Source organism: Carcharodon carcharias, chromosome 19, assembly GCF_017639515.1.
Source record: "Carcharodon carcharias isolate sCarCar2 chromosome 19, sCarCar2.pri, whole genome shotgun sequence".
Taxonomy (NCBI): Eukaryota; Metazoa; Chordata; class Chondrichthyes; order Lamniformes; family Lamnidae; genus Carcharodon; species Carcharodon carcharias.
The window spans coordinates 14,474,240-14,546,088 of record NC_054485.1 but is presented as its reverse complement, the minus strand read 5'-3'; the positions used below and the strand labels follow the sequence as shown (position 1 = coordinate 14,546,088).

The window sequence follows — 71,849 nt, the reverse complement described above, 5'->3', positions numbered from 1 at the left end:
CCTTGCCCAACACCTCTCTCGCTCCCTCTCTCCCCATCTCTCTCTCTCCCCATCTCTACCTCTCCCTCTCTCCCCATCTCTACCTCTCCCTCTCTCCCCATCTCTACCCCTCTCCCCCTCCCTCCCCATCTCTACCCCTCTCCCCCTCCCTCCCCATCTCTACCTCTCTCCCCCTCCCCATCTCTACCTCTCTCCCCCTCCCTCCCCATCTCTACCTCTCTCCCCCTCCCTCTCCATCTCTACCTCTCTCCCCCTCCCTCCCCATCTCTACCTCTCTCCCCCTCCCTCCCCATCTCTACCTCTCTCCCCCTCCCTCCCCATCTCTGCCTCTCTCCCCATCTCTGCCTCTCTCCCTCCCTCCCCATCTCTACCTCTCTCTCCCTCCCTCCCCATCTCTACCTCTCTCTCCCTCCCTCCCCATCTCTACCTCTCTCTCTCTCCCTCCCTCCCTCCCCATCTCTACCTCTCTCTCCTTCCCTCCCCATCTCTACCTCTCTCTCCCTCCCTCCCCATCTCTACCTCTCTCTCCCTCCCTCCCCACCTCTACCTCTCTCTCTCTCTCCCTCCCTCCCCATCTCTACCTCTCTCTCCTTCCCTCCCCATCTCTACCTCTCTCTCCCTCCCTCCCCATCTCTACCTCTCTCTCCCTCCCTCCCCATCTCTACTGCTCTCTCCCTCCCTCCCCATCTCTACCTCTCTCTCCCTCCCTCCCCATCTCTACCTCTCTCTCTCTCCCTCCCTCCCCATCTCTACCTCTCTCTCCTTCCCTCCCCATCTCTACCTCTCCCTCCCTCCCTCCCCATCTCTACCTCTCCCTCCCTCCCTCCCCATAACTACCTCTCTCTCCCTCCCTCCCCATCTCTACCTCTCTCTCCCTCCCTCCCCATCTCTACCTCTCTCTCCCTCCCTCCCCATCTCTACCTCTCTCCCTCCCTCCCCATCTCTACCTCTCTCCCTCCCTCCCCATCTCTCACCCTCCATCTCCATCCCTCCCCATCTCTCACCCTCCATCTCCATCCCTCCCTCCTTCCCCATCTCTTTCTCTCTCCACATCTCTCTATCCCTTCCCAGCTCACTCTTTACCACCCTTCCTCACCAGCTCATTCTTTACCACCCTTCCCATCCTTCCCACCATCTCACTTTCTCTCCCTTCTTACTCTTTACCTCGCTTCCCATCTCTCTCCCTCCCCCCTGATCTCTCTTCCCCCTCCCTCCCGATCTCTCTTCCCCTTCCCTCCCGATCTCTCTTCCCCCTCCCTCCCGATCTCTCTTTCCCCTCTCTCCCCCACCATCTCTCTTCCCCCTCTCTCCCCCCATGATCTCTCTTCCCCCTCTCTCCCCCCATCTCACTTTCTCTCCCTTCCCATCTCACTCTCTCCCTTCCTCCCCATCTCTCCCCCCATCTCACTCTCTCCCTTCCTCCCCATCTCTCTCTTGCCCCTCCCAATCCCTCTCTCTGCCCGTCTCTCTTCCCCCTCCCTGCCCGTCTCTCTCTCTTTTCCCTCTCCCTCCCCATCTCACTCTCCCCTCCCTCCACAGCTCTACCTCTCTCTCTCCCTCCACAGCTCTATCTCTCTCTCTCCCTCCACAGCTCTACCTCTCTCCCTCCACAGCTCTACCTCTCTCTCCCTCCCCAGCTCTACTTCACTCTCTCCCTCCCTCCCCAGCTCTACCCCTCCCTCTCCCTCCCTCCCCATCTCTTGCTCTTTTCCTCCCTCCTTCCCCATCTCTCTCCTCCCTACTCCCCCATCTCTCTTTCTCTCTCCCTATCTTTCTATCCCTTCCCAGCTCACTCTTTAACTCCCTCCCGATCCTTCCTCCCCATCTCTCTCTCCCTTCCTCCTCCCCATCTCTCTCCCTCCCTTTCTCCCCATCTCTCCCCCTCCCTCCCACTCCCCATCTTTCTTTCTTTCCCTCCCACCCAAACCCTCTCCCTCCAGCTTGCCCAACCCCTCTCTCTCGCTCCATCTCTCCCCCTCCTTCCCCATCTCTCTTTCTCCCTCCCCCGTCTCACTCTTTACCTCCCTTCCTCCCCCCGTCTCACTCTTTACCTCCCTTCCTCCCATGTCTATCTCTCTCTTCCCCCTCCCTCCCCGTCTCTCTCTCTTCCCCCCCCCCTCCCCGTCTCTCTCTCTGCCCCCTCCCTCCCCATCTCGCGCTCTCTCTTCCTCCTCTCTCCCTCCCCGTCTCTCTCTCTTCCCCCTCCCTCCCTCCCCGTCTCTCTCTCTTCCCCCTCCCTCCCTCCCCGTCTCTCTCTCTTACCCCTCACTCCCCGTCTCTCTCTTCCCCCTCCCTCCCCGTCTCTGTCTCTCTTCCCCCTCGCTCCCTCCCCGTCTCTGTCTCTCTTCCCCCTCCCTCCCTCCCCGTCTCTCTCTTCCCCCTCCCTCCCCGTCTCGCTCTCTCTCCTCCCTCCCCGTCTCTCGCTCTCTCTCCTCCCTCCCCGTCTCTCGCTCTCTCTCCTCCCTCCCCGTCTCTCGCTCTCTCTCCTCCCTCCCCGTCTCTCGCTCTCTCTCCTCCCTCCCCGTCTCTCGCTCTCTCTCCTCCCTCCCCGTCTCTCGCTCTCTCTCCTCCCTCCCCGTCTCTCGCTCTCTCTCGTCCCTCCCCGTCTCTCGCTCTCTCTCCTCCCTCCCCGTCTCTCGCTCTCTCTCCTCCCTCCCCGTCTCTCGCTCTCTCTCTTCCCTCCCCGTCTCTCGCTCTCTCTCCTCCCTCCCCGTCTCTCGCTCTCTCTCTCCTCCCTCCCCGTCTCTCGCTCTCTCTCTCCTCCCTCCCCGTCTCTCGCTCTCTCTCTCCTCCCTCCCCGTCTCTCTCTCTCTCCTCCCTCCCCGTCTGTCCCCCTCCCTCTCTCGCCATCTTTTTCTCTCCCTCCCAACCCCTCTCCCTTTTGTCTCTCAAACTCCCCATCTTTCTTTCACTCCCTCCCGCCCAATCCCACTCCCTTGCCCAACACCTCTCTCGCTCCCTCTCTCCCCATCTCTCTCTCTCCCCATCCCCACCTCTCCCTCTCTCCCCATCTCTACCTCTCCCTCTCTCCCCATCTCTACCTCTCTCCCCCTCCCTCCCCATCTCTGCCTCTCTCCCCCTCCCTCCCCATCTCTGCCTCTCTCCCCCTCCCTCCCCATCTCTGCCTCTCTCCCTCCCTCCCCATCTCTACCTCTCTCTCCCTCCCCATCTCTACCTCTCTCTCCCTCCCTCCCCATCTCTACCTCTCTCTCTCCCTCCCTCCCCATCTCTACCTCTCTCTCCTTCCCTCCCCATCTCTACCTCTCACTCCCTCCCTCCCCATCTCTACCTCTCTCCCTCCCTCCCCTTCTCTACCTCTCTCTCTCGCCCTCCCTCCCCATCTCTACCTCTCTCCCTCCCTCCCCATCTCTACCTCTCTCTCCCTCCCTCCCCATCTTTCACCCTCCATCTCCATCCCTCCCCATCTCTCACCCTCCATCTCCATCCCTCCCTCCTTCCCCATCTCTTTCTCTCTCCACATCTCTCTATCCCTTCCCAGCTCACTCTTTACCCTTCCTCCCCAGCTCATTCTTTACCACCCTTCCCATCCTTCCCCCCATCTCACTTTCTCTCCCTTCTCACTCTTTACCTCGCTTCCCATCTCTCTCCCTCCCCCCTGATCTCTCTTCCCCCTCCCTCCCGATCTCTTTCCCCTCTCTCCCCCACCATCTCTCTTCCCCCTCCCTCCCCCCATGATCTCTCTTCCCCCTCTCTCCCCCCATCTCACTTTCTCTCCCTTCCTCCCCATCTCTCCCCCCATCTCACTCTCTCCCTTCCTCCCCATCTCTCTCTTGTCCCTCCCAATCCCCCTCCCTGCCCGTCTCTCTCTCTTTTCCCTCTCCCTCCCCATCTCACTCTCCCCTCCCTCCACAGCTCTACCTCTCTCTCTCCCTCCACAGCTCTACCTCTCTCTCTCCCTCCACAGCTCTACCTCTCTCTCTCCCTCCACAGCTCTACCTCTCTCTCCCTCCACAGCTCTACCTCTCTCTCTCCCTCCACAGCTCTATCTCTCTCTCTCCCTCCACAGCTCTATCTCTCTCCCTCCACAGCTCTACCTCTCTCTCCCTCCCCAGCTCTACTTCTCTCTCTCCCTCCCTCCCCAGCCCTACCCCTCCCTCTCCCTCCCTCCCCATCTCTTGCTCTTTTCCTCCCTCCTTCCCCATCTCTCTCCGCTCTACTTCCCCATCTCTCTTTCTCTCTCTCCATCTTCCTATCCCTTCCCAGCTCACTCTTTAACTCCCTCCCGATCCTTCCTCCCCATCTCTCTCTCCCTTCCTCCTCCCCATCTCTCTCCCTCCCTTCCTCCCCATGTCTCTCCCTCCCTTCCTCCCCATCTCTCCCTCTGCCTCCTCCTCCCCATCTCTCCCTCCCTCCCCATCTCTACCTCTCTCTCTCCCTCCCCATCTCTACCTCTCTCTCCCTCCCCACCTCTACCTCTCTCTCCCTCACCACCTCTACCTCTCTCTCTCCCTCACCACCTCTACCTCTCTCTCTCCCTCACCACCTCTACCTCTCTCTCTCCCTCACCACCTCTACCTCTCTCTCTCCCTCACCACCTCTACCTCTCTCTCTCCCTCACCACCTCTACCTCTCTCTCTCCCTCCCCACCTCTACCTCACTCCCTCCCCACCTCTAGCCCTCTCTCTCCCCAGCTCTACCTCTCTCTCTCTCCCTCCCCAGCTCTACCCCTCTCTCTCCCTCCCCAGCTCTACCTCTCCCTCCCTCCCCAGCTCTACTTCTCTCCCTCCCAATCTCTTGCTCTTTTCCTCCCTCCTTCCCCATCTCTCTCCTACTTCCCCATCTCTCTCCCCATCTTTCTATCCCTTCCCACCTCACTCTTTAACTCCCTCCCAATCCTTCCTCCCCATCTCTCTCCCTTCCTCCTCCCCATCTCTCTCCCTCCTTTCCTCCCCATCTCTCTCCCTCCCTTCATCCCCATCTCTCTCCCTCCCTTCCTACCCCCCATCTCTCTCTCTCCCTCCCTCCCCCCCATCTCTCTCTCCCTCCCTTCCTCCCCATCTCTCTCTCTCCCTCCCTTCCTCCCCATCTCTCTCCCTCCCTCCCTTCCTCCCCATCTCTCTCCCTCCCTTCCTCCCCATCTCTCTCTGTCCCTCCCTTCCTCTCCATCTCTCTCTCTCCCTCCCTTCCTCCCCATCTCTCTCCCTCCCTTCCTCCCCATCTCTCTCCCTCCCTTTCTCCCCATCTCTCTCCCTCCCTTCCTCCCCATCTCTCTCCCTCCCTTCCTCCCCATCTCCCTCCCTCACCATCTCTCTCCCTCCCTTCCTCACCATCTCTCACCCTCCCCATCTCTACCTCTCTCTCTCCCTCCCCATCTCTACCTCTCTCTCTCCCTCCCCATCTCTACCTCTCTCTCTCCCTCCCCACCTCTACCTCTCTCTCTCCCTCCCCACCTCTACCTCTCTCTCTCCCTCCCCACCTCTACCTCTCTCTCTCCCTCCCCACCTCTACCTCTCGCTCTCCCTCCCCACCTCTACCTCTCTCTCCCTCCCCACCTCTACCTCTCTCTCCCTCCCCACCACCTCTCTCCCTCCCCACCTCCCCCTTCCCTCCCTCCCCATCTCTACCTCCCTTTCTCCCTCCCCATCTCTACCTCCCTCTCTCCCTCCCGAGCTCTACCTCCCTCTTTCCTTCCCTGCTTCCCCATCTCTCTTCCTCCCTCCCCATCTCAATTTATCTCCCTTCTTATCCATCTCTCTCCTCCCTCCGAATCTATCCCCCTCCCCCATCTCTTCCTCCCTCCGAATCTATCCCCCTCCGAATCTATCCCCCTCCCCCTATCTCTTCCTCCCTCCGAATCTATCCCCCTCCCCCTATCTCTTCCTCCCTCCGAATCTATCCCCCTCCCCCTATCTCTTCCTCCCTCCGAATCTATCCCCCTCCCCCTATCTCTTCCTCCCTCTCCATCCCTCCATCCTTCCCCGTCTCTCCATCCTTTCCCAGCTCACTCTTTACCTCCCTTCCCATCCTTCCTCCCCATCTCACATTCTCTCCCTCCTCCTCCCCATCTCACATTCTCTCCCTCCTCCTCCCCATCTCACATTCTCTCCCTCCTCCTCCCCATCTCACATTCTCTCCCTCCTCCTCCCCATCTCACATTCTCTCCCTCCTCCTCCCCATCTCACATTCTCTCCCTCCTCCTCCCCATCTCACATTCTCTCCCTCCTCCTTCACATCTCACTCTCCCTCCTCCTCCCCATCTCACTCTCCCTCCTCCTCCCCATCTCACATTCTCTCCCTCCTCCTTCCCATCTCACATTCTCTCCCTCCTCCTTCCCATCTCACATTCTCTCCCTCCTCCTTCCCATCTCACATTCTCTCCCTCCTCCTTCCCATCTCACATTCTCTCCCTCCTCCTTCCCATCTCACTCTCCCTCCTCCTTCCCATCTCACTCTCCCTCCTCCCTTCCTATCTCACTCTCCCCTCCCTCCCCAGCTCCACCTCTCTCTTTCTCTCCCTCCCCAGCTCCACCTCTCTTTCTCTCCCTCCCAAGCTCCACCTCTCTTTCTCTCCCTCCCCAGCTCCACCTCTCCCTTTCTCTCCCCTCCCAGCTCCACCTCTCTCTTTCTCTCCCCTCCCAGCTCCACCTCTCTCTTTCTCTCCCCTCCCAGCTCCACCTCTCTCTTTCTCTCCCCTCCCAGCTCCACCTCTCTCTCTCCCTGCCCAGCTCCACCTCTCTCTTTCTCTCCCTCCCCAGCTCTACTTTCTCTCCCTCCCCATCTCTCACCCTCCATCTGCATCCCTCCCCATCTCTCCCTCTTTCCTTCCATATCTCTCTTCCTCCCTCCCCATCTCACTTTATCTCCCTTCCTCCCCATCTCTTGGTCTTTTCCTCCCCCCCCTTACCCAACCAACTCCTCCCTCCGAATCCAGGCCCCTCCCTTCTCTCTCCTTCCATCCCATCTCTTTCTCTCCCTCCTACCCCCTCTCCCTATGTCTCTCCCCCTCCCTCCCACTCCCCATCTTTCTTTCTTTCTCTCCCTCCCACCCAAACCCTCTCCCTCCAGCTTGCCCAACCCCTCTCTCTCGCTCCATCTCTCCCCCTCCTTCCCCATCTCTCTTTCTCCCTCCCCCGTCTCACTCTTTACCTCCCTTCCTCCCCCCGTCTCACTCTTTACCTCCCTTCCTCCCCCGTCTCACTCTTTACCTCCCTTCCTCCCCGTCTCACTCACTCTTTAACTCCCTTCCTCCCCGTCTCACTCACTCTTTAACTCCCTTCCTCCCATGTCTCTCTCTCTCTTCCCCCTCCCTCCCCGTCTCTCTCTCTTCCCCCTCCCTCCCTCCCCGTCTCTCTCTCTTCCCCCTCCCTCCCCATCTCGCTCTCTTCCCCCTCCCTCCCCATCTCGCTCTCTCTCTTCCCCCTCCCTCCCTGTCTCTCTCTCCCCCCTCCCTCCCTGTCTCTCTCTCTTCCCCCTCCCTCCCTCCGTCTCTCTCTCTTCCCCCTCCCTCCCTGTCTCTCTCTCTTCCCCCTCCCTCCCTGTCTCTCTCTCTTCCCCCTCCCTCCCTCCCCGTCTCTCTCTCTTCCCCCTCCCTCCCCGTCTCTCTCTTTCCCCTCCCTCCCCGTCTCTCTCTTTCCCCTCCCTCCCCGTCTCTCTCTCTTCCCCCTCCCTCCCCGTCTCTCTCTCTTTCCCCTCCCTCCCCGTCTCTCTCTCTTCCCCCTCCCTCCCCATCTCTCTCTTCCCCCTCCCTCCCCGTCTCTCTCTCTTCCCCCTCCCTCCCCGTCTCTCTTCCCCCTCCCTCCCTCCCCATCTCTCTCTCTTCCCCCTCCCTGTCTCTCTCTCTTTCCCCTCCCTCGTCTCTCTCTCTTTCCCCTCTCTCCCCGTCTCTCTCTCTTCCCCCCCCCTCCCCCCGTCTCTCTCCCTTCCCCCCCGTCTCTCTCCCTTCCCCTCCCCGTCTCTCTCTCTCCCCTCCCTCCCCGTCTCTCTCTCTCCCCCCTCCCTCCCCGTCTCTCTCTCTCCCCCCCTCCCTCCCCGTCTCTCTCTCTCTCCCCTCCCTCCCCGTCTCTCTCTCCCCCCCTCCCCGTCTCTCTCTCCCCCCCTCCCTCCCTCCCCGTCTCTCTCTCCCCCCCTCCCTCCCTCCCCGTCTCTCTCTCCCCCCCTCCCTCCCTCCCCGTCTCTCTCTCCCCCCCTCCCTCCCTCCCCGTCTCTCTCTCCCCCCCTCCCTCCCCGTCTCTCTCTCCCCCCCCCCCTCCCTCCCCGTCTCTCTCCCCCCCTCCCTCCCCGTCTCTCTCTCCCCCCTCCCTCCCTCCCCGTCTCTCTCTCCCCCCTCCCTCCCTCCCCGTCTCTCTCTTCCCCCTCCCTCCCCGTCTCTCTCTCCCCCCCTCCCTCCCTCCCCGTCTCTCTCTCCCCCCCTCCCTCCCTCCCCGTCTCTCTCTCCCCCCCTCCCTCCCTCCCCGTCTCTCTCTCCCCCCCTCCCCGTCTCTCTCTTCCCCCTCCCTCCCCGTCTCTCTCTCCCCCCTCCCTCCCTCCCCGTCTCTCTCTCCCTCCCTCCCCGTCTCTCTCTCCCCCCCTCCCTCCCCGTCTCTCTCCCTCCCTCCCCGTCTCTCTCCCTCCCTCCCCGTCTCTCTCTCCCCGTCTCTCTCCCCCCCTCCCTCCCCGTCTCTCTCCCTCCCTCCCTCCCCGTCTCTCTCTCTTCCCCCTCCCTCCCCGTCTCTCTCTCTTCCCCCTCCCTCCCCGTCTCTCTCTCTCCCCCCCTCCCTCCCCGTCTCTCTCCCCCCCTCCCTCCCCGTCTCTCTCTCTTCCCCTCCCTCCCCGTCTCCCTCCCCCCCTCCCTCTCCCCCCCTCCCTCCCCGTCTCTCTCTCCCCCCCTCCCTCCCCGTCTCTCTCTCTCTCCCCCTCCCTCCCATTTCTCTCTCTCTTCCCCCTCCCTCCCATTTCTCTCTCTCTTCCCCCTCCCTCCCATTTCTCTCTCTTCCCCCTCCCTCCCATTTCTCTCTCTCTTCCCCCTCCCTCCCCGTCTCTCTCTCTCTTCCCCCTTCCCTCCCCGTCTCTCTCTCTCTCTTCCCCCTCCCTCCCCGTCTCTCTCTCTCTTCCCCCTCCCTCCCCGTCTCTCTCTCTCTCTTCCCCCTCCCTCCCCGTCTCTCTCTCTCTTCCCCCTCCCTCCCCGTCTCTCTCTCTCTTCCCCCTCCCTCCCCGTCTCTCTCTCTCTTCCCCCTCCCTCCCCGTCTCTCTCTCTTCCCCCTCCCTCCCCGTCTCTCTCTCTCTTCCCCCTCCCTCCCCGTCTCTCTCTCTCTTCCCCCTCCCTCCCCGTCTCTCTCTCTCCCCCCCCCTCCCTCCCCGTCTCTCTCTCTCTTCCCCCTCCCTCCCCGTCTCTCTCTCTCTTCCCCCTCCCTCCCCGTCTCTCTCTCTCTTCCCCCTCCCTCCCCGTCTCTCTCTCTCTTCCCCCTCCCCGTGTCTCTCTCTCTCTTCCCCCTCCCTCCCCGTGTCTCTCTCTCTCTTCCCCCTCCCTCCCCGTCTCTCTCTCTCTTCCCCCTCCCTCCCCGTCTCTCTCTCTCTTCCCCCTCCCTCCCCGTCTCTCTCTCTCTTCCCCCTCCCTCCCCGTCTCTCTCTCTCTTCCCCCTCCCTCCCCGTCTCTCTCTCTCTTCCCCCTCCCTCCCCGTCTCTCTCTCTCTTCCCCCTCCCTCCCCGTGTCTCTCTCTCTCTTCCCCCTCCCTCCCCGTCTCTCTCACTCTTCCCCCTCCCTCCCCGTCTCTCTCTCTCTTCCCCCTCCCTCCCCGTCTCTCTCTCTCTTCCCCCTCCCTCCCCGTCTCTCTCTCTCTTCCCCCTCCCTCCCCGTCTCTCTCTCTCTTCCCCCTCCCTCCCCGTCTCTCTCTCTCTTCCCCCTCCCTCCCCGTCTCTCTCTCTCTTCCCCCTCCCTCCCCGTCTCTCTCTCTCTTCCCCCTCCCTCCCCGTCTCTCTCTCTCTTCCCCCGCCTTCCTTCCCTGTCCCCCCCCTCCTTCCCTGTCCCCCCCCCCCCACCCTCCTTCCCTGTCCCCCCCCCCCCACCCTCCTTCCCTGTCCCCCCCCCCTCCTTCCCTGTCTCCCCCCCCTCCTTCCCTGTCCCCCCCCCACCCCCACCCTCCTTCCCTGTCCCCCCCCCCCACCCTCCTTCCCTGTCCCCCCCCCTCCTTCCCTGTCTCCCCCCCCTCCTTCCCTGTCCCCCCCCCCACCCCCACCCTCCTTCCCTGTCTCCCCCCCCTCCTTCCCTGTCCCCCCCCCACCCCCACCCTCCTTCCCTGTCCCCCCCCTCCTTCCCTGTCTCCCCCCCCCTCCTTCCCTGCCCCCCCCTCACCCCCACCCTCCTTCCCTGTCCCCCCCCCCCACCCTCCTTCCCTGTCCCCCCCCCCCCACCCTCCTTCCCTGTCCCCCCCCTCCTTCCCTGTCCCCCCCCCACCCCCACCCTCCTTCCCTGTCCCCCCCCTCCTTCCCTGTCCCCCCCCCACCCCCACCCTCCTTCCCTGTCCCCCCCCTCCTTCCCTGTCTCCCCCCCCCCTCCTTCCCTGTCCCCCCCTCACCCCCACCCTCCTTCCCTGTCCCCCCCCCCCACCCTCCTTCCCTGTCCCCCCCCCTTCCCTGTCCCCCCCCTCGCCCTCCTTCCCTGTCCCCCCCCTCGCCCTCCTTCCCTGTCCCCCCCTCGCCCTCCTTCCCTGTCCCCCCCCTCGCCCTCCTTCCCTGTCCCCCCCTCGCCCTCCTTCCCTGTCCCCCCCCTCGCCCTCCTTCCCTGTCCCCCCCCTCGCCCTCCTTCCCTGTCCCCCCCCTCGCCCTCCTTCCCTGTCCCCCCCTCGCCCTCCTTCCCTGTCCCCCCCCTCGCCCTCCTTCCCTGTCCCCCCCTCGCCCTCCTTCCCTGTCCCCCCCCTCGCCCTCCTTCCCTGTCCCCCCCTCGCCCTCCTTCCCTGTCCCCCCCCTCGCCCTCCTTCCCTGTCCCCCCCCTCGCCCTCCTTCCCTGTCGCCCCCGTCTCTCCCTATCCCCCTCCCTCTCTCCCACCTTGTCCCCCTCAGTATCTCTCCCTACCTATCCCCCACTGTCTTCCCCCCAACCCCCTCCTCCCCTGCCTCCCAGTACCCCACCACTCCACGTCCCCCCCATCCCCCCACACGCTCCTATCTCTCTCTCTCTCCCTCCCCGTACTTGTTCATTCTTTACCCCAAGATAAAAGCAAAATACTGCGGATGCTGGAAATCTGAAACAAAAACTAGAAAATGCTGGAAAAACTCAGCCAGTCTGACAGCATCTGCGGGGAGAAAGAAAACCCAAACGGTAACTCCAACTTTCTATCCACAGATGCTGTGTTTTCCCAGCAATTTTTCGGTTTTTGTTCCTTGTTCTCCCCATCACCCTTTCTCCATCTCACTCATCCCCCCCAACCCCCACCAACGTGCGCCGGCCTGCTGCCCGCCCTCTCTTATCGTGGCTCCCCATTGGCCGGCGGCGCATCACGGTTGGGCCCCTCCCCCTTTCTCTCCTATCGGGGTCTGCTATTGGCCGGCAAGCGTGTTGCTGGGGGTGACGATGATTGGGGCTGGTGGGGAGGCAGAGGAGGAGGAGGAGGAGGGGGCGGGTCCGGTCCGTGCGGGTGGCTCTGGGAAGCCCCGTGTCGCGCCGGGAGCGGGATCCATGAGGCGTCCGCGGCCATTTTAGCGACAGCTTCAACCTTGTTTCCAAAAAAAAAAGAGAAATCAACAAATCCGATCGGGGGGTGGGTGGTGGAGGTGGGGGGGGGGGGAAACGGGACGGGACGGGGAGAACCGCACCGCCAGCCCGGAGGAGACGGTAAGAAGTATGCGCGGGGGATTGGTTGGCGATCGGGACAGGCAGAGAGATCTTAACCGTGTGGGGGGGGGGGGGGGGGGTTGGCGGTGAAGCCGAGGCCGTGGAGCCGCGCAGTTGCCCCGTTGGGCGCTAGGCCGCGGCCTCGGCCTTGGCTCCGGACCCGGCCCCAACACTTTGTCCTTCGGCCCCGGGGTGTAGGTGTGTGTGTGTGTGTGTGTGTGTGTGTATATGGGGGTTGGGGGGAGTTAAAAAGCCCTGCAAATAAATCCGATTTGCAAATTATTCTGGACGCTTCTCCGGCTGCAGCAGTTTTGCATTAGGAGAGAGGGGGGGGGGGGGGGCGGTTAATAACTGAGACAAAACGAAAGGTACCGGAGAGGCCTGAGCAACAACCCGCCGCTTCCACTGGCGATTCCGACCCCAGCTTGTGTGTGTTTTTTTTTAAATCATCAACATTTTTTGTTTAAAAAAACAATATATATATATATAGAATCGATTTAGTTTTCGGGCAAATCTTGAAATTCCCCGAAGCGATTGTTCTTCTTTTCCTCCCCAGCAATCCGGCCCTTTGTTCTTTTGTTATAATTTTTAAATTAATGCTTTGCCAGGAGGTAGTGGGGGGGGGGGGGTGGTTTATTTTTCTTTTATTTTTCCTGTACGAGGGTTGCCTTAGGTTCCCCAAACTCTGGAGAGGAGAAATGGCGCGTTTTTTTTTCGTATTTCAGCCCATGGTGTTGGGGGTGGGTGTGGGGGGCGGGGGGGGGGGTGAGAGGATCTGAGCTGAGTTGGGCTGTCTGTTCCACCCCCCCCCCCCCCCCCCCCCCCGTGTTATATTGTCTCCTATCCAGGAATTGCCCGGGTTATCAATTCGGGGCTCCCTCGTTAACGTTTTCTACATAATATGTGTGGGGTAAGGTGGAGGAATATCGATCCTCATCTTTCTATCTCTTTCCCCCCCCCCAACACACAGTCGGATTCTTTAAGCCTTAACTTAAGCTTTTTTTAAAATGAGGATTGAATATTTATCTGCTTTTTTTAATTAAAAAAATAATCATTCTTATTAGAGTAGGTTTCTTATTTTTTTTTTGGTTTGATAACTGTAGATGCAACATGTGCCTTCTCATTGTTGTGCCGAGTTGACGCATGGGCGAACTGGGCATTTTAGTACACGTGGATTAAATAGTTTTGCTTCGTGGTAAGAGTGAGCGGTTTTTTTTCTGGTCATGGAAGGTTTGAGAGACTTGGTCTGCATGGGAGTTTTATGTCCACGTGCTTTTGGAGTTTCATGAAGCTTTTGGAATCTTCAGATTGTGAACTTGCTACTGTGCTTTAATGTCCAAAACACCTTTTGCTAGGGGAAAATGTATTACTTAGTTTAACCACGGTTTCCATCTATCTAGTATACATAATAAAGGAGTTTTGTGCGGATAAAGGTATAAGAGCTTGCATAATACATCTTGAGCTTTTCATAGTGGTTTAGATTTTTAATTTGTGTTTTTTCAGTGGGCCATGTATTTAACTATATTTCAGTTAGCTTAGGCACTGGATAAATCTCCCCAAGGATTTATGTTGATATCTATGTGATACTGCCTACATGTTCGTTTTAAACATGAAATGGTAGCTCTTGAAACTGCCAGTGATTTATTAAATTACTATACAATTGGAGGTGGGAGTTTTGTAATTTTTGCTGTATTGCTGATGAGTGCTGAAGGCTGTTTTATCATTCAAAATAATTTGATTTCAATCCAGAGAGTTTAATCTGAAATACCAAGCAATATTTACTTAAAGGTTTCATTGGATTCATGTTTTGAATTGGTTTGTGTGAATTCCAAGTTACATGTTTCATTTGTGATGGTACAATTTGCTTTAAACAACTTCAGAAATTGTGCACTTGATACCACAGCTTGAGTAGTAATATCCATAGCCAAGCATTCAAACTGACACAATTTGGAATGTTTCTTTTAAACTCTACTCAAACAACGATCGATCTATAAATTTTTATAACGAAAATCACTGGAAATCACTATTATTTTCCACACCATCAAAAGTAATCACTTGGCCATGATGTGCTTTCAGACATCTTGAGGTCATGAAAGGTGCTTTACTGATAAACAAGCTATTAGAAAATTTTTTAAAAATGCTTACTAGAGGACATAAATCCAAATTTACCTCATGTATTTACATTATTAGGTCAGAGGAGTGATTTAATTCATAATAGGACTTGTCAAATCAGGTTACATATTACATGTGCTTTTTGTGCATATAGCTATGTTAATTATTGGATTAAGTGCTCGGTATGTAAAAAAAAAATCCCGCGCAAATAAAATTAAACACTAGTAATTATATCCGGTTGATGCAGAAATATACATTTCCCCTCCCAGGTAATAGGTAGGCAAATGGCGATCACAATATAGAGAATAAAGAACTCTTTGTTAGCTGCAAGTTTACATATTTTCCATGATTCATTTACGTTATAGCTCAGGGGATCGATTGGCCAATTATGCATGTGGCGGCTCTTTTGAAAGCTATCCAATTTGTCTTTTCCCTTTTCTTTCTTCCCTCTCCTGCCATTGTTTTGCAAGTTACACACTTGCACATCCATGCCTTATGGTTATATATATATAGTTCTTCCTCATTTACTCTTTTAAACTCACTCACTATTTTGAACATCCCTATTAGACCCCTCCTTAATTTTCTTTGCTTTAAGAAGATAACCCAAGTTCTCCAATCTCCATATAACTGAAGCCCTTCATCCCTGATATAATTCTCTGCACCCTTTCCAAGGCTTTGGCATCCTTTCCTAAAATGTGGCACTTTACGTTAGATGCAGAACTCTAGCTGAGGGCTAGTCACAGTAATTTATAAACCTTTAGTAGAACTGTATTGACCCTTGAGGGGCACCACTGTATAGTTCTTTCCTACCTAAAAGAAACTACTTTCCCCTACTTTGGTTTCTGTCTATTAGCCAAATTTATACCCATTCTGGCAATACCCTTGCATCCCAAGGGCTTCAGTTTTGCTAACAAGTTATGATGTAGCATTAAATCTATTGCCTTTTGGAGGTCTGTACATAAAATTAGCTGGATTACCATCAACAATCCTTTCCATTATTACATCGAAGAACTCAATTGAGTTTGTAAAATGGGGCAATTTGTGTAGGTGTGATTCATTAATCCATGTTTTTTCAAGTGGAAATTAATTTCCCCATGACTGGCGTTAGATTGAGAGGCTTGTGGTTACTGGGTTTATCTCTTGCTTCAACCCCCCCCCTCCTGTTTTTTTTTTTGAACGCACATGTAACATTTGCCACCTTCCAGCCTCTGGCACCACTTCCATTTCCAAGGATGATTGAGAGATTGTGGCCAGGACCTCTGCTATTTTCACCTATGCTTTTATCAACAACTTGGGATTCATCCCATCTGGTTCGGGTGACATTTTTCTTTTGAGCTGCCAGTGTTTAAGTACCTCTTTATCTATTTTTATCCTATTGTATTTCTCTATCTATCTTCCTTTACTATGACATTCGTATTGTCCTCTTTTTGAAAAGGAGTTTGGCTTTAAAAAAAAGTTGCAAAGTTCTCATTCAGTACTTCAGTCACGGTCTCTGCTGTGGAAGATTTTTTTTCTCTTTTGGACTCTTATCAGCTCCAAACTTCCTTTGACTATCCTTGCTGACCTGTCTTGTATTGTTCTCTGATATATGTGCCATTCAGAAATAAAAGTTGTGCAAATGCGGTTTGTATGAAATCTTTGGCTAGCTACAAGTAATGTAGTAGTTTTATTTTAAGGTTTGTATAGTATTATTTTCTTTCATTCAGTTAAAAACTCTTTGAAATAGAGAAGCATTCATTTAGAATTATGCTAATGCCTTGATTTGGAATTATAATTCCAGAGGTGATAGAGTTAAAATTCTGCTGTCCAGGAACTTTGACCTTTACATTGCTGGGCATTAGTTTTTGTTGTGAATTTCTGATGAATAGCTTGTACTCATCAATAGGAGTGATCCCAGTAGGGTTGATCAGGTTCATTTACTTCATTATTGAAGAGTTAAATAACTGCTCTGGATGCATCTTTGCTGAGATAACACAGTACTGGAAGGTGCACCTCTGTTCCAAGTACCAGCATCAAGCACCATCAGGTCAGGCATAGTTCCAGTTGGGTATGTAGCATTGAGCCCACTCTCTGCAGCTTTGATAAGGTGCCTGACTTCTAAGCTTAGAGGACCCCTACTGAACCAGCGTGACATTTCCATTTCCTACACTAGCCATCTCTGTTGCTGAGTGGTGAATAGTGGGCAGCTTTTGTATTATGGACTTCAGTCCATTGGGAAATGCCCAAACTCATTTCACTTAGGACCCTTTAGGATAGAATAAACTTTCATCTTGTTTATCTGGGCTAGATTTAAACTCTGGTCCCAGAGGTGACGGAACAGTGTTCTAGCCCACTGTGCCACCCCAAGTCCCAGTGTTTACATAGCATTTTGCAATAAAGCCTTGTGACAATCTGATATGCAGAGGAAAAAAAATGGTCTTAAATAGTATTTTTTTTCATTCCAGCTGTAATTAGAAATGGCTACTGAGGTGAATGGAAATGCAGCGCAGGTGAAGGAGGAGGAAGAACCCATGGATACCTCATCTGCTGTCACTCATTCAGAACACTACCAGGTGCTAATAGATGCTGGCTTGCCACAGAAAGTAGCAGAAAGGCTAGATGATATCTTTCAAACAGGTATAATATGCCCTGGTTTTAGTAGTCCAAAATATTGCTTTAACCTGAAAATGATATGTAACTGGAAAACTCCTGACTTGCTGCTGACAAATTTGAGATGGATTTGACACTTGATGCGTTTGTTGAATTCAAAAGATATTGCTGTGTATAATTTTTGCCAGCATTTCTAGTGGTATTGGTAGTGCATTATTTTGTCATTTGTTTATGTAGGGCTCAAAATTAAAGCAGTAGAACCATAGAGAGCAGAAGCAATGGCTGATGATAGCCATTTCTGCTGAATTAAATGTTTGAAACAAGCTTGCTATATCTTCACAGGTATTTGAAACTTGTGCACACAAAGCAAACACAAAAAAAGAACATATAGGTAGTTATTCTGAAGAGTTTCAATATGAGTGTGTGCCTTTAGGTTAATTGTGAAATTATCTTAGTCTAGTAGATTTCCTAATTTTGAGCCCTACCTAAACTGCTAATGTTTATTTTATGGCATAAAGAACCATAAGATGGAATTGTACAGCATGTTTTAGTGCCCGCTGAAGGTGATGATCAGTGGTTTTGATCTGCTTCCAGTAATACAGTCCTTATTTAACTTGAAACTTGTGGCATTGCATCAAATGCCCAGAGTGGTTAAGTGACTGCTGTACCTTGTACTCCTAATTGCATCACATTTTCCCCGGGTGTTAAGTCAGCTGTTGTTATTATTGTTAATTTGATATTAAGTGCACAATGAAGCATAAAGAAAAACATTAAAATACCTTTAGAAGGTAAAAACAAAACACTGTGGATGCTGGAAATCCAAAACAGAAACAGAAATACCTGGAAAAACTCAGCAGGTCTGGCAGCATCGGCTGAGGAGAGCACAGTTGACGTTTCGAGTCCTCATGACCCTTCAACAGAACAGTTCTGTTGAAGGGTCATGAGGACTCGAAACGCCAACTGTGCTCTCCTCTGCCGATGCTGCCCAGACCTGCTGAGTTTTTCCAGGTATTTCTGTTTATGTTTTTACCTTTAGACGGTGTTGGTTATGAAATATTACCTACTGGTAAAGAGAATGGAATAATCCAGAAATGTGAATGTAAAATTGTAAAGAGGAATTTTATGTTAGTGGCTTTCACCTCTGCAACATTTTGCCTTCCATTTTGAAAATCCAATTGCTAAAATAAAATTACCATAGTTGGTTACTGCTGCAGGAACTGTACATCTTAACTTGTACAGTTTGGGTTTCCAGTTCTTTGTTTTAGTGTTCATTGATAGAAATTTCAAATACAGCTAAGATCTAGACATATTTAATTAAAAATACCCTTTTTAGAACATTATCAACAGTGGTCTAGGGACTGAATTGCGTGTGTAAGATGGATTCCATTCCTGGATGAGACAGAATATGTAGTTAAAATGTAACCAGCTCATGATGTAGACATGGTATATTAAAGATGAGTTTGTGTCTACATGGTTCAAGCGTGAATTATATCTAATTAGATTTGTATCTTGTTTCATTGTATGTGTGCTGAAGGGCATTACTGTACTTAGTATATTAAAATGTACAAATGTCTAAAGTAGGCATTAGAATGTTATCACTCAGAATGCAGCCTTTGAGCTCAGCACTTCATGGCAGCTTAAGCAGAAGCTGGTAATGATGTTAAAACGTCCCAAAGAATATGGACACTGATCTGAAGATTTGGATGAGGCAGAAACAATAATTATGTTGTTTTTCTTTTTGTCCCTGGTTCCTTGAAGGTAGTTGCATAAGTTTTGGAAGTAGATCATGAAATTGGCGCACTTTCATATATGAATTTATATACATTTAAAATTTATTTGGCTATTATTATCTAACACTTAAGCTTCAAATTTTGTTTGCAGGGTTAGTATCTTATGCTGATCTTGATGAGAGAGCCATTGATGCCCTCAGAGAGTTCAATGAAGAAGGAGCACTGTCCGTATTGCAGCAGTTTAAGGAAAGTGACCTATCACACGTGCAGGTAACGTATACTGATAATACGAGTTTGCACTTCTGATATGTTGTAGTGGTAAGGGATCAATTTGTACTTTGTGACATCTGAGAAATTAAAAGATAATTGATATTGATTTTCCTTTAGTTTCATATAGTTGGAGGGAAGATACAGAATGTCAAAAGGAAAACTAATAAAAATGTTAAATGAACAATAACTATAGAGGAGAAAGGGCAGAACTAGACAAAGGGATCCAGTTTATAATATTTAGTATCATGAAATAAAATTTTCTGTATTTGGCTTGAATTTCAAGTAATGCTTTCAGCCTTTGTTGCAATTTCATGTTATTGGTTCAATCTTTCCTTTCAGAATAAAAGTGCCTTTCTGTGTGGAGTAATGAAGACCTACAGGCAGCGGGAGAAGCAAGGTAGCAAAGTACAGGATGCTACGAAGGGTCCAGATGAGTCAAAAATTAAGGTATAGACACATTTCTAAAATGAGTGTCAAATTCAGTGAAGACCTTGTGAAATTTGCTAGCTACTGTAGGGGATCATTTGATACAGAGGGGTTGAAGTCAGTCAAAATATCTGTTTGAATTAATTAATTGCATAAAGCATCATAGTACTATTTGTATTTTTGGATTCCATATTGAACATGTTACCCTCCTCTGGAGATTGACTGTACTCTCAACCTGTTAGCTGACTGACATCAGCATCAAGTTTATGTTTTCTGTTTTGCCAAAGCCTGTTAAAAACATGGAGGACACTTTATAAAGTTCCTGAGTCTTTGTATGAAGTCATTTTCACCTCTCCATAGATTTTGCCTGCAGTCAATTTTGGTTAAGTAAAAAAGGTATTTCTTACATACATAGGCAGTTCTTCAACATGTGTTCAATATATGATCCAAGATATATAACAGTATACTCTCCCAGTTCTTGAGTATACTTACTAAAATGTCGCTAGCAAGGTTTTGCTTTGAATGTATGCTTAGAGTTTCCTGGTGGACACCAGTTCTTCTGTCATGTCATTTTATAATGCAATTACATGGTAACTTTAGTATGCTTAGAAAACACTTGCATTTATATTACAGTTTTCGTGTAGCAAGAATGCTATTGTAATTTGCAAATGGAGCAGTAACCAGTTAGGATAAGAGTTAGGGATGGAGTCAAGGAATGTAGTTATAATGGGATTTTGAAGTTGTAAAGAGAAAAAGCAAGTCAGGGGATGTTTAGGATGAGAATTGCAGGAGGTAAGATATCTGAAGTCCTGGGATCATCTTAAATATGTTTGCCATTTTCATTTTGAGAAGTATAGATGAGAGGTAAATGTCCATTGAGTAGGATACTCCTAATGTTGTCGTAGAAAACTTGGAGATATTTAAAGTCTTCTGGGATAATGTAAGCCTTCCTGGATTCACGACACAACTGAAACATAGCAGTGTGAACATTTGGAATAAATCAAACCCATTATTTCTCCTAAGAGAAATACATATGAGACTAGTCAGTTAAATTGCTCTGTTGGTTTGACTGTAACTGAATGTTGACTCTCAATTGCACGTGTTTGCGACTTTACCTGTTTTGCATTGCTTTCAGAGAGAGAATCTTAATACTAACCACATTTTCTAATTAATGTATACTGATATCAAATTCACCATGAATTGTTAATGGCTCATTTAGGCACTGCTGGAACGGACAGGCTACACTTTGGATGTAACTACAGGACAAAGGAAGTATGGTGGTCCTCCTCCTGATAGTGTGCATTCGGGTCCACAGCCTGGAATCGGAACAGAGGTCAGTAATGTACAATGATGAGCTGTCAGTCCTATGATCTATTGAACTGGTTCAATGATGTTCAGGATGTTTTGCAATTCAACATGAGGATTTCCAGCTAGTACTTGATCTGATGCTGAAGGAAAGTGGATATTTCCTGGTTTCAACACTTAAGTTTAAAAAGGGAATAGGTATGCAAAAAAAAATCATGAATGTGAAATCAGTGTGTAATGTTTTGAAGGGTTAGAATTAGTGTATCTGACAGTGATTCATTGTCTCCAAATCCCTCGTGTACTTTACTGTGGCACAGTTTTATGCCAGCAGTAAATTTACTAAATTGTTTGAGTGTAGCATGAATTAAATATAAAACAACTGCTATGTTTTTGTTAACATAATTTGAACTAGCGGATAATTTAACTCTTTGAGTAAAAAGGACAATTGAATTAATAGGAGTAAACTGTGCTGCATGACCAGTTTGTATTTGTGGGATGTCGATGAGAGAATCATATTTGTCAGGATGCTGGCAGATGGGCTTTCTGTTTAACATCTCAAGCAAAGGATGACACATCTGAATCTAGCACTCATTCAGGGTCCATCTAGTTCTAGAGTCTATGCTCAAATACTGGAGTGAGGATTTAACCCACAAGTTTGTGACTTGGATGAGAGTGCTGCCATTTGATCCAGTGAGATGATGTGTTCCAGTGTGGGTGCCTGGTGAGGACAGGAATGACCTCAGTTGTAATATGTGCTTGGTGAAGTAACCTGATAATGCTTGCTATATCAACATGGTCATGAGACATGACTACTTGAAAGACACATTGCAGGGTTGCTTCCACCTATGGTACTGCATGTCAGCATAAGAATCATAGGAAATAGGAGCATGTTTGGGCATTTGGCCCATCCAAGCCTGCTCTGCCATTCGATAAGATCATGGCTGATTTAATTGTGGCGTTAACTTCACTTGCCTGCCCGTCCCCCCATAACCCTTAATTCCCTTGTCAGCCAGAGCTACTCAGGTCCACCCGTCCACCTGGTTCTCGTCCAAGGCCATGAGTGTTATGAATTCTTTCATTGTCGATGTTTACGAGTGCATTGCCTCCGAGGCTTCACACCTCATTCACTACAACAAACCCCGCACCATCTTGGCCAGGGAGATCCAGCGCGCCGTCTGCCTCATCCTGCAGGGGAACTGGCCAAACACGCCATCTCCGAAGGCACCAAAGCGGTCACCAACTCCGTTTAGGTCAATATTCTAAAGATTGTAAAAGAAAACAATCTGTCTAACTCAGCCTTGAATACATTTAATGAGCCGGTCTCAACGACTTGCTGAGATAGAAACTTCCAAAGACTAATGACCCTCCGAGCAGAAATTCCACCTTATTTCCATCTTAAATGGGAGACCCCTAATTTTAAACTCCCCCCTCTCTCCTTCTGATATACATTTTTTGACTATGGAAACATATTTCAATGACTGCCCGATATTTTCTTAAAAGTTCTTTCATGGGCATCACAGGCTGGTCCAGCATTTTCATTGCCCATGCCTAATTGCTTTTGAGAAGGTGATGGTGAGCTGCTGCAGTCCATGTGATGTAGGTACACCCACAGTGCTGTTAGGGAGGGAAATAAATTAGATGACATAGAGAAAAAAGTGTTTAGTTTCAAACAGCGTTGGTTTCAGATTATTCTTTAAAATAATTTTAACAGAAGGAAAGACTTTTCATTTATTCTTTCATGGGATAGGCGTGTTGCTGTCAAGGCTAGCATTTGTTGCGCATCCCTAATTATCCTTGAAATAAGGCTTGTTGGGCCATTTTAGGGGGCAATTAAGAGACAACCACTTTACTGTGGGTTTGGAGTCAAATGTAGGCTTGACCAGGTAAGGATGGTAGATTTTTTTCCATAAAGGGCTCTAGTGAGCCAGATGGATTTTTACAACAATTGATGATAGTTTCATGGTCACCATTACTGAGACAAGCTTTTATATTCCCGATTTTATTTATTGAATTTAAATTTCACTGGCTGCAATAGTGGGTTTTGAACCCTGTCCCCAAGGCCTTAGCCTGAGCCTCTGGATTACCAGTTCAGTGCCGTTACACCTATGCCACCATCTCCCCCATTATTTAGTTAGCTTGTAAAGAAGTTTGAAGTAGCATTTAACATGTACATAAGGCAATGTTTAGAGAAGGGCAGAAAACTAAATCAGAAGGCTTCGCCTTTTCCTGAAAACATAACATTACATATACAATACAGCCAATTTCCCATAGCTTAAAATATCAATATACATTCAAACATTGTCTGTTGCATCCCAATCCATGTTTGCATGTGTACCCGACCTTGCAATCTTAAATACCCTTGCATAAATCAAAGTTCAAATTCCTGACAGCAGTTGGAGAATGTTGAGGTAAGAGAAAAAGGGAGATTGAAAAAATTTGTACCTGTATGTGTTTTGACTGCTTACTTCATAATCTGGCTAATACACAGAATGATTGATAGTAAGTGCTCCTTGCCGCTCCTATTGAAGGTTTCCACTGTACCTTGAATGTAGAATCAATGCGTTAAACACAAATTGTTAACTTGTTAGCTGTCTTCCATACAGGATTGATCCACCCCTGAAGATGACTAACTGGCCCAGAAAACATCTTTATTGTAAAGGCTGAAAAACACAATATTGAGGCTTCATGAACTTGACTTACATGTAATTTTACAGTGGGGGATAGACCATTCGACCCAACCAGTTCATAATAGAGTTTACGGCCAACATAAGCCTCCTCCCACATTATTTTATCTAATCCTATCAGCATTCTGTTCCTTTCTCACTTGAATACTGATCTAGCTTCCCCTTAGATACATCTGTGCTATTATTTCTAATCTCCAATGATGAAGCGAAGAATTGCATAAATCCAGTTTTAGTTGTAAGCATGCTGCAAAGATACATTAATATTATTCCTTGAGCCAAAATATACTTGTGTGTGGCATAGCAACATTTTCTTGTATTTTATTTACCATTTGATTGCTTTGATATTTTAGGTCTTCGTGGGGAAGATACCCAGGGATTTGTATGAAAATGAACTTGTCCCTTTGTTTGAAAAAGCTGGTTCTATCTGGGATCTGCGACTAATGATGGATCCTCTGTCTGGTCAGAACCGTGGCTATGCTTTTGTGACTTTCTGCAACAAGGATGCAGCACAAGAGGCTGTCAAACTGGTAAGAATCATTTCGATGTTAATGCTACTATTCCAAAACCAACACTTAAAAACACTTCAAATTTTGTCTAGACTGCAAATTCTTTAGCTTTTCAAGCAACCTTTTCTACTCAAAGTGGTGCAATAAAGCTGTAAGTTTCCATTGAAAAATCACAATACATGAATTATCTACATTGGAAAGAACCACTTCACAAATTTTAGCATAAATTGAACCTCTGTATCTCTTATTTTGTAGTGTGATAACTATGAAATCCGTCCTGGTAAACACATTGGAGTTTGCATTTCTGTGGCCAACAACAGGCTTTTTGTTGGCTCTATTCCAAAGAACAAGACCAAGGAAAACATAATGGAAGAATTCAGCAAAGTCACAGGTTAGGACCGATTTCATCCAGATGGCAGAAAACAACTTAAACCTTTTTTTAAAAATCGGTTTTATTTCTTGTGTGTGCCTTGGGGCTGGGTAGAACTTGATTCACCACTTCTGTTTCTTGATTTATTCTCAGAATAACAGCTGCAGACATTTTCTTCACAAAACGGTGACATTTTGCAAACAATAGAAGTATTACTCATAATTTTACTTTGAGGTCCCTGTACCCCCGCCATTACCCATCCCCCAATTATTCACCACTTCAATGCATTACTGAGGGTGTGCTGCCTTTCAGAAAAGTTAAACCGTGGCCTTGTCTGCTCCCTTCGGTGAGTGTAAAAGATCCCATGCCAGTATTTTGAAGAGCATTAGAGGGCTTTCCTTGGTGACCTGGCCAATATTTATCTCTCAGCCAACCAACATCATCAAAACATTCTGGGGGTTACCATTAACCAGAAACTGAACTGGACTGGCCATATGAATACTCCAATACAGGAACAGGTTAGGGTCTTGGAATTTTGTGAGGAGTAACTCAACACCTGACTCTTCAAAGCCTGTCCACCATCTATAAAGCACGGCAGGAGTATGATGGCCACTCTCTACTTGCCTGGATGAGGCGGCTCCAACAAAACTCGAAGCTCAACACAGTCCAGGACAAAGCAGTCAGTTTGATCGGCACCCATCCACCAGCTTAAACATTTACTTCCTCCACCATTTACGCACAGTGGCAGCAGTGTGTTTTGTATGCAGGATGCACTGCAGTAACTCCCCAAGGCTCCTTCTGCACCTTCTAAACCCTTGACCTCTACCACCTGGAAGGACAAGGACAGCAGACACATGGGAATGCCACCACCTGCAGGTTCCCCTCCAAGCCACACATCATCCTGACTTGGAACTATATCACCATTTTTTCACTGTCGCTGGGTCAAAATCCTGGAACTCTGTCCCTAACAGCACCATGGCAGACCACATGAATGCAGTGGTTCAAGAAGGTGGCTCACCGCTACCTTCTAAGGGCAGTTAGGGATGGGCAGCAAATGCTGGCCTTGCCAACGATGCCTGCATCCCACGATAGGATACTTCCTGTGTTACAAAAGTGACTGTACTTAATGTATTTAATTGACTGTAAAGTGCTTTGGGACATTCTAAGATTGTGAAAGGGGCTATATAAATGCAAGATTTTTTCTTTACAGTTTTCAGTTATTAACAGGTTGAAAAAGGAGGAAGGGTAGGCCTCATAGTAAAGGATGAGATAAAGACAGTAGTGAGAAAGGATCTTGGTTCAGAAGATCAGGAGGCAGAAACCGTATGGGTGGAGATTAGAAATAAAAAGGGTCAGAAAATAGGGAGTAGTTCACAGGCCTCCTCAATATCAGTTGGTCTTTTATACAGGAGGATTGGAGTACAAGAAGAAAGTCTTACGACAATTGTATAGGGCTTTGGTGAGATCATTCTTGAAGTACTGTTTCCATATTTAAGGAAAGATTTTTAAGGTGATATAGCACAGGTTCACTAGATTGGTTCCACAGATGAGAGTGTTGTCTTATAATGAGAGGCTGACTAAATTGGACCTATATTTGAGTTTAGAAGAATGAGAGGTGATCTCATTGAAACATATAATAAAATATAAGATTCCCCTGTTCACAAGGAATTGAGAATGGGATGTACGCTCTTAATTTTTGTGCAGTTTGGTTTTGAATTCAGTAAAAAGAAAGTTGAGAATTTTTTTCCTGTGCATCAACAGATGATTGTAGTGGGGCATGGAAGATAAGTGTTTTTGGGCACCTAATGTATAGCTGGCCAAGTATAGCTGCTGCTTCCCTGCAAAAATATCGATCAGAAACCTTGGGCAAGTGTGCCATGTTGAATAATTGTAACTAGTAAAATTTCCTTTACCAGCTATCCTTTGCCAAATGAATTTAGTTCAGTTTGCACTATAGATTATGATTGGCCAAATTCATTTCACTTTAAGGTTCCTGTTGCTTGCAAATTAAGACTAATATCACTGGAACTTGTATTTGCCCCAGATGTAATCTGCACTTCCCAATCCCCACGTATAAATTAGGAAGTGGCTTGGAGGCTGCTGCACCTTGTTTCACTTTTGAGCTTGAGGAAAAGATTGAAACGTTAGTATTGTGCCAAGTGTATTTAGCCCATGTGAAAATTTATCAGATGGAGAATGTACACTGTTTAACAACTTGTGATCAATTTAGTAAGATTATAATGACAAAATTTATTTTCTAATTATAACCCTGATGAATTCTGCTTGTACCCTCAATTATTTGTAATGTTCGAATTTATGAATCATTTGGATTACTTCCTTCGTTTCTTATTATCCAGTCAGACCAGTGCATAGTTGACCTTGGAGAGCACACTGATGTAGACACCTCCAAATGTTGCATTCATGTGCTTACTGTCCTTGTTGAGATCGGGGGCTGAATAAAAAAACAAGATATATGTCTCCTGCTTTGCTGCTTCTAGGACCCACAACAAATTGCCTCCTAAGCACGGTTGAAAGTTCAATATCAGTTTTTTGTGTAGCCACATTCTGCCTTATTGGCTGGATGAACAGAGTGTGAATAAATACATATATGTCAAATAAATAGCCAGAATTAGGCTTTCAGGGCTACTAAATTTGGTATCACTTCAAAGACATTATGAAACAATCACTGGTTTTAACTGTTTTGTAATTTTTGCTTATGTGATTGTTTTAAGGTGTTGTGCCCACTTGAACTTCATGATACATTGGGATATATTGTAGATGAGGTGGAATTAATTGCTAGATTCTATTGTTCTTTTGTTGGATAGCACAAATTTGTTTTGTCAAATTCATTTTTTTTTTCTCTCTTGCAGAGGGTCTCACTGATGTTATCCTCTATCATCAGCCTGATGATAAGAAGAAAAACAGAGGCTTCTGTTTCCTAGAATTTGAGGATCACAAATCTGCTGCTCAGGCCAGACGAAGATTAATGAGTGGCAAGGTCAAAGTCTGGGGCAATGTGGTTACTGTGGAATGGGCAGACCCAGTAGAGGAGCCAGACCCGGAGGTGATGGCAAAGGTAATATATCTAGGAAGAAGAAGAAAATTAATTCTATTAAGCAGGTGTAATGCTGACTTTGACATCTTTGCCCATTTATATAAGGTGCCAAGTGCCCTGGGATTTGTTTTTATTGTGGATCAATCCTGGAACTAACTTACATCTTGTGTTTTTGTAATGCATAAAATGATAATGGAGACGGCTTGATTTGATATGGTTCAACTTGGCATGCTGTTTAAGTTGGATATGAAATCAGTGAAACTAAGGGAGGTTATGTGTGAGTTACATTGATATCTATTAACAAGCTGCTTGAGTGCAAGGCTTAGCAATGGAAATTTTTTTCAGCAGTTCAAATATCATACTATAGTACAGAATGAACTGCAAATGTCATCTTAGTTTTTCACTTCCCAGATGGCACTGAAGCTTTTCAGAGATCAAATTTTGTAGTTTTATCACTTATCCGCATTTTTTCAATGTCTTCCTCGCCATTACTAATGGTCCTAGCATTGTTAATAGTGTCACATTTATTTATTTAACTCTATTTACTACTAGGGATTTATCAACATATTACTGGACAGCTTTACCAGCAGTACAGTATTGTGTTCCAGCATTTGGCATTTAACTCCTATTTGGCATTTGAAATTTTTTCTCACTCCCCTCCTACAGGTCAAAGTGCTGTTTGTAAGAAACCTGGCCAGCTCTGTAACAGAAGAAATATTAGAAAAGACTTTTAGTCAGTTTGGAAAACTGGAACGGGTGAAAAAGCTGAAAGACTATGCTTTTGTTCATTTTGAAGACCGAGATGCAGCAGTCAAGGTTTGTGCCAGTTGAGTTGACTGATCTACTTCAGTTGACAGCATAACTACATACTTCAGAATGGTACCAAGTACCACATTTGTAGAGATCGTCATGATATTTATAAGTTTAATGATGAATGTCATTTTTGCAACATCAATTCATTGAGAAAGATGAAGTCAGTCAAGTAGATTATCACTGTAATGTTTAGGATAAATTAACAGGAAGTTCAAACTTAATATTGGACCATTTTTGTATAACTCCTTGGCGTCTGTCACTTGTCAGTGAATGTTATTTTGTACAGTCATTTGATTTCCCCTTCTCCAAACCACAATCAGTGGATTACTGTACTTGCTGCTTGTAATTTAGAATTTCTTAACAGTATGATTACATAGGATATACAGTAAAGAAACAAGCCATTTGGCCCAACCAGTCCATGCTGGCATCTGTGCTTCTCTAGAGTCTCCTTTCCTCATCTAAATCTATCATCGTAACTCTCTTCCCTTCCGCTCATATACTGGTCTAGTCTCCTCTTAAATGCAGCTGTACTACTTGCTTCAACCACTTTCTATGATAATGGGTTCCTCCCCATTCTTTGGCTGTCACCAATCAAAGGATATTGGTGAATGGGGTGGGCAGTGGTTAATGTGTAGGGTCTGGCTGAATAGGCTAAGATGGGTCAAATGGTGTTTATCTTGTAATTATGCCTTTTGTTTTGCATAGGCAATGGATCAAATGAATGGAAGAGAAATTGAGGGTGAAGGCATTGAAATAGTTCTTGCAAAACCACCAGACAAGAAAAAGAAGGAACGTCAGGCCCAGAGGCAAGCAACAAGAACTCAAGTGTAAGTTGCTTCTATTAAGAAAAAGCACAACTAATGTATGTTTCTTGCAATTTTTTTTATATCTAACAAAGCTTTCTTTTCTAGGTATGAGGACTATTATTACTACCCCCCACCCCGTATGCCACCTCCAATCAGAGGCAGAGTCCGTGGAAGTAGAGGTGGTAGTTATGGCTATCCCCCAGATTATTATGGCTATGAAGATTACTATGATGATTACTATGGTTACGATTATCATGATTATCGTGGTGGATATGAAGATCCATACTATGGTTATGATGATGGATATCCAGTCCAGAGAGGAAGAGGTGGAAGGGGCGGTAGAGGTGCAATTCCCCCTCCCAGAGGTCGTGGTGTGCCACCACCCCGAGGAAGGGCAGGATATCCTCAACGTGGAGCACCAATGGGACCTCCAAGAGGTGCTAGGGGTGGCAGAGGAGGCCCGCAGCCGCCACAAAGAGGACGTGGAGCCCGTGGTGGCAGGGGGAATCGCGGTGGTAACGTTGGAGGAAAGCGAAAAGCTGATGGGTACAACCAGCCAGATTCCAAGCGACGCCAAACCAACAACCAACAGAATTGGGGCTCCCAACCCATCGCTCAGCAGCCTCTGCAGCAAGGTGGTGATTATTCTGGTAACTATGGTTACAATAATGACAACCAGGAGTTTTATCAGGATACTTATGGGCAGCAATGGAAGTAAACAAATTGGGGTTTCAGTGAGATTGTTGAGACCCGATTGGCTAAACTCTGCAACCTTCAAATCTGATTGGCTTAACTCTACATCCTTCAGTACAGATTGGCTGCCACTTGCATTTTGCTGACATCAAGAATCACTATTGTATATACCAGATTTTTTTTCATAAATGCACTTGGACATTTCTGGCTTACATTTTCCCTTAACAATTCTTTAGGGGAAAGATGCTTTTTATTTTGTTTTTAAGCTACTTTTTTAGCAGTTTGAAAGGAAACTTTGGACTTTGCTTTCAGATGTTGGGCACAATTTTCAATCATGGTTTTGCAGAATTGACTGGTATTGGACAGTTTGACTGGTTTATGGCTTTGGGATTAGACTGCCATCGGAGTATGCTGTATATAAGTAAATGCTAGTGTTTTGTCTTAGCAGTTTTAAGATGAGCTTGCAGTTTAAAACCATTTTTAAGTTTTCTTGTACTGAAAGTAACATTTAACTGTGTGTTTTGCATTTGTAGAGTAGGTAAATTGTGTTTTTAAAAAAAAATGTTAGCTTCACATCTTTAAGAATCTGCCCTACAAAATTTGGTTTGGCTTAATCGTACAACCCGTGGCGTTCTGTTCATTGATGTGATTGTATTTACAATTTATTGTTCATGTCAAATTTCAATAAAACTTAAAACTATATTATCCAAAAATTCATGATTCAAATTCAATTGTGTCCTGAAAATTTGATTGATTAGGAATGTGGTTACCTTCAAACCAACAGCTTTCCCTAAAAAAGACTGCTTAATGTGAGTGATCAAATGAATAGTTTGACTTTTTGTACAACCTTGTTTTTCACTGATGAGGGATTGAAAGTGTAGAGTTTGTGGAAGATAAAGTCTTTTCATTAGTTGTGCAGTTTGGAATAAGTCTGCTTAAATAGTTTTCAAAACTACCATAAAGCATGTTTTTAAGCTTCTGCACACTTAATTAGTTTGAAAATAGTGATGTAAATTATTGTTGGTACACTTGGCAATTGGAGAATTTATGATGTACTTAGCCACTTGATAGATGTTAATGATCTAATGGTGGGTGTCTTGCACCGATGGCTAAATCACCATTTCTGACACCCTTCACTGAGATCAACATATTTTTCCCTAATAGATTTTTTAAAAATGCATTTTGTATTGCTGTTAGGAGCTGATGACATCAATGGAGAATACTCCTAAAGTTACTCTATCCGACTGTATTAGATGCACTTAATGGATTTGAAATAATGATCAGCGCCTTTACCACTGGTTAACTCCTTAAGAGTGAATAGCTGAACCACAAGCTTCTTGATCAGTTTCTGGTGGATTAGCTAAGTGTGGCCACAAAGGCAGCCGAGTTGCTACAGTTGGCCTGCATTATCCTGGTTTAGGGAGATAATTCATGTACTCAGCTCTTTACTGTTACACAGCAGCACTTACTGGAAGTGTTTGTACATGCCAGTTCAGTGTGAACATTATCAGATTTGGTCATGATGTCCCTTGTTGCTAAATTGCTTTTCAAAACTCACCAGCTAGGAAAGAAGAATGACTGCTTTGGTGGGGGACTGGAAGGGATCCAATGCTGTATCTCAAGAAAAAAGTTGACCCTCTCAGAAAAGGAAGGAGTGGGGGGCGGGGGGGGGGGGTGCTCAGTGATCTTAGAAACTGACAGTTAAAAGTCACTACCATTTCAACTCAGTTATGCAATTTAGGTAATTTGCATATTTTCCATTCATCTTGGCACTTAAATATCCAAAAAAAAAATCAGCTTTTTTTAAAAATATAAATGATGGCACTACTTCAAACAAAATCAATTTAGATTGTCCTGTTCAAGCTTCCAAGGTAGAAATCAACACCATAAAATTGCCTTCAAGCACGCTGCTAGATTTATAAATGAGAAATGAAAGGACATTATTGCATAAATTCCTGTATGTGGTTATAAATTGTAGATACTGGGTCAAATGAGAGATAACAGAAAATGTATTTATGGGTACCACTAACAAGATTGTGTGGCTGGAAGCTTTGTTGTGTTAACCCTTGTCATATCCGATGGGCCTGGACTTATGGAAGGGGTGGGTGGTGGAGGAAGTCTTTTTCTATATTGATAAGTAGTGTTAAGTTCTTTTCCGGGGGGGTGGGGGGGGGGGGGGGTATATTTTATTGCCACTGATTTTGAGCATAATTTTACACTTTGTGGTCTAGTTGATATTTTTGTGAGTCATAGTTGTATTCAGGAACCTCTGCTTAAAGGATTGGTGCTGTTATGGCTATTCTGATCTGACCCAGTGCCCTTCACTAATGAGTTTTTAAAAAAATATTCGTGGCTATTTTAAGATAAACAAAATCAATGTTGTTTACTTAAGACCAAAACCATTTGGTTAGGAGTTAATTTTAAAAATGGGGAAATAATCCTGGCTTTGATAAATGCCCTGATTGAGCTCAACAAAATACACTACAGACCACCACCAGACCTGGGACATTCCTGGTCTATGTGGTTTGACCACATGTTGGATAATCTCACTAAGCCTTTGGTGGCTATCTTTCAACACAGCTCTTTGGGGAAAAAAAACAGGATACAGTAAAGCTGATACTGATTTGGTTGTCACTGTGGAACTATAGCTTTCTGTAATAAAGTGAATAATGAGTTGGATTGAGGTTTCTTAAAAACAGAAACAGAAATACCTGGAAAAACTCAGCAGGTCTGGCAGCATTGGCGGAGAAGAGCACAGGTGACGTTTCGAGTCCTCATGACCTTTCAACATTTCTGTTGAAGGGTCATGAGGACTCGAAACGTCAACTGTGCTCTTCTCCGCCGATGCTGCCAGACTTGCTGAGTTTTTCCAGGTATTTCTGTTTCTGTTTTTGTTTTGGATTTCCAGCAGTTTTTTGCTTTTATCTTGAGGTTTATTAAATCTAGCTTTCAGATGCTGTGATTTTGTTGCCTTTGCTGTAGAATCCTGGGACCCCTGATTAAATCTCAACCTGCGTGGTTATGGGATGAATACCAGGTCTCAATCCAGGCATTGATATTGGTTGTATTCTGTAGAGAGAAGTACCCTATTTATTTAACAACAGCTTCATACTTACCCGGGGATTTATTGACACATTGTCTAGATTGTAACTAGCAAATTGGTATATTACATTGGCCATAATAGCTCAGTTTGCAGTTGCTATAGGCCTGTTCTGAAGATCATGATTCAGTGCTGATTTTTGTGTTTACATAAGTAAAGACTTTGCAAGTACTGGTTTTGATTTAGTGTCCAGAATCTGTGGCAGTTCAAACTGAATTTGTTAGAAACCAGGAACTAGGTTTGCTCATCTTTTGAAAAAGATTCTCCAAGTGATATGGTCACGGTTTCATATTTGAGACACATTGGCCACATGAATATAATCTTCCATTTTTACTTCTTTTTCAAGATGTGGGTGAAACCTCTACATAGAGACAGTCACCTTGTTTTCATTGAGGATATTAAAGGCACTTGATCCCTATAATAACCTCCATTAAGATTCCTGAAAAATTAAATTGTTTGCTTTATCAAAGGGCTTAAATGCTATGAGACATAATTCAAAATTGAACATTAAGATGTAACTTTAGACAGAACCTTATTCAGATGTGGAATAAATTACCAGGAAATTTAATAAGATTGTAAAGTAAATAATGTATAAAGTAGCAGGTAGTTGAGATTGTTTTATCAAAAAGGGATAAATTCTGTAATCTTTTCCTGATTTACTTTTGACTGTTTAAGTAAACACAAAAAACACTTATCCTAAATGCTCGAGAACTTTTATGTTTTACACCTGTTTTTTTAAAGAGCTTTAGATGACATTTACTTCCTAAAATCTTTGTTTAATTTTCTAGTCCTTATAAATAATTTACAACACAAGCATGAAGTAGGTAAATGCTTTGACATTCACCTTTTTTTGTTTTAGATTTGAATGAAACAAACAATATCTTATCTATTTGGAGAACAAACAGCTTCAGTTCTCCTGTTGAACATCTACCATCTGGTTTTCTGTTAACTAATAACATAGTAATGAATGAATGCGCAGGATAATTATTGGTTCAAATGGTATTATCAAGTGCAAAAGTTAAGTCATTTGTTGTACCACCTGAACCCTGTGGCATCTGCAGATGTTTGGACGTAATGCATTTAACAATAAATACTGAAAAAACTCAGCTGGTTTGACAGCATCTGTGGAGAGAGAAATGGAGTTACATTTGAGTCCGTGTGGTAGCTCTGAAGAAGGGTCATATGGACTCGAATGTCAACTCTGTTTCTCTCTCCACAGATGCTGTCGGACCTGCTAAGTTTTTCTAGCATTTTCTGTTTTTGTTTCAGATTTCCAGCATCCGCAGTGTTTTGCTTTTATCCACGCATTTAACAGTGACTTTCTTCCAAACTTTAAATTCCTTTCCAGGATCATAAAACCTAATTGAAGGGCATTTGTGTGTCTGAAGCAAGACTGGATTGTCTGCATTGTTTTGTAATTCAAGTTAAAAGAATATCAGCCAATAAAGTGAGACAATGTGTTGCCTCTTTTGTGTGCTATATACCGAATGTTGGCATGTTGTTACCTATTGACGATTTGGCAGATGATGACTCTTTAAGCAATCTTTACTTTTTTCTCTGTGGTTTAATGCTAGAAATAAAAGTACAGTCTTATTGCTAAATGTCATACATGTAATATTTAAAAACAATTGTACTCCATCTTCCTTGCAGCAAACAGCAGGAATGAAAAAACAATATTGACAAGTAGTGAGCTGTTGGCTCAGCTCTGATGAGCAGGAACCACCCTTTCTCAAGATTGGTCACAAAATGAGGCTTTCTCTTTCCCCATGACTATAGTGCAAATAGGCACAATTTTCACCCTGATTTATTCACCCCTATCATGCACATGAGAAGCACAGAATATCCCTCACAAGAAGGCAGGGACAGTCAAAGTGCTAGTAGACCTGAATTACACCTGTTGTCTGGTTCCGGAATGAGTTATAAAGAAGGCATTAACAAACCTATCAGCTAAATTAACTGATCTCTATCAAAGGGAGTAGTGCAAAATCTAAAATTGAAAATGGTTTCTATGTCACTTAATGGTGGTTGAGAGCTTTGATCAATATTTCTAACAGTAACCTTTGCTGGAAAACACAAGGAGTCAGCTAAGCAGAGGAACTTTGCTGTACTTCATACATGTAATAGTCTGGCATTGAGTGTAGCAAGCTAACTCAAAGAAAGGCCACTCTAAAGTACAGCAGGGCTCAGAGCATCTATACAGCTATAAGCTAGCATTAGTCACCATCTTTGGTTGTGGTGGGGGGCGGTAGAGTTCACATGCTGTCTGTCCTTAAATTATTGAGAGCACAGGATTAAATAAAATTGGATTTTTATATTGTGCTTCATGCTCTCATTTCAACCTGTGGATGTTTGGAATGCTAAATATAGGAGCTATAAATAAGATACAAACAAGCAGTTGTCAGTGTAGCTGTACACAAAACACTGAAATGGAATTAATTATTTTAGACTAATGAATCATTTAAAATGAACTTTACTGAATTCACGTCATAAATCTGTGAAATGGAATATATTGGAATGAATCATCTTTAATTATCCATTCTTCCATGCCCCAAATAAAATACTTGATTTTTATATTTACATCTATAATTTGTCAACTATATTTAAAAACTGGCATTGATATGATTTGAGAGTCTTTAAAAAAAATCAGACTTTCAATGTTATTTTGAATGGTCAATTGACTATAAAATAAGCCAAGCTAGGATTGTTTAATTGTTGGTCTGAGTGTAGAGCTGTAAGTTTGCTCTTTTTACTTACTTTGAGCTTCAACAGTCATCCCATAAATAGTTCATGTTAAATCAAGCCAAGTTGAGCAAAGAAAAATTAGAACTAGTGGTGATTAGTTAATATTTAGTTGGTGGTGGGATATGGAAGGTTAACTCTTAACATGCTCACTGAAACCTCTTCCCATTGTTTTTAGTCCCTGCCGCAAACTTCGTTCCCGTTCTATTCACTTTCCCTGGCAACTGTCTGAGGCGGAACCAGGCAGTTTGTTACCTTGGTGTCAAATTTGACCCTGGCATGAGCCCTTGTTTGTGTCATCACTAAGACACTTCTGTAACATCACCCGTCTTTGCCCTTGCTTCAGCTAATGGAACTTCTGTTTTTTTTTAATGTTCCTGCATCCACACTTTTATTTTAAAACATGCAATTGGAGGCAAGAGTGCGTAGGGAAAAAAAATTTTTTTTAAGCAAGTAAAACATTTATATCAAATGAAAACTATTTCTCTCAAGCTGAATGGGAAGAACAAAATTTGGTTTTAAAAAAAAAAAATTGATGTTGAAAATGTATTTTCAATTATTGCCTTTCCAGTTAAAGGGTGAATGATAGACGAATTAAACTATTTGACATTTTGGGAATAATTTCTTATTCGGTGTCATCGGGTTCAATCCGAGTGCTTAGCAAACTGGCTGGCCCGAGAGACTGAAATCGCTTCAGACTCTTCCCCCACTGCCCTCCCCGTCCCACCCCTGGCGGTGGGAGTGTTGTGGGGAAATTTATCTGAAGCAACTTAATTATTGGGGAAATAATATACAATATCCAAAACAGGATAGTGTTCTGTTGCCAAATGTAGGAAAGCTGTTTATTATTCAAGTAAACTTTTATAAAGGATTTTTAAATTTTTAAATAGCAAAGTTTCATGCATCAGCAATCTAGAAAATGCATTGGTAACTATGTTGATAAGGTTTTCTATATGCTAGCCTTATGTGACTGCATGCGTTGGTGATTTGTAAATCTAGTGATACTTTTTCCATTCAGTCTCCTTGTTCTGAGATTGTGGGACTGTCTTGGTTCTGATTGTTTCTGCTCTGGGTTACCTACTAAGTCCGTTTGAGTAGCGTAGCATGCTTTCTCTAGGCTGGTTGCACTCGCAACCTTGTGAAACTAAAAGTGAACCCAACTAATTATTTTCAGCTCAGTTTAAAAACAAGATTATTCCCCACTTTAAGAAGTATTTAAATACTTGGCTGCGGGCTGGATTAGAATAGATAGGTGCTTGATGGCTGGCAATGGCACGATGGGCCGAAGGGCCTGTTTCTGTGCTGAATAACTCTTATGACTCTATAAAATGTTAGTGTGTATAAGGAAGAATGGGTAAAAAGTATGCATTGACAGCCTTCTGAATGGCATTAGTACTGTTGCAATTTTTTTCTGCAACTGCAGATTTAGAGCATTCAGGTGCCTTTTTGATCACTCACTTGCAGCAGTTTTACATCTTTATCCAGCTTGTTGGTAGTGGGAATGAAGGCTATCCTTGAATTGACTAATAATTTTTCTAGAATACATGTAATTGGAAGAAACCTCTCATTGGTTTCAATAGCTATGCCAACTTTTGGTACAAAAATAACAATAGTTGAATCAAACATGTCAAGATGTCTAAAATCTGATACCTTCAATCCTCTGACTTTGTTTTCAGATCTCAAACACGTGCTAAGTTTACCAAATGCTATTAGATTTTGATCAACTGAAGTATGTACTTTTGAGAATAACAGCATGCAAAGAGAATTTAAATCTCTTATCTGCATAAGTTTTAAGGTCTTTTTGTCCTGGTTCGTGCCGTTTCTGAATCTGCCCGTCTCAAATACTGTCTTACTGAAAATATACTGGCGATGTTAAAATGGCCAAATAGGGATGGCAAATTTTTTGGACAACATGTTCATGCAAATAAAAATCTTTTGCCAGGTACATTTTGCTGTAATGGTCCAAGTTACATTCCTAAACAGATATGGTTTTACAAACAAAGGCCTTTTGTGATGGTAACAATAGATTGGTTATTTGACTGTCATCCGTTTTAAAATTTACATTTTTGGAGTGAGCGCTGAATGCTGATTACTGAAAACAATTCCTTATTGTATAACCTGGTATGCAGAATTAATAATATTCATCTTTGTGGTAAATTGTGCAGTAAACAAAGATTCTGTGATGCAGTTATGTATGTGACATCCCTATTACAAGGTTGGCTACTACAGTATAATTTCTGTACAACATTCATCGATTGGAGCAAAATGGCACGAATGACAGTTTTCTTGAATTTTTTTAAAATTGAAAATTATCCAAAATACGAATATACCTGATGCCGATCTACCTCAACTAATATTTATTAATAAATGCAGCATATGGCACACTTGTGCTGTGACTTGTCCAATGTGACACTAGCACTTTGTCATTGGCTACTGATTTGATTAGTTCTAACCATTATTTTTCCTTTTTAGCCTAAAAAAAACAGAAAAAATTTAAGTTGGAGAGTTGTTTCCAAGGTAAACAATAGGGTGTAGACAATGAGAGATTTCTTTGTATTGCTGTTACTAAATAATCTGGTAAATAGCCACAAATTGTATTTCCGTTCTCGTCTCTTAAGTTTTAACAAATATCCTTTTGTCACCTGACTATCAGGGAAGCGTGGTTGAGGCTGGCCCTGACCTGTTGTCATGACACCAACATCCTAGGTGGGGGCTGTACAGGAAGCTGCTGTTGGAGTTATATGGTAAGACAATTTCTGTGCCAAGTTTTTCCCAACCTACATAGTATGTTTTGGAAACATCTGGAAATAGACCTGCGAATTAGTGTCTGATTAACATAGTCAGCATTTCAAATATTAAAAAACGTCTCAACTATTTAAAAAAAATAATGTGAGCGTCTTCTCTAGTTTTCTGGAACACTATTTAATTAAAGGAAGTTTACTTCACTGAATGACAGAAAATTATTCTAAATATTGAACTTTGATTTGGACCCTTTTTTAAATGGTGTTTTGGAACAAGATTTGCAACTGCATGAATGACCTGTATTTCTGTCTGCGAAATACTTCGATTATGGATGGATTTTTTGCATCTCTTCCTCAAGCTAAACATTTGTGTGGTCCAAGATGAGGAATGGTGAAATCCAGAACGCTAATACAAAAAACAGAACACAGCATTCACAAGTCGTTAGGGACCATCTGACTGGTTAAAAGGCTAAAATATAACTTGGGGCTGAATATCACCCTGTCCAAATAATTTCTCTGCAAGCATTACTAAGTGTCATAGGAATGCATCTGGAGTTTTGACATGGAATTGGAGCCTTGAAATCACTCCTTTCTATTTATGTCTAAGATCTATTAAATAATCATACACTTGGCTAATATACTGTTCAGATTTCAGTGAAAACCAGTAAGAGATGGTGTAATTTGTTACCAAGGGGTATAAGAAAATTTGGACCTAATTACCAGAGATTTACAGATAAATAGTCTGAAGTTAAAAGTATTTTCTGTGTATCTTTGTGCCCAAATTTAGCATGCTTTGACTGTAGGTTCTCATGTTTGGTTTTACCATTTTTTAGAGGATAAATTCCAGTGTTTTAAAATGATTCCTGAGTAATTCTGAATTGTTTTTGCATTAAAAAGTGCATAGGTGGTAGAAATATACAAATCTAACAGTTGCTGGTAATCTTAACTTGGTTTTGTAGGCTTTTGTTTTAGCTCATTTGTGTAACTGACATAAAATAAAATGTAGACAATATATTAGCCTGGTAAAAAAGACTAAATTCAAACGAAGATATGTTGATTAACATTTTTAAGCATTTGTGAGCTGTTTGAATTCCTAAAATATATATCCAGCAAAGTATATAAACAGAATGTTTGAAGTAGGAAGGATTCCATTTGTATCACAATATTGAGTTTAAGTTTGCCTAAAAGTTAGACAGTAGCATTGTGTTTAGACAATGCATTGCTGCTCAGTAACCATTAAATAATGGTTTTATCTTGTGTGTAATCGGCAACAACACAATTATTTGAAAGATTTAAGGGTGTTTCTGGCAGGCTGTTTGGTAGGGAGAGGCAAACACTGAGACATGAAATTTTCTAAATTTGGTTTAGGAGAGCACGTTGAACATAATTGCCAAAAAAAAACAATAATTCTGACTTCAAAAGAAAATCTAATCAGCATGCAGAGAATTTCAAAGTTGATGCCAACTCTGAAAACTAGATCATGTGACCAGCCAGTGCAGAATGTTTTATCATCTAATTTTAAAATAGAATTCTTTGAAAACAAACTTGCATTATGAAGTCAACACGTGCACCATGTGATGACTTGTAATTTGAATTCTTAAAGCCAAGTCGCAATTAAAAGTGAGCATTCCCATTCCAGTTTGTCACAACAAAAGGCATGTTGTGTATTATTAAACTCAATCCATAATCTTGCGCTTGCATGTAGAGATTGTGCTAAGTCACTGATGCACAATGTACAAAATCATAATTTATAGCAATGATTTGATTAGATTTTCTTATATAGTTGGTGTATTTTATAATCAGTGCCACTCTATTTCCCTGAAATCAAACACTCAAACTTGAACAGGCATTGAACATTGCCATAAGCAATTGTGGGAGAGCTTTTCTGCCTTTTCCTTTGAAGTTTTACAATTCAGTGACTCCAAGTTGAAAATGAGAGGTGTAAGAATCTTAAACCTTCCATTAAACAGTTTTGTAAAGGTCATAAAGCAAGCGACAAGTGATCTGCCTATATTTAACTTAGCAAGGGGACGCAGAATACTTATAATTTACTGAGTTGAACTTGCACAGATAAATTGCGTCTGATTCAATATGTAGCCACAGTAAAGGACAAAACAATGAAGGTGAAAGGCCTTCTGAGTTGAACTTCCCAGTTTGCCAAAAACGAAACTGGACAATTAATAGTAACTGATAGTGGGTGTGGTGTTTCTAGGTAATTGGCAGTGACTGCAGGGCTATATATTTGTGGGTTATAATTAGTATTTTTGTTTTGTTTAACATGCACGAATTTGGAAGATAGAAGGCCACTCAGGTGAGGATTGCTTGTGTAACATTATGGTAATTGCTGCACTTGGAAGCTAAATCAGGCTGCAATGAATGCCCCTTTGTTTTTACCATTGGCGCTTCTCAAGCAAAAAAAAATACATCATATGAGATACACAGCAGACCATGCATGTCATATTCAGAATTGGTCTGTATATTTTGCTGTATTTTGTAAAGCAATGTATCTGCCAAAGTAAAGAAATTCTATTTCTTCTACTTCCTACCATAAAACACACATTCAGACCCTGTAACTCCATGAGGTGATCATCAAGCAGCAGATTATTGCATTGATATTAAATAAAAAATGGTGTGTGCTGCAAGTGCTTCTAACAGTTCAATTTTTTGGTCAGGAACCAGTGAGAATTAACAGCATGCTGAGTCAGATTTTCATTTGCTTACTCATACCTGCATTACCTGTAAGATCAGGCCATACTTTGGATCCTCACTGTCTTGGTGTCATTGTGTTTGTGGCAATATGGCCAAGATTAACAAATGAGTTAGTTCTGTTCAATGCAGGATGATGTTCTTCTGTAATTGAAGAAAGACAAAAGTTAAAACTTGATTATGGAACAAATATTAATTTAAATTGATGTGGAACAAGGAAGCTTCAACAAAAATTTTGAATTGGAGAGAGAGTACTTTTGTGCAGTTTTGAGAACTTCAGTGGATGGACAAAATATGCCAAAAGTGGAATGAAATGGACCGAGTAACTGTCATTGACCTACATTACAATCTTAACCTTTTTACCATACAGGTGTGTCTCTATTTGACTGTAATAGATGCAGTGTTCATGAAAATGCCTTCTGATCAAAAGATTTTCTCAATGTTCTGTCAAATTTTAATTTTAAAAATTGATCAGTGTTTGAATTCTTTGTCCAGATCCACATAAAGAAGAATCCCTCTCCACAGGGAAAAATCATCTCATAAATGGCTAGATCAAAATGCTCACATTAAAAAAAATGCTGAATCCTTGGTTTTAAAAAGAAGCTTTTCCTTGTGTAACTAGGGTTTAAAGCAAAACTGAAAATCTCAGGATTGTGTTTTTTTGTGCTACTCTGACGTGTGCAGTGAAGTTGAAGAAATCCACAGAACTGGCTGCTTTATTTGTAGCAAAAATTGCTAGTCAGTCATAACTGAATACAGAAAACCATATTCTGTTCTGCTTATAAAGTTCTAATACTGCACAATTGTGATCAGGTTTTGTTTTAATAAACTGGTTATATCTGGCATGTTTAAGCAGATTCTGAATTATCTACTGTTGCCATAGAGCGGACACAGTTCTTTGGAGCTTAATGGGTAAGTTTTACACACTCTGGTTACCTTTTGTAAATGTATGACCACTGGTGATTAATTACATAAATTGTGGACATTTAGAGAACATGTTACTATTGGGATCAATAAAAAAAAAACTTTATGTTCCTTACCTGACAAATTTCATTCCATTTTTATTCCCTCTGGTGAAAGTGATAATTTATTCTTGGGGGGGCGGGGGGAAGAAAACAGTATTGAGACCCCTGCTCCTCCCTCATCTAAATGATCATTATTACTGTGAGTGTAGATGAATGTGGCAGGATGTCATGGCATGTTTGTTCTTATTCACGCATTTGTGATATTAAACAAAGTTTTCCAGATAGTTATCCAGCTAATTTATTTTCTTTCTCTAACACACTATGCTGAAGTCTGTGGAATCTCCATCATGTCTCTGACCAACATCAACAAACTCAATACAGACTGGCAATCAGACCTGGGAATTTCCTTTCTGCATGAATCAGTAAAATACCATGCACTACATTTACCTACATCAGGGAACCTAAAAATCACTTTTTGACAACTTTACTCATTTGAAATTAAGTTAAATGGTTGGTTGTCTGCTTTGTAGACAAATGGGATCCTATTACGTTTATATTGACAAAAAATGTACTGTTTCTCTTTTACAGCACCAAACAATGTGAACACGGTGATTAAATACATACACGAGCATTGTTTACCACTGTCGTAGATCTCTGTAAGTACATATTGTACTTATTGCCTGGTTAGAAATTCTCTTCCACCTTGATGGTACTTTTAGCTGTAGAGTTCTAAAGTTATTTCTCTCCCCTCTTCTTGGTTTGGTTTGACATTTTAAGATTAAATTGCACTCACTGATAAGTCAGGCACAATCATAAAAAAGCACAGAAAGAGGACATTCGGCCCATCAAGTCTGCACTGGCTCTTTCAACGAGCAATCCAGTTAATGTTCCCCTGCTCCTTCCCTATATCCCTGCAATTTTTTTCTTCGACTTATCCGTCCAATTCCCTTGGGATTTTTAAAAAAAATGAATGTCCACTGCCCACTGCAGCACAATCTGCTCCAAGGATGTTGAGACCAGTTTTATTCTCGCAGCTGCTTCTCAGTACAAACAAGGAATTGAACTTGGGACCAATTTGGCATCCACTGCGCTTTACCCATTAGCACAGGAGACCATTTTGCCTATTATGCTTGTACAGGCTCTTTAAAGGAGCTATTTAATTAATCTCACTCACTACAACCCTGTAAATTCTTCCTTTTAAAGTATATATCCAGTTCCCTTTTGAAAGTTACCAATGAACCTACTTCCATAGCCCATTCAAGCAGTGCATTCAAGATCTTCATAAATCGCTACATAAAATATTTCTAATCTCCACTGTCTCTTTTTCCACTAGGCTTGTATAACTTTAAAAGTGATGGTACAAAATGGTAGTTAGTATAATGGTATAGCCCCATTTGGCTGCTAATGCCAATGCCCGATCCTCTTAGTTATGATTCTCGGATACCACTTTCTAATGCAAAAAAGGTTGTTTAAAATATTGCAAAGCTGTAACACAATTAAGATCATTAACTTCAATTACTATTAAAGTGTTTGAGTGGCTTTCACATCAGCTGAACCATAATAATGGTTTGCAGCTCTTGATCCAAGGCAGTTGTTTCTACAATGTGTAGCATGTTTCTGGTTGAAAAGTTAAACTCAGCTTTACTTAGCAGTCGTCCCAAAGGTCATTGATGTCACATTACTGGAATCATGCAATAACCTTTTTTTTTGAGACAAAGATGAGATCCAAGAAAATAATAGAATTCCATATGGTTGGAAAAGGATGTTGGATAGACTTGGTGTTAAGTAGAGGAATGAATTTTGCAGATCTATCATATGTACAGCCAACTTCAATGCCAGTATACCTCATATCCTGTTTTTACATTGCTGAAAAGTTAATGTAACATTATTCTCATGGCTAATCTGTTACATCTAAACTAGGCTCTGCTGCACTGCTTGCAACTTGCTGAGTGGAAACATGACCCAAGAAGTAAACCATTTTCACCACAGGATGGCAGTCTGCATTCATCAGCTCCTGTCATCATAAAAGAAGTGGACCATTATAAATGTTTTCTGTAAAATTAGGGGCTTTTATACTTAAGGAACTTGGTGGATAGTTCCCTTCTATATGTGTCAGGTGGATTTTGTTGTTCAGATGTTTGCTATAGTGTTTCGATCTAAGCTGACAGTCATCTGATTAAATGAAGAATTTCTTCATTGTCTTAAGCAATATATACAAAAGAGCAGTCATTTTCAGATTTAGACAGACAAGAGCGATCTTACTTGATACAAAAAATTACTTGTAGAAAATTGACAGCATATATTAAAAAATGAATTAGGATATTTGCCAGTGCCTAATATTGTTTAGTGCTGGTGCATTAAACACTTTGTACCATCTTTAATAAAATATGAAAATGCTGCTGCTGTTTTATTGTGTTCTCATTTTATACAATGTAATCTAGTAACATTTTGGGTAATGAAATGGGCGAGTGTTTTATCTTTGATTGACTCTGGCTTTGAGTTCTGCTGCTACTGGTCACACATTGCTACTGACACCTGGACAGGAGTAGTGGATCATAGAATCACAAGTTACAGCACAGGAGGAGTCCATGTTGGCACTCTGCAAGAGCAGTTTACTCCTATGCTGTTTTCCTATAGCCTGTAAGTTTTTGGACTAATGTTTGCGCCAGTAGTTTCTCTCTTTCAAGCACTGTTGCTTAAGATATTATTACTGGCTGGGTAAGTGAGTGGTCTTGATGGTAGTAGCAGCTGATTAAGGATGACATAAAAGATTACACAGTTAATTGTTAGTATTTAGAAAGATGTTAGCATTCACCTGTCTTTTCTACAATGGCAGTGTTTTCCCTTTTAATAGCTAAAGACAGAACTCAATCGTTGCAGTGAAACATGTCATTTCGCCATCAGTAAGAATGTTTCCTTAAAAGGTTGTAGATTTACTGCTAGCAAAACAAAGAAAGTTGGCACATTTCTTTTTTCAAATGCAAAAAGACAACTATTGCATGATATTTGACAACTGTCCAACTCAAGTTGATGCTGTAAGCGACAAACTAGTTCCTTTGTCAAATCCAGACTTGAAACAGTTCAACAGAATGTAAGGTGAGCCATTTTAGTGTGTAACTACTAGCTACTGTGGGAAAACTTCACTCCCCTCCTGTCAATTTAGAACATAGATCCAGTTTCAAAGTTGGGAAGGAAAGCCTATTACACCTGCGTACTTCTAGGCAGCCTTGCAGATGAGAGCAATTGAAGTGCTGCATGGGAGAGAGGTCAGGAGGAATTGGAAGTCAGGATTCAGGAGCAAGGTTGGGGATGGAGTTGGGGGAGTAGACGAGAAGAAAGGAAGTTGAGTTGGGACAGAGACTTTAGCCAAACCCATGGTTATTGGGTTTAAAGAGGAGGCTTTGGCATGCCAAACAGTGGAACTGGCACCAAGCCCCAGCAGCAGATGGATCCCTTAGATTCACACTGTGGAGGAGGATGACAGACTTGGTGCCATAGTAGTAGGGAGAAATGAGGGAAAGGGGTCCAGGCAATGTGCAGAAGGTTGGGGATGCCTTTCTGATGAGATTTGAATTTGGTGGCAAAGGACAAAATGGCGCAAGGCAGTCAGGGATCACAAGCAGAAGAATAAAAGATTGCAGGAGGAAGTGGCCTGTCCACTGGTTATAATGAAACTCTATATATTAGAGACTTCCATAAGGTGTCCTTTATTTTCATGTGCCCCTATTTTCGAAATGATCATTGTATCGTATATGCAGTAAACTAACTGAGTCAAATCTTTTGGGATTAGCTGTGTCACCTGCAGCATTTGTTTTTCTGTCCACACCTGTTCATACCCAGTTCTGGAGCCCTGCCAGAGAGATGTGATTTCAATTCATTTTCTGTTTGTGTCTCCCTTGTCGTAACCACCCCCTGGTCTTTTTACATTGATGGAAGGCTGGTCCTGACCCTGGGTTCTGCTACTTTACCAGCATGCACTGGACTGGAATATCTGGGACATCACAACCAAATAAGGGCATGGCTAGAATTAATATCCTGCAGACCCCTTCTGGGACTTCCTTCCTTTAGCTGCAGCTGTTAATGTTCGAAGTGCTGGGGGTTGGGTAGGGCTGTTGGTAGTACATTGTACTGATGAAGTGAGATGTGTTGCCAACTGCAGTTGGAGGCTTTCCTGAAAGTTTGATCATGTGATGGTGTAACCACATGAACCATCATAAGCTTCTATTCCCATATCTCCCCTAATCCGGCAACATGACCACAAATCCTCAGTTGTCCATGGCGTGTAATTTGCGAGTAACTGGTTTCAAGGTACAGCTGTACCTATTAGAATAGTAAATTATTTGTCGAACACATATACATTCATCATTCTAGGCTCACTTCCTTGAGTCACGTCCTGCCAGGCAAAGCTGGTCTGTGTTAATGTCGTGTGAGAAAAGTTGACGACTTTTGTGAACTGGGCTAAGGGGACTTGAATTAGGTTTTGGGTTGAGCATTTAATAAGCAGCTGGATGTGGGAGAGGAGAGCACATTGGGCCCAGTATTTTGAGACATAAGGGAGATGGGTTTTTGTAGCAATGAAGAGGTTACGAAGGGTGAAGCTAAAGGATTTTTCAATGTTCATTCAAATGGAAGGTATTGAAGGCAGGGCTTGTACTTTGTGTGTGGGGAAGGTTGAGCACATAAAGAGAGGAAGAGTGTGGGCAAATGGGGTAAAAGAAGGAATGAAAGAGTAGAGTGAGGGGAATGTATGCATGATAGAAATGTAGGCCTTCCAAGTGAAAGCCAGTTGGCCATTGCCTATAGCCACGTTAGTTTTAATTTCTGAACCTATGGTTGTGTGCAGTATAACAATTATGTCCTAATGATATTAAATATTTGTAGCTAAAACCGTTATAAAAGAATTCTTGCATGGTGCAAAGGAATGATCATGATATTGTAACTGTTTAACGCTGAATAAATCCACAAAAGTGTACCTGATTTCACCACCTCATCAGAGATGGGTGAGGCTAGAGCATGAATGGGACACTGCCTGCGAATAGCAGGTGCTGTAGACTTCTCTTCCCAGCAGAGGCTGCTCTTAGCTCTGTATCTGCACTACCATTGATCAGCCAACAGCACAACCTTTTCTGCTTTAGCTCCTTTCACTTTGCCTTTCACTGCTTGCTTCCGCGTTTTTCCAGTTTTTGAAGTTCAATAGTGATGTGTAACAAATTGAACTTTATCATTGAAGTTAACAAATGGTGGTTTAGCAGAATTAGCAGTGGGTGAGGTTAGCTCTTAAAATTTTGAAGGTTGAGGCAAGGGAAAGGAAATGAGCGGTGCTTGTAGTGTGTTTCTTGGGTGAGAAAGCAAGTGTGGGCAATGTGGCATAAATGAAATGCAAAGCAGAAGAGTGAGCATAATTGAACGAAGTAAAAAGATAGTTATTTGTGTCTATGGCCATGCTACTTCATTCATGGGCTGTGAATGTCACTGGCAAGGCCAGCATTTCTTGCTCATCGCTAATTGCTCCCAAGATGGTGATGGTGAGCTGCCTTGAACCACTGCAATCCGTCGGTGTAGGTACACCCACGGTGCTACTAGTGAGGAAGCTCCAGGTTTTTGACCCAGTGACAGTGAGGGAACAGTGATGTAATTCCATGTTAGGACTGAGTGCCCAAGAAATGAGATGACAAAAATCAGTTTTTGATCTAAAGTTATGGGTGACAAATTGAACTTTCCTTTAACCTTTAGCTTCAGAAATTAAAGATTACATTATAACAGAATAATAATAATGTCTTTTACTGACTAATTCCTGTAGCTTAAAAACTGGTAAAGGAATGATTATAAACAAGGAGTGATCATGATGTAACTGTTTAATGTTGAATAATATATTTTTTTAATAAGAGCTCATCTGATCTTGAGCTAATCAAGAGGCAGACCTGATTAGTACATGGGTATAAGATCTCCTGGAATACCAGATGCAGTTAACTTTTCTTGCCAGCAGAGGATGCTCTCAGCTCTGCACATTCACATTGTCATCATCTTGCTCGCTGGCTTTCCTCAGTTCATTTCCTTGTAGAATATTATCCTGCCAGCCGAATGGGCTATAGGCTGCTTTTACAGGTGTCTGGAAAGGGTGACATCTTGTGACTTGAATTGGGGTGTGGTATTGAACTTTTAAATAAACAGCAGGGCGAGTGAGAAGAAAAGGCTGCTCCCCGTGTAGGGACTGTTAGACCCTGGACTGAGACAATAAGAGACTGGTAGTCATATTAATTAAGCCAGTTTATTGAGTCAATAATTAAAACAATTAAAAGGGGCTCTTACAACAGTAGAGCACTTGCCCAGAATGCAGGGTGGTCAAACCACTTTTGAAGAATTGGTATGACCCAGAAGAGCAAATACCCAAATCCACTTCTGGAACTTTGAACTTTTGGAAACACCCACCTTCCAAGGAATTGTTCCTGTGATGTCCAAAATCCAGTTGTTTGCCTTTTACAAGAGTTAGAAAACATTGTTTTCCCACATTAGCACAGCTGAATCTTATACATGGGACAGAATTTTAACTGCCAGGTGGTGTTTGGGTGTGGGTGGGAGTTTAAAGCCCCCACCAAAATGCCAGTTGGTCAGAAACCAAATTTGATCCTACCCACTTCTGGCTTTTACCAGGGCGCATTTGGAGGTGAGTGGGAAACCCTCTTGGAGCTGTCCAGTCATCACTTCCTCTCTCTCACTGTGCTCATACAATTATACCATTCAATATTCACTCTGTTTCTCCTTAACTACAATGTCTGCATTGTCCCCCTCTTTTGTGAAGACAGATGCAAGTGTTCATTCAGAACTATGCCCATGTTGTCTGCTCCCACACACAGTTTACCTTTTTGGTCTCTAATTCGTCCTACTCTTTCTCTAGTTATCCTATTGGTCTTTATGTATTTATAAAACACTTCTGGGTTTTCATGCCCTCTCTTTGTTTTCCTTTTTTTTTTAAAGTCACCCTTGCACTCCCTATACTTTTCTCGGCTTTCTGCAGTATCAAGCTCTCCGTACCTGACATAAGCTTCCCTTTTTGCTTTTATTTTTATTCTTTCACAGGGTATGGGTATTGTTGGCTAGGCCAGGATTTATTGCCCATCCCTAATTGCTCTTGAGAAGTTAGTGGTGAGCTGCCTTATCCTATCATATATGTTCCTTGATATCCAGGGGGCTCTAGATCCGATCTGGGGGACCCAACCTTTGGGGCATGTATTTGTTCTGAACCCTAACCATCTCCTTGAATGCCTCCTACTGCCCTGACACTGATTTGGCTTCAAGCAACTGTTTCCAATTGAGTTTTGCTAAATCACATCTCACCTGAAGGACTTACCCCAATACAGAATTTTTACTCTGGTCTATCTTTGTGCTTTTCCACACCTAAATCTAACTGAGTTGTGATCACTACCACCAAAGCGTCCTACTGAATCCCCTTCCACCTGTCCAACTTCATTCCCTAAAATTAAGTACAGAACTTCCCCTTCCCTTTTTGGGCTTGCTAAGAACTGGCTAAAAAAGTTCTGACTGCATTTAAGAATTTTGTGCCTTCTACACTTCTTACACTCTTCTTTCCCAGTTAATAGTGTTGAAATTCCCTACCATTGCTGCCTTGCTTTTGCATTTCTTAGAAATTTGCTGACATATTTGTTCTTTCATTTCCCTCTGACTGTTGAGTGTATAGTATAACCCCAGCAATGCGATCTGCCCCTTTTTTGTCCTTCACTTCAACCCATCTGGCCTCTTTTGATGATCTTTAATTATGTCAATCACAGACCATTGGCTTCAAGCAGCTTCTCTTGTGGTCCTCAAGCCAAAATCCCATTGGATTCCTAGATTCATTCTTTGACTCTTCTTAGTAAGAAAATCTCTCACTACCCACTGAATACATTTTCCTATTAACTTATTTCCAGACATAAAGAATAGTAAATGGGATATAGTCTTGTCCTTTGTCCCACATGCTGTACAGGTTCATGCTCCACTCACCCCATCTTACATGAAACAATCATGGTAAATATTTGCACCAATTTATCATTCAGTTTTATCTAACCTTTGGCATTTAAAACTTGCCCACATAATCAAAACCAGAGACCAGTATTAGATGGTTGAAAATAAAACCTTTTCTTCGTCGTCTTAATTCTCAAAGATTGTCTCCTCTGTTCTGTAACAAAGAGGTTTAAACATCCTTTATTGTTCGTTCCAATAACTGTGCTATAAGCTGCCAAGGCTGGTTACCTTCTCTCAGAAACTTCAAACGTGACTTTTGAAAACTCTTTTCTGTGCACAATGGAATATTTTCTACCATCAATACATGCCATAGTGTAGGTTGCCGGAGAACAGATGCCACTGCTACCCTTTCCTGTACCTTCAGACCCCTCCACTCACCCAAAAGTTTTCTCCAACATGGGTTTCCAAATTAATCTTTACAAGACACAAGGCACCAATTGCTCCCAAGGGATTTGGTAAACATGTTGTGGGTCCATTTTATTAAGACTAGGAGAATAGTTATACATAGGTATAAAGCTTTGATACATCACTGTTGCCCTGCTCTGATCAAAGCAAAAGTGCAACTAAGGCTGCATCACATGACATCTAGTGATGTCATGCTAGTATCACTTAAAGGCATATCACAACAATACCAAGTTAGAATGTATAGGAAGTTGTGTAAATAGGAATGGAAAGTTATAGCTGGATTCAGACCAATTAAGTCAGTGGGCAAAACTATACAGATGGAGTTCAATGTGGAATGGTGTAAAGTCATTCACTTCAGATCTGAGGAAAACAAATTGGAATATTTCCTTAATGGTGAGAAACTAGGAGCTGTGGAGGAACAAGGGGGTTTAGATGTTGATGCACACACATTACTAAAATCTGGTGCACAGGTAGAAATAAGAAATAATGAGGTAATGCTTAAACTGTACAGGGCCTTGATTAGTCCCCATCTGGAGTACTGCATTCAGTTTTATTTCACAAAGGATATATTGGCCTTACAGGTCAGATAGTGCAGATTCAGCAGATACCAGGGTTTAAAGGATTGGATAACATTATTTTGCATTCCTTTAGTTTAAATATTTCAGAAATGATCTAATTGAGATGTTCAAAACAATAATGGGATCTGATAAATAGAGACAGATAAACTACAATATGACTTCACTGCAATGAATAGGAACTAATTGGAAGGGTTAGTCTGGAAGTCAAAGTTGATAAAAGGGCCCTGGGCAGGTGGAAGAAGAATGGACAACTATGGTGATTGATCTTACTTTCAAAGCTGTAGCATTGAATGGTTAATGATAGCCTAGCATAGGCTGAAAAGTGAATTAGAGGGGTGATTGGAGCTTTTAAACAGGAGAGGAAACCACAGCCTTAGTAATGCACATCACTGTTATCGAGGTCAAGCGACCTAAGCTTCAGGTATTGAACTGAACGATTTTTGGAAGGGTACTTTAAAATATTTTCAACATGTAGTTGGCCAAAAATACATTGTATATTAAATGCAATGGGAATTTATAAAATAATCATCCAAGTTTTTTTTATTTGGGATGGGACATTCTGCATGGTGATCTAAATTTATACAATATAACTTCTATACCTCGTGGAACAGAACATTTACAGCCACCCTCACTTTTTTAAAAGCAAGTTTATAAATCACTGAAAGCAAGATTTTATACAAACCCACATTTTATCACAGCACAGATAGAAAATATTAATGATGTTTTGTACAAAATGGTTTAGGGATGGATACAAACAGAAGTTAAAAAAGGCTGATGGAGAAGATGCCTGGATGGACTAAAAAGCACTACAGGCTGAATGGAAGAATGAGACGGCATTGTAGCCATGGTACTTTACAATGGAGGAAATTAGAGGAGGAACGAGTTGCATTTTTGCAGATTTCTGTTTGGAAAAGGTGATGAGACACTGGTATTAAAGGGAAGAGACTTGCAAGGTATTTTAAGAACTCATCATTAAAAACTCCTCTTCTGAATAAGAATTTTGACTATGGCATTTCCCAAAGTTACATTCTGACGCAGTCTACAGAGAGCAGTGTGGGTGAATTTTAATCATCCCAAGTAGGTTGAATTAGATTTAAAACAAAAATAAAAATATCTGGAAAAACTCAGCAGGTCTGACAGCATCTGTGGAGAGGAACACAGTTAATGTTTCGAGTATGACTCTTCAACAGAACTAACAGAATTAGATTTGAGACTGGTTCAAAAGAATGGTTATGATGATTGTATAATGCAAACTGGGGGAGGAGATGCATAGCTACCTGACCAGTGTGTGGGAAGGCTAGTGAGATGGTCTCTGATTATCTGCGAAAAATTAAAATTAAACCATTTTAAAGATTTAGTTACAGAAACGGAGAAGAAATTAATTGACTAGAACATTTTTAGATTACGGCTGCTAGAGAAATGGATAGAAATGAACTGCTTAATGTGGCAAGATTAATGTGGCAAGATTTATAATTTTACAGTTGCACAAAATGCATTTTTGTAAGAAAAAGTGGAATAAATACTGAAATTGAAGGAAGACGACTGAGTTTTAAGGATATATACAGAGAAATTTAAGAATGATATTCTGGAATAGGCTTTTAACATTTAAAAGACAGGTAAATTCCAGTGAGGGCAAACGAGTATAAATGTCAGTAGAAGTTTAACTAGTGATCACTATTGGTGCAATTACGTTGCTTAAAACAATCTCATCTGCTTTCAGAAGCTAACTGTGGTCAGGCTGGAATGGTACCTGGGTCAGAGACCAGTTGGGAATACCGTATATAGTGGGCTTTTCTTGCCAGCAAAGCTGCTCCCAGGTTTATAAATCCATTCAAAAGTCATTTTTCTGTTCACTCATTCTTTTGAACAAAAAGGCTCAGCCAATTGATATGCTAGGGATTTCGAAGATGTGGCAGCAAATGGTGACCATAAAGTTGATAAAAAGATAAAAATATAGAATATATGAGAGTAATATAAAAGTAGATTGCAAGAGCTTTTACAGGTACGTTAAAAGGAGAGTAACTAAATCAAGCATTGGCCCCTCAGAAGCAGAGGCAGGAGGAATTATCATGGGGAATGAGGAAATGGCAGAGACATTAATTTGTGCCAGCCTTCACATAACATACCAGAAATAGACAGTGGCCAAGAGGCTAATAAGAGTGAGGAAAATTAATATCAGCAGAGAAATGGTATCGGAGAAACTTAAGAGACTAAAAGCCAACAAATTCCTAGGAGCTAAATCCTAGGTTTCTAAAAGAGATAGCTGCAGAGATAGTGGATGCGCTGGTTTTGATTTTCCAAATTCCATAGATTTTAGAACAGTCACAGCAGATTTGGAAGTTAACAAATATTACATCGCTATTCAAGTATGGAGAGAGAGAGAAAACAAGGAACTACAGAGCAGTTAGCCTGACATCAGCCATGAGGAAAACGCTGGGATCTATTGTGAAGGAAGTCTTAACAACGTGTTTAGATAATCAGAGTATAATATGACCAGACAAAGTCAACTTAGTTTTACAAAATGGGAATTGTGTCTGACAGAGTTCTTAGTCTTTTGAGGATGTAACTAGTAGGGTAGAGGGGAGCCTGTATACGGAGTATAATTGAATTTGCAAAAGGCATTCGATAAGGTGCCACATTAAAGGTATAAAAAAGGTATATAATGGCTCATGAAGCTGGGGATAATATATTAACATGGATGGAAGATTGGTTAACACACAGAAAGCAGAGAGTAGGGGTAAAAGAGGCATTTTCAATTTGGCATTCTGTAATTAGTGGAGTGTCGCAAGGATCTCTGCTATTGACAACTTATATTCATGACTTAGATGAAGAGACCAAGAGTAATATATCCAAGTTTGCTGATGGGAATGTGAGCATTGAGGAGAAAATAAAGGGGTTGTAAATTAACATAGATTGGTTGATTGATTGGGCAACAAGGTAACAGGTGGAGTGTACTGTGGGGAAGTGTGAGGTTATACACTTTGGTAGTAAGAACAGAAAAGCAGAATCTTTTTTTAAAAAGGCATGACACTTCTAAATGTTGATGTTCAGTGAGACTTGGGTGTACTTGTACAGGAAACACAGTTACTATGCAGGTGCAGCAAGCAATTGGGAAGGTAAATGGCATGTTGGCCTTTATTGCAAGGGGATTGGAATGCAAGAATAAGGAGGTCTTCCTACGATTGTGCATTGCTTTGGTGAGATCCCGCCTGGAGAACTCATGCATAGCTTTGTTCCCCATATCAAATGAAGGATAGAATTAAAATGGAGGTGGTACAGTGAAGGTTCACTAGTTGAGGCTGTTATCCTCTGGTGAGGCCAAGTAGATTGGGTCAATAGCCTCTGGAATTTAGAAGAATGAGAGCTTGTCTCATTGAAACATGCAAGATTCTGAAGGAGCTTGACCGGGTAGACACTGAGACATTGTTTCCCCTTGTTGGGGAATTTAGAACATGGGGCCATAATTTCAGGATAAGGGTCAATCATTTAAGACTAAAATGAGGAGAAATTTCTTCACTCAGAGGTTATGAATCTTTGGAATGCTCTACCCCAGAGAGTTGTGGATACTGCATCATTAAGTATAGTTAAGGTGAGATAGACAGATTTTTGGTGTCTCAGGGAATCAAGGGAACATGGGAAGCAGGAAAGAAAGTGGAGTTAAGCCAGAAGATCAGCCATGATTGTATTGAATGGCAGAGCAGGCTTGAGGGACCAATGTTCAAGAAAGTCCGGCTCAGCAGTTGATTTTACACAGCCCCAGAAAGCGCTGTAGATATACAAATGTACAAACATGGAGCAGGAGTAGGTCACTTGGCCCCTCAAGCCTGCTCTGCCATTCAATAAGATCATGGCTGATCTGATTGTAACCTCCCATAACCTTCCACCCCCTTTGTTAATCAAGAATCTATCTACCTCTGCCTTAAAAATATTCAATGACCCTGCTTCCACTTCCTTTTTGAGGAAGAGAGTTCCAAAGGCTCACGACTCTCAGAGAAAAATAATTCTCATCTCTGCCTTAAATGAGCGACCCCTTATTTTTAAACTGTAACCCCTAGTTCTAGATTCTCCCACAAGAGGAACATCCTCTTCACCTCCACTCTGGAAAGATTTGATCAAGTCACCTCTTACTCTTCAAAACTCCAGTGGATACAAGCCTGACCTGTCCAACCTTTCCTCATAAGACAACCCGCTCATTCCTGGTATTAGTCTAGTAAACCTTCTCTGAACTGCTTCTAATGCATTTACATCTTACCTTGAATAAAGAAACCAGTACTATACACAGTACCCCAGATGTGGTCTCGCCAGTGCCCTGTGCAACTGAAGCATGTACTTAATTCTCACAATAAACGATAACATTCTATTAGCTTTCCTAATTACTTGCCGTACCTGCATAAGAAGAAGCTTATTATCTAAACGGTGAGAGATTGCAGAACACTGAGATTCAGAGGGACCTGGGTGTCCTAGTTCATAAATCAGCCTTTTATGATTTATGAACTAGGACACCCAGATCCCTCTGAATCTTAGAGCTCTGCAATCTCTCACCATTTAGATAATATGCTTCATTTTTATTCTTCCTGCCAAAATGCACAGTTTCACACTTCCCCATATTATACTTAATTAGCCAGATCTTTGTCCACTCATTTATCCCATCTATGTCACTGCAGCCCCCTTATAACCTCTTCATAACTTACTTTCCTACCTATCTTTGTGTCGTCAGCAAATTTAGCAACCATACCATCTGTCCCTTCATCCAAGTCATTTATATAAACTGTAAAAAGTTGTGGCCCTAGCGCTGATCCCTGTAGCACACCACATGTTACATCCCGCCAACCCGAAAAAGACTCATTTATGGCTGCTCTCTGTTTCCTGTTAGCTAGCCAATCTTCTTTCCATGTCAATGTGTTACCATCTACACAATGAGCTTTTACTTTCTGCTGTAACCTTTGATGTGGCATCTTATCAAATGCTTTCTGGAAATCTAAATACAGCACATCCACCAGTTCTCCTTTATCCATAGCACATGTAACTCCTTCAAAGAACTCCAATAAATTGGTTAAACACAGTTTCCCTTTCACAAAACCATGTTGACTCTGCCTGATTGCCTTAAATTTTTCTAAGTGCCCTGCCAAAGCATCTTTAATAATAACTTCTAACATTTTCCGTATGACAGGTATCAAATGCCCAAAAGCTATCTGGACTTGGGTCTGGACTTCAGCCTTTTAAAATTCCTGGGCCTTGAGGCATTGAACATTGCACATCTCAGCTTCCAGGGTAGCAATCACCTCCCCTATTGGTATTAACATTCTTAGTGACTTATCATCATTGCTGTTGTTCTTTCTGCTGTTTGATTGAATTTTGCTAAGCCATAACCTAATTGTCCATCAGATGCATTTTCCGGTCAGAGCTTTGTAAACATTCTTATCCTTGCTGGCAACTGACTATGAGAATACCCCTTCAGAAGTACAGAATCATTATGACACAGAAGGAGGCCATTCAGCCCATTGTGTCTGCACCGGCTCTCCAAATGAGACTTATGACTTAGTGCCATTCTCCTGCCTTTTTCACATAACGCTGCACATTGTCTCTATTTAAATAGTCCTTGAATGCCTTGATTGAACCTGCCTCCACCACACTTCCAGGCAGTGCATTCCAGACCCGAACCACTCGTGTGAAAAAGTTTTTCCTCACATCACATTTGCTTCTTTTGCAAATCACTTTATATCTGTGCCCTCTTGTTTTTGATCCTTTTACAAGCGGGAACAGTTTTTCCCTGTCTACTCTATGCAGCCCCTCATGATTTTGAACACCTCTATCAAATCTCCTCAGCCATCTCCTCTCCAAGGAGAACAGTCCCACCCTCTCCAATCTATTTTGGTAACTCAAGTTTCTCATTCCTGGGACCATTCCAGGAAACCTCTTCTGCACTTTCTCTAATGCGTTCACATCCTTCCTATAGTGTGGCACCTAGAACTGTTCACAATACTCCAGCTGAGGTCTAACCAGTGTCTTATATAAGCTCATCATAACCTCCCTGCAAACTAAGGTCTAGATCATTATATATATCAGGAAAAGCAAGGGTCCCAATACTGAACCCTGAGGAACTCCTATACAAACCTTCCTCCATCCATCCTGAAAAATATCCATTGACCATTACCCTTTGGTTCCTATTACTCAGCCAATTTTGTATACTGTCCCTTTTAATTCATTTATGAGCTATAACTTTTCTCACAAGTCTGTTATGTGGCACTGTATCAAATGCCTTTTGAAAGTCCTAGTACACCACATCGACAGCATTACCCTCACCTACCCTCCCTGTTACCTCTTCAAAAAACTCCAGCAAGTTATTAAAAATGATTTCCCCTTTAGAATCTTCCCCACCACTGAAGTTAAACTGACTGGTCTGTAATTGTTGGGCTTATCCTTACAACATTTTTTGAACAAGGGCATAATGTTTGCAATTCTCCAGTCCTCTGGCACCTCCCCTGAGTCTAGGGAAGACTGAAATATTATGGACAGTGCCCCTGCGATTTCCACTCTTAACTTCCTCCAAAATCCTTGGATGCATCTCATCCTGTCCCGGTGCCTTATCGACTTTAAGTACCGACAGTTTATCCAACTCTTCCTCCTTATCAATTTTGAACACTTCTAGTGACAGAGTTTCCCTACTCCTTCTTTTACCACCCTCTTCCTATTTATATACCGATAGAAAATAGTAAATCTTCACAATGGACTCTCTGGGTTTCCAGGACTGTACCCATTTAGTTACAACTATCTGAATAGGATTAGTTAACAAATATACCTTTGAATAATGACAGAGATTACAGTCCATCGATATGGAGACTGGATAGATCAGTGGTTTTCAACCTTTTTAAGGCTTAAGGAACCCGTTAATAAATTGTAACATTTTGTGGAACCTCAACCCTCTCTCCCTCCTCCCATCCCACCGTTTATAAAACAAAAATGAAAACCTGGGAAATTAAGATTGATTTTCTGCTGCTCTGAATATATGAATAAAGATTTTTTCAGGTCCCATCCTCCGTCTCGAGTGTTACTAATCAGCTTTCCAGCTTTCAGGTTTGAAGGGGAGGGACGAAGGTGGAGAGGGTAGGAAGTGTTTGGTTTTTGGTTTGTGTGTGTGTCCAGGGAGTCTTGGGACTGTTTGGTTTTCTCAGTTTGCATTTGTTAATATTGCTTTTTTGGGGGCGGGGGGGATTATTGCTGGTGGGCAGTGGTCTCAAGGCAGCCTCACGTTTTGTGCATAGGGACTTGAATTTTGTTGAAGGGGGTGGGGTTTGAATCTCCTCGCTCTGGGGCTGTATTTTCACATCATCTGATCTACTCCGTACTCTGGACGTGGCTACCTGCATTGGCACCCAACTCCAAACAGTTTAACCTTCTGCGTTTAGGGTAATAGTTCATGAATTTGAAAACCTATTCTACCTCCGTATCAGAATAAAGGAAAACGTACCCTCTACCATGATTAGAAAGGGTGGATATTATGATTCTATGAAATCAAAGCTAATAATGGTAGGTTTTTGAGAAATGAATCACATTCTGATACTTGAAGCTGATCTAGTTCCTTGAAGGCTCCCTTTATTTTCAGAGTTTGGGATTGATGTATAAATGAATAAATGATCCTTGGTTGAGTCACCAGCTGGGGCTAATGCAGTTTAATCACTTTAATTGTTCAGGGATCACGTCAAGCTTTTTTTTTTGTGTGCCATTCAATTAATGCAATAGCTCAGTAACAATGAAGTAAAGCAAGCAGCAGTTATTCTGAGGTCCATCGCTATATTATGCCAGCAAACTGAAAGTGTTGGAAAGAATGTACAAGTTATGCTTAAAAATGAATCATCTTATTTCTCCAAAGCTAGTGTCAGTTGTCGCTTAGTGAGCAGCAATTTTATTTCTGAGTCACTAGGTTCTGGATTCAAGTCCAACTGCAGGGCCTGAGCACAAAAATCTAGGCTAGCACTCCATTGCAGCACCGAGGGAGTGCTGCACTTTTGGGGGCGCCATCTTTCAGGTAAGACGTTAAACAGAGGCCCCAACTGGCAACTCAGGTGAATGTGGAAGTTCCCATATCACTATTTTGAAGAAGGGCAGGGGAGTTTTCCCTGGTGTCCTGGCTGATATTTATCCCTCAATCAACATCACAAAAACAGGTTGTCTGGCCGTTACAGATTTTTGATCGACAACAGAGTCAACGGTTATGGGGGACGGACAGGAAAGTGGAATTGAGGCCACAGTCAGATCAGCCATGATCTTGTCAAGTGGTGTAGCAGGCACAATGGGCTGAATGGCCTGCTCCTGCTCCTAATTCTTGTGTCCTTATGTACCGCGTTGTTTGTGGGAGCTTGCTGTGCGCAAATTGGCTGCTGTGATTACTATATTACAGCAGTGACTACATTTCAAAAGTATTTCATTGGCTGTAAAGTGCTTTGAGACATCAGGTGGTTCTATAAAGGCATGGGCTGCCTTACTGAGATACCTACTCTCAAAAGCCCCAGGTTTGCCTGTGATTCCTGAGATTATCGCACAGTAGTTGGGGAGCTATTTTTGACCTAAAGCCACCACGTTTAATTCCAACAGGGCCCAATGCAATTTAACAATTGGATAGCTTGTATTTAGTAATTTGAAATTAAAGTTACAGAATTGGTCTAAACATCAGCAATGTTACATTACTTTTCTTGCAATTTTTAAAATTCCTATTTAACCCTAGTAGGGAACACTTCCTAAGGCATCCATAATCCCTCAGATACCTTGTATAATGGCCCCTCTTCCTATATGAGGGAAAATGGTGAATAGCTGTTCCACATTTAGGAACCACCCTGACCATTCACTAACATAGCAGCAAGTAGAATTCCATGGATAATCAGAAACGGGAACCTGTCCTTACTTTCCCACTGTCTCAGTGACACTGAGGCTAATTATAGCCCTTACTATGGCTCAGTGCTAAATTCAGCAAAAAACTCCGACCAACCCTGGAACCTTCTGAATCTGGTTGATTGACTTCAACACTGAGCCCTGCCTTTATTAACTGAGCCGCAAGGAGACTCAGTTGTGTTATTTACTTCACTTTGATTTTAATAACATAATTCAGCAGTGTCAAATCTTACCCTTGTATCCATAAGTGAGCACAACAGGAGACATATATATATAAATAAATAAATTCTCTGATGTGAGTGTCATTGGCAAGGATGAAATTTATTGCCAATCTCTACTTGCCCTTGAGCTAGTGGTAGTGGGTATAACAGATGTTGCAACTGGCATTATAATAGACCTGTGGTGCATGGATTGAATTTAGCTGTGCTTTTTAAAAAGAAGCTGCTTTCTATTTGGTCCTCTTTTTATTGCTTATTTGTAGCCTAATGTCAACATTTCAAATGGCAGCATAATTATTGAAGTGCATGTGAATTACGTTAATTGGCAATCACTATCCTCCTTAGCTATCCAGTCACTGCAGCTGCGTGTGCACAAACAGGTTAGGAAAAAATAGACAGCTCACTAACTGTCACAAGATGAAACTTCAGAACATATTGAATGAAACCATTACCTTAATTAATCTGTCATTGCACTACAAAAGCATAGTGATGAGTCTATCATCTACTCCTTCATTTATAATGTACTGCCACATAAATGGGTTCACATAGGTAAGAAAGCCACTTTCACTTAATAGTTCTTCACCTCTTTGAACTTCTCAAAATGTGTTGCCATCGAAGATTAAATGAATGTATTTGATGCTTTCTAATTTGACTCCTAAATGGCCTAGCTCCAACTTTGGGATTCTGTCCCCTTGTTCTGGAGGTCTTGTGGTACAGTGGGTAGTGTCTTTACCTCTGAGCCAGAAGCTCTGGGTTCAACTCCCACCCCAGACCCAGGATGACCAAGGAAGGTGTGTTTATAAGATGGCCAATCAGGTTGATTATCAACCTACAAATCCTCCCAATGCAAGCCAATGGCAGGTGATAAGAGGCCAGGAGAAATTCCTGGTAAACCGTGTGATGGAAAGAAAGTTGGAGCCTTTACCAACAATATCCATCACATAGCTCTAAACTACTACATACATAGAAAAGTGTGCGTTGCCACAGCAACTTGGACTTCCTGAGTGAACTGTAACACACACCCCTTGCTCTAGAACCTAGAACTGAATGCACTCCTGGTTCAGTTTCCCACTAAACAATACATTTGTCAATTGGGCCATTGAGAGAGTGTCAAGATGATATCTTCATATTGCTACTAACCAGCACGTAATGGCTTGCTGCAAGAAGGACTTGCATTTATATAGTGCCTTTCACAACCATAGGATGCCCCAAAATATTTTACAGCCAATTAAATACTTCTGAAGTGTGGTCACTGTCGGAATGTAGGAAACGATTTGCACCAAACGAGCTTGCACAAACACAGCAATGTGATATTGACCAGATAAATCTGTTTTTGTGATGTTGATTGAGGCATAAATATTGGCCAGGACACTGGAGATAATGCCCTTTCTCTTCTGCAGAGTAGTGCCATGGGATCCTTCACATCCACCTGAGAGGCCAGAAAGGGCCTCGGTTTAACATCTTATCTGAAAGTCAGCACCTCCGACAATGCAGCACTCCCTAAGTACTGCATTGAAGCACCGGCCTAGATTTTTCTGCTCAAGTCTCTGGAGTGGGTCCTGAACCCATAACTTTCCAACACAAGGCAAAGTTTTACCAACTGATTCACAGCTAGAGCATAATTTGCATTCAAAGGCAGAGTTTTATTTAAGTCCTGCTCAGTTTCCTTTGCTGAATTAAAAAAAAAATCCATTTAAATTGTGACATTTAATTTGATTTCATTTTTTCACTGATTATAAATTATAATTATGTTTCAGTCTTATCCGGTCTGGTTTACTTACAATTTGCACTGAATTTATTATGATTTCATCAATCCTTTCAATGAATGCTAATTAGAATTTTAATTTAGCAGGTGCTTGTTTTCATTTTATCAATGGAAATGTGTAGAGGATTGTTAATCACAGCATTAACATTGGGGCAACAAAGCAAACATTTATGCATTTTTTTTTACTTCATCTACTGTAAGCCATCCTTCACACCTTCATGGTCTCTACTAAGACAGAAAGATGTGGCACACGTTTCAGTGTGATATCGACTCTCGATGGTGTGGGCCCACAGCTTAGCGAGGCTGAGGGGGGACCTCTGAATGTTTTTAAACATTCCAACCAAGAGATGACCGAGGTCAATTGCAGCGCCCAGCACAACTCAACTTTCATGAAGGTTATTGCGGATGTTTCAACCATCTCAGCGATCAACAAGTTGGTAAAACATTCCAACAGGTTCGCAGAGTTGCAGCTTAGTTCGAGCCGGCCAGGGAGAAAATGATAAGAAATGGCTTGTTCCTCTTGTCCCGAGCTCTGCTCGTACTCTGCTGTGCACAATAATAACTTTTCCCTTTTGAGCATCGTATCTACTTTAAGCTGTTTAAATCCACCCCCTACTATTCCAAGAGCAGAACTGCTGGAACCTGTCAGAGATCATTGGGTTCCACATCTGCTGCAGGATTTTTATTTTTTTAAGGGGGCAGGGATATAATGGATGGATGGAGAAGGTAAACTTGTTGCCATATTATCATTGAGCCATCGCTGGACAAGGCAGCCAGTGTTTATTGAAGAACGTAAATATAAACAATTTTCCAATTATATGTCGCACATGCAAACACGAGATTAGAAGCAAATGTGCTTCTTATTTAATGCATTTCCCTAATTTTTTTGATTTAGCTCCCCTTGCACACAGAGCAGGAAAGGGCAGTCCATAGATCTGTGCAGCAGCTTTTAATGACCCTTTAGATTTTGTTCCCATGTTTGCATGGAATTACAATCAGGATTAGAGTCTGCAAAGTATCTGCTTGTCCATTGCAATTAGTTTTTCCATTTATTGCATACTTTCCATTATTTTCTATGCATTATTCTGAGAACAGTTCTCAAACTTTCTATTCTCATGTAGTCAGATGGGTTGTTTACTGATGATTACCAGTGATGTAGAACACTGAAGGAATCTTACCCAGTGAAAAAGGAAAATAACAGCAACTCTTCACTTAAGTCTTAGGCCCTAGGCTCCCTTTACACTGAGCAGCCAGCAACCATGCCCCTCGGTTCCTCTTAAAGCATTCTTGTGTTATATGTTCTGACAGTCAGATTCCCTTGTGGAGGACTGACAGACATTGAAGGTGACTTGTTTCCATGAGGGGTATGATTTTGAATGCACTGAATGGTCTAAAGGCAACTTGGATATACGTGATGTGAATTATTTTGAGATGTACTGTGATGCATTAGCAAATTGATCAGATAATGAGGCATCAGTCTTTATTATGGTGATGGGTGAGTGTACTGTCTCAGTTTAGGCCCATTTGATACTGCGTGCCACACTTTTGCTCTCATGGCAATGTGCGCGGGGTATACAAGGCACAGGATGGTTCCCTATGTTTGCAGATAATTTTGTCTTGTTTGCTGAGGGTAAATCATATGCTGAGATGAAACACTCATTTATCCAGCTGTAATCTAGGGAGAGTGGATTGATAGCATCAGTGAAACCATTTACCTCAGAGACCAGTTTAGCACAAATCACACAAAGCAAAATGAACAGGAAGAATGGTCCTTGATTAGAAGAAGCTCTACATAGCCTTTGGTTCCATTTCTGCTTCTCTAGTCACTAATCACTGTTCTTTAAGATCATGCCAAAGGGTTGACAGCGGGAGGATCTTTAGAGCTGTTCAAGGAGGAACACCAAGCTATACTGTCCAGCCACATGGCTCAAGTCCGGGAGAGTGGATTTCTAGAAAAAAAGACTTGTGTTTATGTGACGCCTTTCATGATCTCAGGATGTCCCCAAGCACTTTACACTCATGACTGAATAAAGCTACCCATCGAAGTCCCATAAACAGCAATGTGACAATGATCAGATAACCTGTAGTGATATTGGTTCAGGGATAAATATTCAAGATAGTGCCATGGGATCTTTTATGCTCACCCAAGAGAGAAGGCCGTGCTTTGGTTTAATATCTTAATCGAAAGGTGGCACCTCTGACAGCACAGCATTCCCTCCGCTCTCACCTAGTGTTTCAGCTTAGCTTTTTTGTGCTCAAGTCTTGGGGGTGGGACTTGAATTCACCATCTTCTGCCTCAAGAGGTGCATGAGCTATCTGCTGAACCACAGCTGGCAATTGGAGGCACCAGCTGTACCCTGCTAGAGAAGTCTCTGATCTTAGAAAGTGATGGCATGTCAGAAGCTTCTCAGTAATCCACTTTAACACTGGGTAGCTTCAGGCAGGCAGCAGGTTCTGCCTTTTAAATCTGGCGTTAATGTACTATGCAATGGGACAAAAAAAAGCCTCACTGATTTCACTGCAAGTTTCAAATAACTAAAAGCTAAGTTAAACAAAGAAACCTATGAATTGATGCAAATGTAGCTAGAAATATAATTTGTTTCCCCCAGTTCTGTCTCATTAACACTCCTCCCAACTGAGTTTCCTTGTACAGACACCTGGTCTGAAGTCTATTTCTGAATAGTTGTGTCTCTCTGTAACATATGACAAAATGGGCTTGCTCGTTGCAGGTAGGATATGTGAAAAATTACACTGTAGCATTAAAGTACTAATTAAAAACTCTGAACTGCTGGCTGGCAAACACTTTTCTCTGTTGCCGATTGGTGCTAAGTTTAGTTGCTTTGCTAAATTTAGGGAGTGACAGATGAGTTTTGATTCTGACTGAAAATTCACTTCAGGAGGGAATCATTGAGACAAATGGGTTAAACCACACTGCGCTGTGAAAATGAAAGAACAGCCATGTGCCTGTGCATTTTGTCTGATGTTTCATATGCTGTTGTTGTTTTTAGCTAACAGCATGACAAATATGAAACTACATGAGCCGCTCTCATGATTTAGTTAATGAGGGCACTGCCAATGGAGAATTGGGCTATACAGACCCATGTTGGTGATGCAGACCAGAAGAAGGCTATTTACCCCAGCTTGTCTGTGCTGGCTCTTTGTAAGAGCTATCTGATTAGTCCCAGCACGCTCTTTCTCCATAGTGTTACAATTATGAGATTTATAAAATTATGTTATTGAACTATATTTTTCATTTTAGAGTAAAATGAAAGGGGGGGGGGGTGTCATGTGACCTGCTCTGACATATTTCTGGTCACCAGCAGTCCTCTGAGTGCCGGGGACCTGGGAAGTCCCTGCCATCACCTGCTGTGGATCAGGAAGTGCGAGGTGCTCACCAGATTGTGACCCCGAGACTACTCTCAAGCTTGGTGCCACTGAGGTGTGTGTCTTTTCGCTGGTGGAGGGTGTGGGTGAGCGCTGTGACAGGTCTTCAACCGGGATTTCAGCGGATTCCTCTTCTGAGGGGTCTTCAGGGCTTGATTGGAGGCCCTGGGTCATGGGCTCTGTCAGCTGTTTCCCAGATGTGCCTGTGAAAGCAAGGGGGGATAATGAGCGCGGGGCAGTGGCCTGTGAAACAGGACACATCACCCTCAGCATGGTTGTCTGATGGATGTTGCACTGCTGGACCCTCACTTGGTTGAGCAGCACCAAACTCACCGTCAGCACAGGTACGGCCCAGATCTTCGCCAGCCAGCGGGATGACTCTGTTTTCAAAGTTGGTGAAGACCTTGATGTCGGGCATTCCTCCACCAGCCTGTGACCTCTCCCTGTTGTTGTGTGCCAGCTTGTCCAGGGTGAATAGAGACGGAGAGAGTGTAAGCAGGATGCCTGCCAGGCCAGATGATAAGTACGTTTGGCCTGTGTGGATGGTGAGTGGTCCCATGGATGGGATGCGGACAATGAAGGTGTGTGTGTGTGAGAGTGCATAGTGATGTCCCTTGAAATGGCAATGAGTGAGGGCCCTGTGGGTGTGTGATGGGTTTGGGAGTGTGTGAGTTGAGGCTGATGAGAAGCGTGACTTACCCTGACAGAACAGAGGAGATCATTCATCCTCGTTCTCCACTGGGTGACCTGGGTCCTCTTTTGCAGGGCGTTGGGACCGACCACCACTGCCACCGCCTCCCAAGCCAGATTGGTGATATTGCTGCCCATCCTATGGCCAGAGCAGGGGTAGAGGACATCAGAGCAGGCCTCCACAGTGTCCAAAAGGCATTCCAGGGGCACGTTACTGAATCTTTTGGGGGGTGGAGTGGGGTGGGGTGGGGGGGTGGTGGGTGCGGCTGCAGTTTTATTGCCTTTTGGGGCCATGTCTTCCGTGCAGCAGTCCTGGGCTGGAAACACTGAGAGGTGTACACGTGGCTGCACTTTAAACGTGGCGCCAGGCATGAGGAAGCAGCAGGTGATGGCATGAGAGGTGATTTGGAGGCCGCGCTCCATTGAAACGGTGTGTTTCCTGGGAGTGCCTGCTTAATGAGGCAGGGTTGGGATGATACAGCGTGAAAAGCCGCCATTGTAGCTGGCAGGTAAAATGTTCTTTTTCCCTCCTGCTACCTCACTTAGTGCAAATCTGGGATGATCCCACTCTCAGGCTTCACAAGGTTCCTCTCTGAGGTGCCTTGACCAATTTCCCTGATCTCATTCTGATCTCCTTTTGAGGTCGAGCATATCCTGTACTCTCCCTTCTGTCGGTGTGACTGTTCCTCTCCTGGGTGGCTGCAGAGCTTGCAATAACTCTTTCTTTATCTTCGCCAGGATCTGAGCAGTAAGCCCAAGTTTCTCTCAGGGCAGGTTTTCTCACCAAGGACAGTAAGTGCTGCGGCTTCTCGTTGTGACACCCTGGTCTGCCTCAATCCAGTACAATCTTGGTTGTGGAGCTTTATCAATGGCTGTGCCTTTTCTTCTGTTGCTCTAAGCCTGTGATTAAAGTTCCCAGCCTGGTTGCTTCTCTGTTCTTCCTCAAGCTGTTTAACCCTCTCATTCATGTTCATATTGGGTTTGAGCTTTTGCTCTAGGGATGAAAGCTGCGTTCTCAATCTCCTACTCATTAGTAACTCCAGTGGTGAGAAACTGTTTTGTTTTGGTGAGGTTCAATAACTGAGAAGAGCTAAATTAAGGTCTTCATTTTTCTTCAAAAAGCGTTTGATGTTTTTTCCTGTGCTCTCAGCTTCCCCATTCACTTGAGGATACGGAGGTAAACTGGTTACAAGAGTGAACCATATCCATTTGTGAAACTGTGGAACAGCTCATTAGCAAATTGCGGCTCCATTACCAGACACTAGGGGCAGGATTTTACACGTCGGTGAGGTGAGCGGGGGCAGGGCCAGCTCGCCGATGCGTAAAATGACGCCCGGTGACGTCAGGGGGAACTTCTGACATCACCCCGCCCCATTTAAATTTTCAGGAAGACGGGGGCGCAGCAAAATCAGCTGCGGACCCACCGACCTGTCAATGGCCAATTGAGGCCATTGACAGGGTCAATTAAGTAATTAAAGGACCTGCCCCTCCAACCTTAAGGTTGGTGGGCAGGCCAGGAGCCCCGGCGGGAACCAGGAAAAGCATGAAACCTCATCCACGGGCGGGATGAGATTTCTTGTAGGTTTTAAAAAATTTTAATAAAGTTTTTGTGAAAATTATGGACATGTCCCAACCCAGGTGACATTGTCGCGTGAGGGGACATGTTAGGGAAATTTTACTTTTCTATTTTTAGGGTTTTTACATTTTGAGCCGGTCTCCCTGAGGCTAAGTGCAGCCTCAGGGAGATGAGTCGCTCTTTCATGCACATGCGCGTAAGAGCGCACTCTCGATTTTGGGATTTCTCCCCCCCCCACCCCCCCACTCCCCACCCTGCCTGCACAGGGAGCGCATAGCGCATCTGTGCGGACATCACGCTAGGTGGACCTTAATTGGCCCGCCCACGTAAAATGGCGCTGCACCCCCGATCGGGGGCGCCAATTGGAAGGGCGTCTGTGCGCACCCGCCCTTTAACTTCGCCCGCGACGCGGGGAAAATTCAGCCCTAGGATGTCTGTGATGCCAAATGTGGCATAAATTCTCTTGAGGGGTTGGATGACTGCTTCTGCTGTGCTACTATGCAATTTGTTTACTTCAATCCATTGTGAATAGTAACCAATGACAATAAGGAAAGCTTTCCCCCAAATCCATAAAAGTCCATTCCTAGGCGCACCCGCAGCCTTGATGGAAAAGCCAAAGGTAATAGTGGTTCTTTTTGTTCTTAGTTGTTTACGGCACAAGTAAGACAGTTAGAAATCATCTGTTCCATACGGCGAGTAATGCCTGACTACCAGACTGATTGCGGTGCCCTCACACGGCATGTTGCTAATCCCAGTTGACCTTGGTGAACCCTTTGAAGAATATCAAGCTGAAGTGTAAGACTAGTAAGTTATCAATGACTGTGAGGTGCTTGTGCTGTTCAATGTACTGCTGTAGTATTGGATTAGTGGGGATATATTTTGGCCATCCTTCCAGACAACATTCTTGGATTTGGAGACATTCTTCACCTCACTGGTAAGCTCTGAGTGATTGAGGATGTTTATGCTTCAAGCTCCTCGACAAACTGTAAATCCTTTTCCTTGGTTCGTTCTAATGGAATTTGTGACAGTGTGCCTTTCATTGTTTGATACATCCGTTGCACATACTCAGTGATGGAGAGTCATATGGAGAGTCATATCTCATCTATCTTAATCTGAACTGCTGGATTCTGAGCAGCAGCTCACGTTCAGAAGGGTGGACAGTGGCTTATAGTCTGTACTGAATTTGAAACACAATGCCATAGCATAAACTGAAAATTCTTTGCATGTTCATGTTGCTGCTAATGCTTCTTTTTCTCTCATGTCATTTTGTTCTGTTTCTGTTAGTGACGCAGAGGCATAGTAAACTGATCTACGCTTGCCGTCTCTCTGCGCTTGAAATAATACTGCCCCCAGAGTGGTGGATGATACATTTCCTGCTGCAATGGTCGGTGATACTGGGTCATAATGTGCCAACATTTCAGAAGAGATTAAAAGTTGTTTAATCTCTTTTGAAAGCATTCCGCCGGTCCACATTCCAGCACCACTGTTGACCGTCTCAGCAGCTGCCTCAAGGACTCACTGACCTCTGACAAATTTGGTAGGAACTTGCCCACTGGGTTGACCATCCTGAGGAATCTTCGAAGCTCAGTTATGTTCCTGGGTTGTGGAAATTCTCTGATTACTTTCGTTTTTTTTGGGGATCAACTGTGATTCCAGTGGCTTGTATCATGTGACCTAGAAACGTGACCATGGGGAGAATCTTTTCCCTGTTGGGCTTGGGGTGGGCGTGGAGCTGATCGCCGCCCATGATCGGTTGCATGCCACCATTTTATGTGGGCGGGCCAATTCAGGCCTGTCCAGCGTGACGCGCGCCCGATAGCGCTCATCGCTACCTGTGCGAGCGGGGAGGAGGAGGGAGAGTCGGGCATGTGTGTGAAAGAGCACAGAAATCTCCCTGAGGCAGATTAATTTCAGAATGAGAATTTTTAATAAAGAAGGTCAAAAATAATTCGCACATGTCCCCTCATGTGACAGCATCACATGAGCTGGGACACGTTTATGAAATGTATAAAAAATATTGATTAATTTAATAAACCATTCATGAAACCTCCTCCCGCCCGTGGATGAGGTTTCATGAAAAATGCGAAGGCCGCCTTGGGCTCATTGCCTTCCCGACGGCCTTAAGGTTGGACGGGCAGCCCCTGTCAAATTGGTTAATTGTTGTATTAATGGCCTTCGCAGGCCTTTGACAGTTCGGAGGGCACGCAGCCGACTCCGGTGCACGGCTGCCGAATGAAAGGTCGGAATGACGCACACCTGACATCACCACACATCGTTTTATGTGTCGGCGTGCGGGACAAAAGATTCTGCCCCGTAGGTTTGCCGAGCTCAGATTTTTCATTCAATGTTAGGCCTGCAATCCTGTAAGACTCTCAGGGCTGCTCTGACTCTGGATCATACTCTCCTCCTGTGGAGCCATGTATAAGTGTGTCATCCATATGGCATAATGCTCCTTCTATGCCTTCTGGAATGTGAGACATTGTTCTCCAGAAAATTTATGGTGTGGACGTGATTCAAAGGGCAATCTATTGAAACAATGATGACTGAATGGCGTTATAAATGTGGCCAGCAATCTGGATTCTTTGTCCAGAGACAACTGCCAAAATCCACTGTTCACATCCAATTTGGTAACTAAAGTACTTTTGGCTGGTTTGGCAAGGTTCTCACCCACTGAGGCCATTGGGTGGATCTCATGTTTCACTGATTTGTTTAGTTGAGTTAAATCCATGCGGATTCTTTTAGAGCCTTTTGGTTTTGGGACGATGACCATTCCTGAACACCATTTTGTTGGCATGGTGACCGGTGAGATAACCCCTTGCTGCTGTATCTTTTCAATTACTCCCTTGACTTTGTCCGAGACCGGGTGAGGGACTTTTCTCGGTATAAAGAGGCAAATTGGTTTAGCATCAGCCCCTAGGGTGAGGTGGTACTCGGTCTTTAACTTCCCCAGGCCTGTAAACAATTTGGAAATTCACTTTGAAATGTGCTGCTGTAGTTCTCTCCAGCAACTTTGTCCACTTTATAGATTAATTTCAGTTTTAGAAACACCTTTCTGCTTAGTAAAGAGCATGCTTGATTTTGAATAACATAGGGAGGGTTTCTCGGTCTTTATATGTCAGCTTTGCCATGAGTTGGCCTTCGCTTTTAAAGTTGTCCCACCAAGGCCTTGTAATTTGATAGGCGAGGGTTGTAATGTGCTGTGTTTGAGCCATTTAACTTCATCTGATAAAACAGAAACCCCTGCTCCTGTGTCTAGATTACACTCTGTGGGGTGTCCATCCACTTTGAGTTTAATAATCAAATTCTTGTTTTCAGTATCATTTACCATTAAATCCTTTGCTTCTGGTTCTTCCACTTCCTGTATGTGGCTCTGTTTTAAAATTTTCTCCCTCTTTTGACACTTTATCAGCATTTTCAAGTGACAAGCAGTTTTAGTGGCCAATTTTCCCACTGTTGTGACACTCTGCCCCCTGCTGGATATTCTTCTCGCTGGTGCAGTTTGTTCCCGCCACACCGAAGACATTTCAAAATGGTGGCTGGCGTGCTTTTCCCTGTTTGGCAGGCTTGGGCTTAGGTGCGCTTTCTCTCATATGGTCCACAAACTGAATAATCTCACTAGCTCTTCTCCACAGGACCCCCTCCTTCCCCACAACCAAACACCCGATTCTTTTTCCTGAATTCCATTTGTCTCGCAGTCTGCACAGCTTTTAATAGTGTTAAATCCTCTCCTGTCTGTGAGAGATCTGATAATGCTTCGTCTAGGACCCCGAGTATGATCCAGTTATGAATCAACTCACTCTTTAATGTTCTGTAATCGTAGATCCCTGCCAGCCTATGGAGATCATTGATGAACAAATCCATACCGGGTCTTTACTTTCTTTTATTTAATTTAGCCCTCTCTATTATTAAATTCCAATGGGCGTTGAAATATGAATCAAATGCTTACAGGACTTCTTCATGAGAAGTTGAATTCTCATTAATTCCCTGCCTTGCTATCACTTCGTTGGTGATAGATACTAATGCATGAAGTAATGTACCTGACCTGGTCTTTTTTGATGATTTTTAGGTAATCCTGAAGTAGCTGTGTACCTTGTGAACCTTTTTCTCCAGTTGTCCCAGTTCTGGGCCTGTTGCAAGCCTTCTGCGCTCTGAAATAGTTCTGGAAGTGACGATGGATTCCACGCTCCTCCTGAGGTCTGGAATTGTTCCTGCTTCTGAGTTGCTGCTTCTGGCCTGTGCTCACTGTTGTCCGATTCGCAGGTCTGTGTCTCAGCTTGTACCTGTTGGTCCCGTGATGTTCTGATGTCCTGATGAATCTTATTTTTTTTTCTTTTGTCCTTCCTGCGAGGATCTCTTTTCTTGCCAGCCCGGTAGCTTCTTTTTAAGGTCTGCTGGGTCTTTTACTCACTGCCACCATGTTTGATTGTGCTGTCAGGATCTGGATGGGGAGTTTTGGGAATTGTCTACACTCCCAAAGTATGCTGTTCGAGCCAGTTGTTTCTCAATACCATTGCTTTTTATTTACAGCAAGTATTAGTCCAAATGCAGCAAGACCTGGACAATATCCAGGCTTGGGCTGGCAAGTGGCAAGTAACATTCGTGCTACATAAGTGCCAGGCAATAACCATGTCCCAAAAGAGATAATCTAACCATCGCCCTTAGCATTCACCATCACTGAACCCCCACTATCAACTTCCTGGGGGTTACCATTGACCAGAAACTGAACTGGACTAGTCATACAAATACTGTGGCTACAAGAGCAGGTCAGAGGCTAGGAATCCAGCGACGAATAACTCACCTCCTGACTCCCCAAAGCTAGTCCACCATCTACAAGGCACAAGTCAGGAGTGTGATAAAAATATCTCCACTTGCCTGGATGAGTGCAGCTCCCACAACACTAAAGAAGCTTGACACCATCCAGGACAGAGCATCTCGCTTGATTGGCACTACA

The 71,849-nt window shown here is 43.7% G+C and overlaps 1 protein-coding gene across 9 annotated transcripts; it reads left to right on the top strand.

The window, feature by feature from the left end:
* Positions 1 to 11,706: 11,706 nt before the first annotated feature.
* LOC121291418 (heterogeneous nuclear ribonucleoprotein R) lies at positions 11,707 to 43,775 on the top strand. Of its 9 annotated transcripts, none has more exons than XM_041212568.1 (16): positions 11,707 to 11,767; positions 16,324 to 16,495; positions 18,350 to 18,468; positions 18,808 to 18,915; positions 20,114 to 20,227; positions 23,234 to 23,410; positions 23,645 to 23,780; positions 26,630 to 26,835; positions 27,481 to 27,630; positions 28,333 to 28,454; positions 28,539 to 29,068; positions 37,619 to 37,709; positions 40,006 to 40,017; positions 41,269 to 41,324; positions 41,966 to 42,033; positions 43,298 to 43,775. In XM_041212568.1, the coding sequence occupies exons 2-12, from the start codon at positions 16,336 to 16,338 to the stop codon at positions 37,630 to 37,632; spliced, it is 1,836 nt and encodes a 611-aa protein (XP_041068502.1). In that variant the 5' UTR covers positions 11,707 to 11,767; positions 16,324 to 16,335; the 3' UTR covers positions 37,633 to 37,709; positions 40,006 to 40,017; positions 41,269 to 41,324; positions 41,966 to 42,033; positions 43,298 to 43,775. The 9 variants fall into 9 exon arrangements, with proteins under 9 accessions (XP_041068502.1, XP_041068503.1, XP_041068499.1 ...); XM_041212569.1 differs by having other exon boundaries at positions 40,002 to 40,017; XM_041212565.1 differs by having other exon boundaries at positions 28,539 to 29,083.
* The last annotated feature ends 28,074 nt before the right edge of the window (positions 43,776 to 71,849 follow it).

Coding starts and splice junctions, on each gene's coding strand:
- LOC121291418 (XM_041212562.1), top strand. CDS start 16,336: ATGGCTACTGAGGTGAATGGAAATGCAGCGCAGGTGAAGGAGGAGGAA. Junction 20,228..23,233: donor AGCCTGGAATCGGAACAGAG/GTCAGTAATGTA, acceptor TTGATATTTTAG/GTCTTCGTGGGGAAGATACC. Junction 23,781..26,629: donor AGAATTCAGCAAAGTCACAG/GTTAGGACCGAT, acceptor TCTCTCTTGCAG/AGGGTCTCACTGATGTTATC.